The sequence below is a fragment of the Euprymna scolopes genome, chromosome 46, assembly GCF_053919585.1.
Source record: "Euprymna scolopes isolate OS-2025 chromosome 46, ASM5391958v1, whole genome shotgun sequence".
NCBI classification, from domain to species: domain Eukaryota; kingdom Metazoa; phylum Mollusca; class Cephalopoda; order Sepiida; family Sepiolidae; genus Euprymna; species Euprymna scolopes.
Genome location: NC_136527.1, coordinates 86,748,135 through 86,815,634, shown reverse-complemented (window position 1 = coordinate 86,815,634; position 67,500 = coordinate 86,748,135). Strand labels below are relative to the sequence as shown.

General features: G+C 34.6%; 1 long non-coding RNA gene across 1 annotated transcript; it reads left to right on the top strand.

The window, feature by feature from the left end:
* Nucleotides 1-31,337: 31,337 nt before the first annotated feature.
* Nucleotides 31,338-36,930, top strand: LOC145270976 (uncharacterized). Its single transcript, XR_013865641.1, has 2 exons — nt 31,338-33,822; nt 36,667-36,930. It is a non-coding gene; the product is annotated as an uncharacterized LOC145270976 (long non-coding RNA).
* Nucleotides 36,931-67,500: the final 30,570 nt, after the last annotated feature.

Sequence of the window (67,500 nt, the reverse complement as noted above, 5' to 3'; positions counted from 1 at the left end):
TTTTAATTGAAATATATATACATATATATATTCAAGGGAGACAATTTATATATAGATCACATAATTATTAGAAGGTATTTTAGTTATTGAAATATATATATATATAAAATATATATATATATATATATACAATATATATATATATTCAAGGGACACAATTAATACATAGATCACCTAATTCTTAGAAGTTTTTTTTATTGAAATATAAATATATATATATATATATATATTCAAGGGAGACAATTTGTATATATATAACATAATTATTAGAAGTTATTTTTTTAATTGAAATATATATATATATATATATATTCATTCAATTTTTATATGTATTTTATTTGATTACAGGATTAATAAACATAAAGATTAAACTAGTTATATAAGAGTGCTCAATGAGACATAGAGCAATAAAGACATTTTATTTAGGTTTGTACTAATAAATACCCTTTAAATAGTGTTCAAAACTAGACAGAGCTGATATTATAAAATGTTTATTTTATTACAGAAAAAATAAACATTAAGATTTAACTAGAGTTATATAAGAGTGCTCGATTAGACATAGAGCAATAAAGACATTTTATTTAGATTTGTACTTAATAAATCCACTTTAAAATAGTAATCAAAACTAGACAGAGCTGATATTATAAAACGTTTATTTTATTACAGGATAAGTAAACATTAAGATTTAACTAGAGTTATATAAGAGTGCTCAATTAGACATAGAGCAATGAAGACATTTTATTTAGATTTCTACTTTATAATTACACTTTAAATAGTGCTAAAAAAGGGAGACAATTTGTATAGAGATCACATAATTATTGGATGTAATTTTCTGTTGAAATACATATATATATATATATTCAAGGGAGACAATTGATATATAGATCACATAATTATTATAACTTATTTTTTTATTGAAATATATATATATATATATATATATATATATATATATATATATATTCAAGGGAGACAATTTATATATAGATCACATAATTATTAGAAGGAATTTTTTTAATAAATATATATATATATAAATATATTTATACATATATATATAATATATATATATTTTATATATATATATAATCTATATATATTTTATATATATATATAGTCTATATATATATGTTCAAGGGAGACAATTGTTATATAGATCACATAATTATTAGAAGTTATTGTTTTATTGAAATATATATATAACTAAATATATATATAAAATATATATTTATATATAGATATAATATATATATAATCAAGGGAGACAATTAATACATAGATCACCTAATTATTAGAAGTCTTTTGTATTGAAATAAATATATATATATATTCAAGGGGGTCGTTTGTATATATATCACATAATTATTAGAAGTTATTTTTTTAATTGAAATATATATACATATTCATTCAATATTTATATGTATTTTATTTTATTACAGGATAAATAAACATTAAGATTCAACTAGTTATATAAGTGTGCTCAATGAGACATAGAGCAATAAAGACATTTTATTTAGGTTTGTACTTAATAAATACCCTTTAAATAGTGCTAAAAACTAGAGAGAGCTGATATTATAAAACGTATATTTCATTCTAGGATAAATAATCATTAAGATATAGAGTCATATAAGAGTGCTCACTGAGACATAGAGCAATAAAGACATTTTATTTAGATTTGTACTTAATTAATACACTTTAAATAGTGTTCAAAACTAGACAGAGATGATATTATAAACCGTTTATGTTATTACAGGATAAGTAAACATTAAGATTTAACTAGAGTTATATAAGAGTGCTCAATTAGACATAGAGCAATAAAGACATTTTATTTAGATTTGTACTTAATAATTACACTTTAGTGCTAAAAAAAGGGAGACAATTTATAGATAGATCACATAATTATTAGAAGTTATTTTTTTTTACATAAATACATATATATATATATATATATATATTTTATATATATAATATATATATATGTTCAAGGGGAACAATTGTTATATAGATCAAATAATTATAAGTTTTTTTTTATTGAAATATATATATATGTATATATATATATATATATATATATATATATATAATTATATATATATATATAAATATATATTTATATATATAATATATATATTTATATATACAAGGGAGACAATTAATACATAGATAACCTAATTATTAGAATTTTTTTTTATTGAAATAAAAATATATATATATATATAATATATATATATATATATTCAAGGGAGACAATTTGTATATATATCACATAATTATTAGAAGTTTTTTTTAATTGAAATATATATATATGTAGTCATTCAATTTTTATATGTATTATATTTTATTTCAAGATAAATAAACATTAAGATTCAACTGGTTATATAAGAGTTCTCAATGAGACAGATAGCAATAAAGACATTTTATTTAGGTTTGTACTTAATAAATACCCTTTAAATAGTGCTAAAAACTAGACAGAGCTGATATTATAAAACATTTATTTTATCCCAGGATAAATAAACATTAAGATTTAACTAGAGTAATATAAGAGTGCTCAATTAGTCATAGAGAAATGAAGACATTTTATTTAGATTTCTACTTTATAATTGCACTTAAAGTAGTGCTAAAAAAGGGAGACAATTTGTATATACATCACATAATTATTAGAAGTAATTTTTTATCGAAATCTATATAAATATATATATATATATATATATATATATATATATTCAATGAGACAATTAGTATATAGATCACATAATTATTAGAACTTATTTTTTTATTGAAATATATATATATATATATATATATATATATATATATATATATATATATATATTTAAGGGAGACAATTGTTATATAGATAACTTAATTATAAAAGTTATTTTTTTTATTGAAATATATATATATATAAATATATATATATATATATATATAATATGTATATTTATATATTAAAGGGAGACAATTAATACATAGATAACATAATTATTAGAAGTTTGTTTTTAATGAAATAAATTTATATTATATATATATATATATATATATATATATATATATATATTCAAGGGAGACAATTTGTATATATATCACATAATGTATAGAAGTTATTTTTTTAATTGAAATATATATATACATATATATATATATATATATATATATATATATATTTATTCAATTTTTATATATAATTATTAGAAGTTATTTTTTTAATTGAAATATATATATATATTCAAGGGAGCCAATTTGTATATAGATCACATAATTATTAGAACTTACTTTTTTATTGAAATAAATACATAAATATATATATATATATATATATATATATATATTCAAAGGAGACAATTTATATATAGATCACATAATTATTAGAAGTTATTTTTTTTCTAAATGAATATATATATATATATATGTATATATATAAATATATATATATATATATAATATATGTATATTTTATATATATAATCTGTATATATATGTTCAAGGGAGACAATTGTTATATAGATCACATAATTATTAGAAGTTATTGTTTTATTGAAATATATATATATATAAATACATATATATATATATATAAAATATATATTTATATATATATATATATATATATATATATATAATATATATATATATATTCAAGGGAGACAAGTAATACATAGATTACCTAATTATTAAAAGTTTTTTTTATTGAAATAAATATATATATAATATATATATATATATATATATATCTATATATATATATATATATATATATATATTCAAGGGAGACAATTTGTATATATGTAACATAATTATTAGGAGTTATTTTTTTAATTGATATATATATATATATTTATATATATTCAATTTTTATATGTATGTTATTTTATTACAGGATAAATAAACATTAAGATTCAACTAGTCATATAAGAGTGCTCAATTAGACATAGAACAATAAAGACATTTTATTTAGATTTGAACTTAATTAATACACTTCAAATAGTGTTCAAAACTAGACAGAGCTGATATTATAAAACGTTTATTTTATTACAGGAAAACTAAACATTAAGATTTAACTAGAGTTATATAAGAGTGCTCAATTAGACATAGAGCAATAAAGATACTTTATTTAGATTTCTACTTATTAATTACACTTTAAATAGTGCTAAAAAAAATGGGAGACAATTTGTATATAGATCACATAATTGTTAGAAGTGATTTTTTTAATTGAAATATATATATATATATATATATATATATATATATATTCAAGGGAGACAATTTATATATAGATCACATAATTATTAGAAGTTATTTTTTTTAAGTAAATATATGTATATATATATATAAATATATATAATATATATATTATATATATATATAATCTATATATATATGTACAAGGGAGACAATTGTTTTATAGATCACATAATTATTAGAAGTGTTTTTTTATTGAAATATATATATATAAATATTTATATATATATATATTGACATTTTAGATTTATCATTGTGAATCATAACAGTTAGAATAAAATTATTAAAATTTATATTACATTATGTCATATTCATACAAGAATACCAAAAAAATTGTGGTTATCTAAATTGACGTTTACATTTTTTTTTAAGTTATTACCTTGCTCTACTGATGTATTGAGCACTCTACATATAAGTCCTATCATTTGAATTTCTGTGTATATATTTTAAATATTAACAGTTAGCTCTTAGTCTTATCATCAAATTGCCATACATATTTCCAAAAATTTAACAACTATCTCTACTAATTCATTAATCATTGTATATATTTATCTTTCTGTCTCTCATTATTTATCTATCTATCTATCTATAGAATTGAATATGTCTGTCTGTGTGTACATTTCTCTGTCAATTTTAGTCTACATATTCCAAATTTTGATACAAAGGGTACTGAGATTTTAGAAAATCTATGTGATTGGTATTTGAACAGAAATTTTGCAATTAAGGGGTCAAAGTTCAATGATTTGGCCTTTGAGAACCCTACTAATTTCCTCCGACAATTATGGGTCTAAACACTTGAAATTTTACATATAGTTTCCTTGGACATGGATCTAACTTAATATCTCCATTGGAGCCCAAAACAATAAATTGTAAAGGTTCATAATAGGGGTCAAATTTTTTAAAATTAACCGTTTTTCTGCTTTTTTTTTTGGTTGGGGAGGGGGGCAGCATACACCGCTAAACACCGGGGCTACGGCAGGAACTCATGCTAGTATAATATATATATATATATATATATATATATATTTTCATATATATATATATATTCATATATATATATATATATATATATATATATATATATATTAATATATATATATTCAAATATATATATATATATATTCATATATATATCAATTAAAACATAACTTCTATTTCCATTATTTTCATATATATATATATATATATGCATATTTATATCAATTAAAACATAACTCCTAATAATTATCTGATCTTTATACAAATTGTCTGCCTTGAATATATATATATATATATATATATATATATATTATATATATATATATATATATATATTTATGTGAATTAAAAAGAATAAGTTCTAATGATTATGTGATCTTTATACAAATTGTCTCCCTCGAATATATATATATATATATATATATATATATATATATATATATATATTCAAGGGAGACAATTTGAATATAGAAGACAGTTATTAGAAGTTATTTTTTTAATTGAAATAAATATATATATATATATATATATATATTTGAATTAAATAACTTCAAATAATTATGATCTATATAAAAATTGTCTCCCTTGAATATATATATTATATATATAAATATATATATATATACATATATTTCAATAAAAAAATAACTTCTAATAATTGTCGTCTATATACAAATTGTCTCCCTTGATTATATATATATATATATATATGTATATATATATACATACACATATTAAAGGGAGACAATTTGTATATAGATGACATTATTATTAGAAGTTATCTTTTTTATGCTTAATTGAATTTTAATGCTTAGTTTTTCCATCAATTGTTTTACTTGGGTAATTTTTTGTAATGTATATTTGAAAAAAATCTATGTGCTAGTTGAGATAAGAAATAAGGAAAATTCTTACCTGTTACTTCCCAGGTGTTATCTCCACTTTTTCTCTGTTCTGCTTCTTGCTGAAACTCATGGCAATTTCATGTTTGTTTGTGTTCTTTGTTACATATATATATTTTTTAATGTGAGGATTTTTTTTCTTTTAATAATTTAAAAACTTTTTTTTGATTTATATAATAAAGAGAGACAACATAACTAATGGATTTTTTTTAAATGATATATTCAACTTTCTGGTTATGATCAAATGTACTACTTTATTTTTTTTTTTTTTTTTTTGTAGTTGCATAAGTTAGCTGATGAGAAGAAATACAAGCAGAACTGCATTCATTTAAATAAAGCTAATAGTTTAGAATTTGATTTTACCCAGATGTGCATGTACACAAAGAAAGAAACACTTACTTGAGGACTTCTGTAACTACAGGAAACATGTGGCAGATAGGATAGGTGATGCTGCTGGATTCAGTTGTTTTTTCCAATCCACATAATTCTCACAATAGCTTATAGTAGAATTCCACCATGATCAAGGGGAGTACCTGAAATTACAGAAATATACACACAGAAGGAAAGAAAAAGAATACTTACTCTACTTCTATGACAATGATTGCTGCGAAGACTTCAAGATGCTAATGTAGGAAGAAACAGATAGACATACATCATACGCAGTTTAAGTGTACCCAGATGTGCTTGAACGCAAAGAAAGAAATACTTGATTCAAACTGCACAAGACATGTGGCAGACAGGAACGGTGATGCTGCTAGGTTTCATTGCTTGTTCCAATCTATAAAAAAGAGATGATGTTTATAGTGTTTATAATCTACTGCTGTGTGAAAGCTGGAACAATGGAAACAGTTAAATTAAATTATCAAATCACAAAGACTGAAATCGAAATAGAAAGAAGAAAGGGTGATACTATACTCATCTTCCTGTTGGTGCAGACCACTTGCTCGTGACTGTTCGTTCGCCATGAAACTGGAAAGTAAAATAAATAAAAAAAGAAAAAAAGAGAGGTTCCACCGGGGAAAGCTCGTGTCTGGGCAGCGAGGTGATGAACTCCCGAAAGGAGGGGCACTATATAAAAACAAGCTGTGCTGCGAACATCTCCTAAAAAGCGGTTTCTACTCAGAATAACAGGCGGAGCAGAAAACAGAGGTGTTCTCTCTACCCAACAGGATTCGTAAAGATACCACTAGTTTGTGTTCATAAGACGGCGATGATCGCTCACAAAACTGGCATTCCTACTATCATATCGGAGGACCGTCATATATAATTGCACTACCATTTCGTATTGGAGGACGGTCATATATAATTGCACTACCATACCGTTTCGGAGTTCGTAGACAGTAGGAATAATAAAAGCGGCCTTAAAGCGGCTTGTGAGCACACAATCTAGTCGAACTCTAGTCGTCCTTAGTTGAGTCGAGGCAAGCATGCATTACATAGTAACACGAGCACGTGTCGCCTGCTTAGAGGGTAGCCCCCTTCGGGAGATTCGAAAGCGCACCTCACAGCGGAAGAGCTTCGGAACCAATCGGACCGTACCCAGACTTGCAGCTATTTGTTAACTTGGAAGTGGAGTCAACACCCCGACACTGAGAAAAGAGCTTTCCAAAAGCTCAAAACCAGTTGCATGCAAAGTCGGGGAAACTGGGAGCAGGCTGGGGAGAACACGGGGCCTTGCAGGGAGGCCCATTTTTCTCTTTCGTTCGGTTTACATCTTTCGGGTATTGTTCTCCTTCCAGCCTGCCCCCATCACGCCTTTTTGCTCGCCACATGCAAGCGTATAAAAAGACGACCAGATGACGGACGCAACAAACTAATGCCGACATTTTCTGGATTTTTTTTTTTTTTTTTTTTTGCCAGAGCCCATTTAGCCGTGTAGCTGTTAAACTACAACGTTACACCCCCCTACCACGGTGAGGATAGGGTTGGACTTTAGGGGGGAAAATACACATCCAGTATTTTATCCAATAAAAGAACGGTTTATAAACTGCACAATTGTCACGGTAATTCTACAGTTTATGGACCGCCCTTAAATAATATTATATGTATGCTTTCATCTAACAAATTTAAAAAAAAGACGTTAATTTAGATTAAAATTTTAATATTTTTTTCCCAGAACAGCACGGTTTATAAACTGCACAATTGTCACGGTAATTCTATAGTTTATTGACCGCCCTTAAATAATATTATATGTATGCTTTCACCTAACAAATTTAAAAAAAAGACGTTAATTTAGATTTAAATTTAAAATATATTTTCCAGCAAAAGCACGGTTTATAAACTGCACAATTGTCACGGTAATTCTATAGTTTATTGACCACCCTTAAATAATATTATATGTATGCTTTCACCTAACAAATTAAAAAAAAAGACGTTAATTTAGATTTAAATTTAAAATATATTTTCCAGCAAAAGCACGGTTTATAAACTGCACAATTGTCACGGTAATTCTATAGTTTATCGACCGCCCTTAAATAATATTATATGTATGCTTTCACCTAACAAATTTAAAAAAAAAAAACGTTAATTTAGATTTAAATTTAAAATATATTTTCCAGCAAAAGCACGGTTTATAAACTGCACAATTGTCACGGTAATTCTATAGTTTATCGACCACCCTTAAATAATATTATACGTATGCTTTCACCTAACAAATTTAAAAAAAAGACGTTAATTTAGATTTAAATTTTAATATTTTTTTCCCAGAACAGTACGGTTTATAAACTGCACAATTGTCACGGTAATTCTATAGTTTATTGACCACCCTTAAATAATATTATACGTATGCTTTCACCTAACAAATTTAAAAAAAAGACGTTAATTTAGATTTAAATTTTAATATTTTTTTCCCAGAACAGCACGGTTTATAAACTGCACAATTGTCACGGTAATTCTATAGTTTATCGACCGCCCTTAAATAATATTATATGTATGCTTTCACCTAACAAATTAACAAAAACAGACGTTAATTTAGATTTAAATTTAAAATATATTTTCCAGCAAAAGCACGGTTTATAAACTGCACAATTGTCACGGTAATTCTATAGTTTATCGACCACCCTTAAATAATATTATATGTATGCTTTCACCTAACAAATTAAAAAAAAAGACGTTAATTTAGATTTAAACTTTAATATTTTTTTCCCAGAACAGCACGGTTTATAAACTGCACAATTGTCACGGTAATTCTATAGTTTATCGACCGCCCTTAAATAATATTATATGTATGCTTTCACCTAACAAATTAACAAAAACAGACGTTAATTTAGATTTAAATTTTAATATTTTTTCCCAGAACAGCAGAACAGCACGGTTTATAAACTGCACAATTGTCACGGTAATTCTATAGTTTATTGACCGCCCTTAAATAATATTATATGTATACTTTCACCTAACAAATTTTACAAAAAGACGTTAATTTAGATTTAAATTTTAATATTTTTTTCCAAGAACAGCACGGTTTATAAACTGCACAATTGTCACGGTAATTCTATAGTTTATTGACCTCCCTTAAATAATATTATATGTATACTTTCACCTAACAAATTAAAAAAACGGTAATATTTGTTGGCTGGCTTTCTAACAGTATAATAAAATATAAAAAGACGTTAAACGTTAAAATCGTGTAAACTACACAAGTGTCGAAATTTGAAAAGAAATTCGACGTGTTTATGAACTGTGCTCATACTAACAACGTTCATTTGAACACTTGTGCAGTTTACACAACTGAAATAAATGCGTCATCTACTTTGAAACGAAAGGACATACCTTTTTTTTTGACATCAGAGAAGTAGACAGAGGAGCGGCAGGGCGGCGGCTTAGCTGGGTCGACTGGCTGGTCATCTATTCTTCCGGAACTCATCTCGCTGCCAGGGTCCAAACTGAATTTACAGCCCGTTTTAGGCCTCTTTTTATATTTCACCATCGCCGTGAAAACCGTTAACTTTTTCCGGGAAAAATCGAACAGTTCGAGTCGATGATGCAACCTTTTTACCTTTTATGGAGTTTGTGTTACCTAGCTGCCTTTTCATTGGTTGATTTAAACTTGTTTAGTTGAAGAGTGAATGTGGCGTGATATGCGCGCACGCACGCACGCACACACAGAGTAATACTTTGTGTTTGTGTGTGTTGGTGCCTTTATGCGAGTGTGTGTGTGTGTGTGTGTGTGTGTGTATGTGTTTATGTGTTTATGTGAGTGTGTGTGCTGAGTTAAATTTGTATGTTTGTGTTAATGCAAGTGTGTGTGTATGTGGGTGTGTGCGTCGTTGGCGTTGAAGCATGTTGGAGGGGAGCGTAGACACATTCTCTGTCTCTTTCGGTCTCTCCCCCCTTTTCCCTCTCTCTCTGTCTATATATAAGGACACGGAGAAGCGCGCGTGCGCGAGAGCGAGCGAGCGAGAGAGAGAGAGAGATAGAGAGAGAGAGAGAGAGAGAGAGAGAAAGAGAGAGAGAGAGAAACCGAAACTTTGAAAAGTTATAAAAAAATTAAAAAATAATTATATATATATATATATATATATATATATATATAATTATTTTTTAATTCAATAAAATAAAAAACTTTTAAATTATAAATCACATTACTTAATATATATATATATATATATATATATAGATATAGATATAGATATATATATATATATATATCATTAGCAGAAATTTATTTTTTATTTTACAAGCTGCCCCAGCGTAGTATTATCTCCAATCTCTCCATGTTAAGAACGGCTTTCTTGGAAGTGTTTTTTTTTTCAGAAAGCCGTTTTTATCATGGAGAGATTGGAGATAATACTACGCTGGGGCAGCTTGTAAAATAAAAAATATCAAAGAAAACTTCTTCGATATTTTTGGGTAAAAATTTCAAGTTAAATTCAATTTTATCCTATCTTATTAAATTATTGGCTGAAAGTACAGAATAGTTAACATGCTGAAAGTACAGAATAGTTAACATGCCCCTCTCTACATTAAGAATGGCTTTCTTAACTTTTAAGGTAATGATTTCTTAAAAAATTACAATTTAATAACGAAAAAAAAAAATTTGTTTTTACGACCTACCCCAGCGTAGCATAAACACCCCAACCGAAAAGTCTTAGTAAAGAGAGAGGCAGGTAGGTATTTATTTTTTATTTATCTTATTTTTATTTATTTTTATTTAACATTTGATGTGTTTTTTTATTAAATTGTTAGGTTAAAGTACGGAATAGTTACAAAACGCCCTCCTCTCCCCATTTTAAGAACGACTTCCGGAATACCCCCTCCAATCTCTCCATGTTAAGAACGGCTTTCTTGGGAGTGTTTTTTTTTTTTTTTTTCAGAAAGCCGTTTTTATCATGGAGAGATTGGAGAAAATACTACGCTGGGGCAGCTTGTAAAATAAAAAATATCAAAGAAAACTTCTTCGATATTTGTTACCATGTTAAGAACGGCTTTCTTGGGAGTGTTTTTTTTTTTTTTTTTTTCAGAAAGCCGTTTTTATCATGGAGAGATTGGAGATAATACTACGCTGGGGCAGCTTGTAAAATAAAAAATATCAAAGAAAACTTCTTCGATATTTGTTAAATTCAATTTTATCCTATCTTTTGCTTATTAAATTATTGGCTGGAAGTACAGAATAGTTAACATGCCCCTCTCTACATTAAGAATGGCTTTCTTAACTTTTAAGGTAATGATTTCTTAAAAAATTACAATTTAATAACGAAAAAAAACGGTTATTTTTACGCCCTACCCCAGACCCCAACCCGAAAAGTCTTAGTAAAGAGAGAGGCAGGTAGAGGGGTGGGTGAAGGGCAGGAGAATTGGCACGTGTCAAACGAAGTTGAAATAAATCCATTTCGTTAACAAACTTTCAAATTCGATTGACACTTATGACACCCACCCCTGCCACCTCATGCCAGCTTTTAACGGAAAGTTGATTTGTGTTGGTGTTGGTGTGTTTGAGTATTTGTGTGTACGTGTGTGTTCGTGTATGTGTGTGTTTATGCGAGTGTGTGTGTGTGTTTATCCAAGTGCGTATGTATGTGTGTGTTTTCTGTATGTGTGTTTTTATGCGAGTGTGTTAGAGTGTGTGCTTCTGTCTCTGTTTATGCTCCTGCCCCTCTTTGATGTGGAAGCACATATTCTCTCTCTCTCTCTCTCTCTCTCTCTCTCTCTCTCTCTCTCTCTCTCCATATATATATATATATAAGTATATATATATACACATACTTAGTGACAGGGGCACGGAGAAGCTAAAGAGAGAGAGAGAGAGAGAGAGAGGGGGGGAGGTTTAGTCATCTTACATAAACCATTCTCGGCTGGATTTAAATTTACAAAATATACGCTGAAACGGAAAATTAAGTTCGTGTTTTTATATAGATTTGAAATTAAGTTCGTGTTTTTATATAGATTTGAAATTTAAGAAACAGTAATTTACTATTAATAAAAAATAATCCTAATAATTTTTTTTTCTATATTTATATTTCGATTGATTTATGAGTCGACACTCACGGGTTAAATCAAGTCTAGGATGCGAGTTAATGCGACGAATAAATCGACAGTTGATGTTGAATTTTATGAGAAAATCACGATCATGTCATAGTCAATTCGAAAGCGATTTTGAAGCCTTTAAACTGTCATTAATTTATTTCTGGCTTGATGGGCCATCTTTTTTACTTTACATTTCAAAATACACGCATTAATATCTCGAAAACGATTTGTCTGTCTGTCTGTGCTAATTTTCCTTGCGATATTCGTTTTCAGCATATCTGAACAAACTGCTCAACGATAAAAACCGACTTCTTCATTTGTGTTTGCTTCTCATTTTCGCTTTTTCTCTGATAAGTGTTTCGCTAATGTGAAAAAGAAAACATGTTCGAACGTTTGCTGACATTTATTGGATGTGTTCCTACCAGTATTTTGCTTAATTTTCGAGTTTGGAGCGATTATCGAGTCTCACAAGATGTCTGTAAAATGTCAGACACTTCTTTATTGTTCTAACTTAAAACCGTGCGCTACTTTTGTGTTGAATAAACGTTTTAAAATAAGTTAAAACAACAAAAATGTGATCTAGGTAGGTAGCAGAGTAACTTATCTTGCCTTTGGTAACATTCATTTTCTTATATATTTATTTATTCACTACTTTTTCGTTTTGTTCTCTTGAATGCGAAATATTCGCCATGAAATTTCCACGGGTCACGATTATTTCGTTTTATTAATCTTAAGTTTAATAGAATAAAAAGTTCAGACACAACTTTGTCGAGCGATTTATAATCGATTTCATTTAACTTCTGTTTGACCCCGGCACGTACGATCCTTTCTCTCCTTCCCCCACTCTCTCTCTCTCTTCTTTAGCTTGGTGACAAGCGATATGCTTATGTGTGCGTGCGTGCGTGCGTGCGTGTGTGTGTATGTGTGTACATGCGTGCGTATGTGTGTTGTCGTATTCACCAAAATTTAAAAAAATAAAAACTTTTTTCCCCGACCGGCCGGATTAGGGTTGTGAGGTGTGGTTAGAGTTCATGAAAATAAATGTTAGCAATAAAAGCTTTTTAAAACCAAGTTAGAAAAAAGAAAACAATTTACTTCCCCACGGAGCCCCCGATTCTTCTTCTTTTTTTAGGCGATGTAATAAACCATATTTTTGAGCAGGGTTGCCTCCTCTCTTTATTTTGGTTTGTATATTTTTCATGTTGCAAAAATGCTCCCGGGAGATCTTTTTAGGATTCTAAAGGTTTGCTTTTTTTTACACTTTTTATTATCTTCGAAAAATGTAAAAAAAATGTAAGCAGGCAGTTTACGATTTGAAATGCATCGTTAAAATGATATTTTTCGCTAGTTCTTGCAACTTTATATTTTTATTACGTCGTCTTCAAGTCCAATGTAAACAAGTTCTTGATAAGCCGCCCCTTATAAATAATCCAATTTACCAAATGTACACTTCTAACGATTACTATGATATTGTCCATTGACTACTGTATGTACACACTTTAACCCTTATCCTCGAGTGGCCTCTGGGGCTTGATAAGTAGTGATTCCTTTATAAAATAAAAAATATTTCAATACTTTGATGGTGAGTCTATAGTCAGTCTGTGCTGATTTTCCTTGCGATATTCGTTTTCAGCATACCTGAACAAACTGAACGGTTCGAGTTTTCCAGGTACGATTTTTCCAGAGACGAGTTTTCCCGGGACAAGTTTTCCGGGCACTGGTATAAGTGCTATGGGTTCATGAGAGCACATCCCATTAAAGTACTTGTAAACAGGGATGCAACACTGAGGCGATGGGACAGACGTTGGAGATTGACCTATAGCACGCACGGGGCCTATTAGATTAGATACTAGCAGTATCAGAATTTTTGTAGGAATTTTTGACACCCCTAACACGAAACTGCGAATACAATATAAAAATCTCGTAATTTCTCTGTTAAAAGTGGGTTATTTATTTTCTTTATGGATTATACTTCCAAAATAAACTATTACAGTTGTTTTAAAAGTAATAAAAATATTTTTATTTTTTTTTTAAAACAGTAATGAATTTTCCGAACTCAATATTTTTCAATTTTTAAACTCAATATTTTTAAATTTTTAAATTTTAAAAATCTATCAAAATTTTTCTATTGATTCTATTTTTACGATATTTTCAGGGTCAATGTGAAATTTTATGTTCTTTCCAATAAACCGAATATAATATTTTAGACAAACGTTTTTTTTAAATTCACGCCCCCCCATTTTCACGCCCCCCCATTTTCACGCCCCCCCCCATTTTGAAATGTCTATTAAAAAGTAAATAATTAATTTATGTTTAATAGGTTTATATATCACAAATTGAAGAGAAAAGGTCAATAAATAATATATTCAAATTTAAAACAAAAAAAAAAATCAGTTTTTTAGAAATTTACCTGTAAAGTCCGAAGTTTAAAACCTTATTTTATAAGAACACATTTTTTCTTTTTGTCTTTTTTTTTTTTTTTTAATGAAACCTTGGTCCTTGCTCCTTTAATTGAAAAAAAAATTAGGGCTTGAATTACATTTTTCGAGGAGTTATAAGCTTAGAAAGATAGGGGGTCGAATAATTTACGCCTCTCATTTTGAAATGTCTATTAAAAAGTAAATAATTAATTTATGTTTAATAGGTTTATATATCACAAATTGAAGAGAAAAGGTCAATAAATAATATATTCAAATTTAAAACAAAAAAAAAAATCAGTTTTTTAGAAATTTACCTGTAAAGTCCGAAGTTTAAAACCTTTTTAAAAAAAAAAAAACACATTGTTTTGTTTTGTTTTTTTTTTAAATAAAACCTTGGTCCTTACTCCTTTAATTGAAAAAAAAAATTAGGGCTTGAATTACATTTTTCGAGGAGTTATAAGCTTGGAAAGATGGGGTGGAATTATTCACTATTTTCACGAAATTTCTGACACTGCTAATTAGATACTCTTTTTTTTGTTGTTTTTGTGCTCAACGATAAAAACCGACTTCTTCATTTGTGTTTGCTTCTCATTTTCGCTTTTTCTCTGATAAGTGTTTCGCTAATGTGAAAAAGAAAACATGTTCGAACGTTTGCTGACATTTATTGGATGTGTTCCTACCAGTATTTTGCTTAATTTTCGAGTTTGGAGCGATTATCGAGTCTCACAAGATGTCTGTAAAATGTCAGACACTTCTTTATTGTTCTAACTTAAAACCGTGCGCTACTTTTGTTTGTGTTGAATAAACGTTTTAAAATAAGTTAAAACAACAAAAATGTGATCTAGGTAGGTAGCAGAGTAACTTATCTTGCCTTTGGTAACATTCATTTTCTTATATATTTATTTATTCACTACTTTTTCGTTTTGTTCTCTTGAATGCGAAATATTCGCCATGAAATTTCCACGGGCCACGATTATTTCGTTTTATTAATCTTAAGTTTCATAGAATAAAAAGTTCAGACACAACTTTGTCGAGCGATTTATAATCGATTTCATTTAACTTCTGTTTGACCCCGGCACGTACGATCCTTTCTCTCCTTCCCCCACTCTCTCTCTCTCTTCTTTAGCTTGGTGACAAGCGATATGCTTATGTGTGCGTGCGTGCGTGCGTGTGTGTGTATGTGTGTACATGCGTGCGTATGTGTGTTGTCGTATTCACCAAAATTTAAAAAAATAAAAACTTTTTTCCCCGACCGGCCGGATGAGGTTTTTGAGGTGTGGTTAGAGTTCATGAAAATAAATGTTAGCAATAAAAACTTTTTAAAACCAAGTTAGAAAAAAGAAAACAATTTACTTCCCCACGGAGCCCCCGATTCTTCTTCTTTTTTTAGGCGATGTAATAAACCATATTTTTGAGCAGGGTTGCCTCCTCTCTTTATTTTGGTTTGTATATTTTTCATGTTGCAAAAATGCTCCCGGGAGATCTTTTTAGGATTCTAAAGGTTTGCTTTTTTTACACTTTTTATTATCTTCGAAAAATGTAAAAAAAAATGTAAACAGGCAGTTTACGATTTGAAATGCATCGTTAAAATGATACTTTTCGCTAGTTCTTTCAACTTTATATTTTTATTTCATCGTCTTCAAGTCCAATGTAAACAAGTTCTTTATGAGCCGTTCCTCTTAAATAATCCAATTTACCAAATTTACACTTCTAACGATTACTATGATATTGTCCATTGACTACTGTATGTACACACTTTAACCCTTATCCTCGAGTGGCCTCTGGGGCTTGATAAGTAGTGATTCCTTTATAAAATAAAAAATATTTCAATACTTTGATGGTGAGTCTATAGTCAGTCTGTGCTGATTTTCCTTGCGATATTCGTTTTCAGCATACCTGAACAAACTGAGGGTTGGCCCCTTTCATATGCCGCCTGTTAAAACTGTTCACACATGGTCGCCAGTGATTTACATTTCAAAATACACGCATTGATAAAACAAGCTCCAAAACTAGTAGTCGGTCATTCTCTGCTAATTTTCCTTGCGATATTCGTTTTCAGCATACCTGAACAACTTGATGGTTGGCCCCTTTCATATGCCGCCTGGTCAAACATGTTCGCCAGTGATTTACATTTTAAAATACACGCATTACTATCTCGAAAACTATTGGTCTGTCTGTGCTAATTTTCCTTGCGATATTCGTTTTCAGCATACCTGAACAAACTGAGAGTTGGCCCCTTTCATATGCTGCCTGTTCAAACATGGTCGCCGTGATTTACATTTCAAAATACACGCATTAATAAAACTAGCTCCCAAACTATTTGTCTGTGCTAATTTTCCTTGCGATATTCGTTTTCAGCATACCTAAACAAACTGATGGTTGCCCCCGTTCATATGTCGCCTGTTCAAACATGGTCGCCAGTGATTTACATTTCAAAATACACGCATTAATAAAACTAGCTCCAAAACTATTTGTCTCTGCTAATTTTCCTTGCGATATTCGTTTTCAGCATACCTGAACAAACTGAGGGTTTGCCCCTTTCATATGCCGCCTGTTCAAACATGGTCGCCAGTGATTTACATTTCAAAATACACGCATTAGTATCTGGAAAACTATTTGTCTGTGCTAATTTTCCTTGCGATATTCGTTTTCAGCATACCCGAACGATTTTAAAATGGACAGTCTGAATGTCAACGAAGCACACACACACACACACACACACAAAAGACACACAAAAAGACACACACACACACGTAAACTCAGTGAAAGTGTCTACTGTCGATAAGCTAGTTGTAAATTAGATTACTGACTCTTATGAGTTTTAGTCTAACCACCCTTTACAACTGTGATACAGTAGAACAGTCCGTCTCTGGACAATTAGCAGTGTATCGCATAACTCAATGACAGTGTCGAATGTTGACTAGCTAGCTTTTCCTGATCTACATTAATGATCTTCCAAATCATATCCTTACATCATTTGTAGACATTTATGCTGACGACACTACCATTTATGGTACCACATCTAAGACAGTAAACGAGCAAGTTCTCTCCAATTCTCTCTCCTCTGATCTTGAGCACGTAGTACAATGGGGAAAGGAGTGGCTGGTTACTTTTAATGCATCTAAAACCAAGCTTCTCTCTTTACATCATCAACATTCTAATCCACATTTGTCATCAATTGAAATGAATGGCTCTCGTCTTCAGGAGGCCTTAAGTTTTGACAAGCTTCTGGGCTTGACCATTACTCCTGATCTTAAATGGAACACGTATATCAAATCTGTTGCCAAGGCCGCTGGAAAAATGGTGGGATCTTTCTATCGATCCAGTAGATATCTCACTGCTGATGCTATTCTCTATCTATATAAGAGCCAGGTACGTCCAAGGATGGAATACTGTTGCCACATCTGGGCAGGAGCTGCTAGAAAGAACTTGTCCTGCCTTGATAGAGTTCAAAATAGACTTCGTAGCCTCGTAGGAGATGTCCTTTTCTCCTCCTTGCAACCTCTATCTCACAGAAGAGACGTTGCGAGTTTGTCTCTGATGTATCGTTATTTTCATGGAAAGTGTTCAACTGAGCTTCAATCTATGGTCCCCCCTCGCCAAACTTTCACAAGAAACACTCGTCTAGCTGTAAACACTATCAATAATTTCCCCCACTCTTTATCTGTGCCTAAACCTAAACGTAGATTCCATGAACAAAGCTTCTTTCTTAGAACTGCACGCCTGTGGAATTGTCTTCCGTTTTCCTGCTTTCCGGCTGACTACAATATGGTTTTGTTCAAGTCTAAAGTAAATAAGTTCTTGATGAGCCGTTCCATATAAGTTATTAAATTTACCAAATTTTCATTACTAATGATTACTATATTGACCAACTTCTACTGTACACTCTTTAACCCTTATCCTTGAGTGGCCTCTGGGCCTTGATAATGTGGTGATGCCTTTGTAAAAAAAAAAAAAAAAAAAAAAAAAAAAAAAGTTGTTAGTTAGGTTACTGGCTCTGATGAGTTACACTCTAACCACCCTTAATAACTGTGATACAGCGGAAGAGTCCGTTTTTGGACAAGTGGCGGTGATCGCATAACTCATTGAAAGTGCCGAATGTCTATTAGCTAGTTGAAACTTAGATTACTGGCTTTGATGAGTTTAAGTCTAACCACACTTAATAACTTTGATACAGCGGAACAGTCCGTCTGTTTCGCATAACTCATTGACAGTGTGAGTGTCGATTAGCTAGTTGTAACTTCGTAGCCGAAAAGTCCCTTTAAGAAGAGACTTGAAGATAATAATTATTGTTGTTATTATTGTTATTTTTATCGTCCAGCCATGTACGTGCAGAAATCTATTTCCAACTCAACTGTTTTATAAAACTTACTTCTCCTTCAACGAGACAAGAACGCCGACACTCGACTTCGCACCGATACGCGAATGACGATTCATAGAAATTAAAGCTGTTGATTTTATTGAATGTTACAACTTTGCCCCCACTCCTACACACACAGACACAGCGACGAACGATCTTGGCGACGCTTTCGATTGTAAATATAAGAGCGTTGTCGGCGGCGACAACCGGAAATGGCAAACCCTGTGTCAGTCAGATTTGTTTATTTCACGCCAATTTGAACTGCGAAATAATTCGTTTTAACTAATGAGACCTGTGGAAATTCTAAGGTTAATCCTTCGGAGTTAAGACAGCAAAGCGTAAAAGTTGAAACAAAAAATACAAAACAAATATATAATATGTAAATGTTACCAAAGGCAAGATAAGTTACTCTTCTACCTACCTGAACAAGTGTTTTAAGTTCTGCTGCGATAGTCGTTTTCAGCATACCTGAGCCAAACTGAGGGTTGGCCCCTTTCATACGCCGCCTGTTCAAACTGTTCAAACATGGTCGCCAGTGATTTACATTTCAAAATACACGCATTAATAAAACTAGCTCCAAAACTAGTAGTCTGTCTGTCACTGCTATTTTTCCTTTCGATATTCGTTTTCAGCATACCTGATCAAATTGAGGGTTGGCCCTTTTCATATGCCGCCTGTTCAAACATGGTCGCCAGTGATTTACATTTCAAAATACACGCATTACTAGCTCCCAAACTATTTATCTCTGCTAATTTTCCTTGCGATATTCGTTTTCAGCATACCCGAACGATTTTAAAATGGACAGTCTGAATGTCAACGAAGCAGACACACACACAAAAGACACACAAAAAGACACACACACACACGTAAACTCAGTGAAAGTGTCTACTGTCGATAAGATAGTTGTTAATTAGATTACTGACTCTTATGAGTTTTAGTCTAACCACCCTTTACAACTGTGATACAGTAGAACAGTCCGTCTCTGGACAATTAGCAGTGTATCGCATAACTCAATGACAGTGTCGAATGTTGACTAGCTAGTTGTAAGTTAGGTTACTGGCTCTGATGAGTTACACTCTAACCACCCTTAATAACTGTGATACAGCGGAACAGTCCGTTTTTGGACAAGTGGCGGTGATCGCATAACTCATTGAAAGTGCCGAATGTCTATTACCTAGTTGAAACTTAGATTACTGGCTTTGATGAGTTTCAGTCTAACCACACTTAATAACTGTGATACAGCGGAACAGTCCGTCTGTTTCGCATAACTCATTGACAGTGTCGAGTGTCGATTAGCTAGTTGTAACTTCGTAGCCAGCCGAAAAGCCCCTTTAAGAAGAGACTTGAAGATAATAATTATTGCTTTTATTTGTAATGTTATTCTTATCGTCCAGCCATGCACGTGCAGAAATGCATTTCCAACGCAACTGTGTTAAAAAACTTACTTCCCCTTCAATGAGACAAGAACCCCGACACTCGACTTCGCACCGATACGCGAATGACGATACATAGAAATGAAAGCTGTTGATTTTATGTATTGAATTTTACGACTTTGCCGGCCCTCGTGACAAGATGTTCCGGCAGATACTGCAGGCTATGACGAGCTATGACTAGCAAAGACCAGATGTGGGGGAAACCCCACATGCCTGACCATTAACCAGCTCCCATTTCCCACCTCTCGGGAGCTGGTCCCCTTTTTCCCTTCCCCCTCTCTTCACTCCTCACATTAAAAATTGGCCTTGTGCCTAATTTGCTTGGTGGGGGAGCAAATAAATACCATCTGTTCCGGCAGATACTGCCAGCAAAGACCGTATGTGGGGCCGACCCCACATATAAGACCTTGGTCAATGTAGGGGTAACCCTTCATACCAATTGTCACCATCCTCGAAAACTATTTGTCTCAGCTAATTTTCCTTGCGATATTCGTTTTCAGCATACCTGAATGAGAGTTAGATTCTATAGACCAAGGCAAGTCAACGTGTATATAAAAAAATATTTTCGTTAACAGATACTACACATTGATCGTTTATTTTATTTAATTTGATGTATTTTATATTTATTTATTTTTTATTGATCTTATTTTCATTTAACATTTAATGTTTTGGTGTTGTATTACTGTACACATAGATTCGAAAAAGTTGTAATAAAAACAAATATATAACAAATAAATGTTATCAAAGGCAAGATAAGTTACTTTTCTACCCAACTGGATATATTTTTCGTGTTTTTATTCAATATAACATGTTTATTCAGCCGTAAGTTTGGGAAAAGGTGTTATAAATAAAAACCCAGATAAAATACTGTACAAACTCGATCAATATATGTTACCGTGACATAGGTGGACATATATTCGGCGGGTTTTTAGTAGTATTGTGTATAGTTTTTTATTTATAACACCTTTTCCCAAACTTACCGTGTTAAAGAGAGAATCAGACGCCATTTTGAATGTTCCAATACATCGGTAAACACTATGTTTTTCGAGCTGAATAAACATGTTACCTTGAATAAAAACACAAAAATTATATCCAGTTTGGTAGAAAAGTAACTTATCTTGCCTTTTGATAACATTTATTTGTTATATATTTGTTTTTTGACAACTTTTTCGAATCTATGTGTACAGTAATACAAACCCGATGTTTTTTTTTATTAAATAGTTAGGTGACTGTACGGAATAGTTACAAAACGCCTTCCTCTCCCCATTTTAAGAACGACTTTCGGAATTGGGGGGAGCCCAATCTCTCCATGGTAAGAACGGCTTTCCAGATTGTGAGGTGTTTTTTTTTCAGAAAGCCGTTCTTATCATGGAGAGATTGAAAGTGTTAATACAAGTTAAATTGAATTTTTATCAGATCTTCTGCTTATTAAATTATTGGACAGAATAGTTAACATGATCCTCTCTACATTAAGAATGGCTTTCTGAACTTTTAAGGTAACGATTTCTTAAAAAAAATACAATTTAATAACAAACAAAAAAAACAGTTATTTTTACGATCCGAAAGAGGGAGGCGGTGGGAGGGGGAGGAATTGGCGCGTTGAAATAAAATTCGTTAAATTTCAAATTCGCTTCATACCCCCACCCTTCGCCACGTCATGACAGAAACAAAACTTTGACGACATTTCATTTAATTTCCGTTTGACCCGGGCAAGAGTGCAAACACGTGCGGAGTGTGTGGGTGTGTGGGTGGAAGTTTTATTGTTTTATTACTTTCATAATTTCATTATTTTCCGTCTTTCTCTCCCCCCTCTCTCTCTTTCTGACTCTCTCTCTCTCTCTCTCTCCCCCTCTCTCTCTCTCTCTCTCTCTCTATCCCCCCCCTCTCTCTCTCTCTCTCTCTCTCTCTCTCTCGTGCTGCTCACATGAAATAAACGCGGGAAGAAATATCGTGAAATGGCAAATTCCGCCATTTCACGAAACGTCGTGGTTAGAGACACATGTATTTTTACTGGGAGTTTTCACTAGAAGAAAAGTAAGTAATTTTTGGTATAATTTGTGATTTTATTTCAGCATTTCTTTTATGTAAAATAATAATCTTGTTTTTTTTTTAATGTTTAAAGTGAATAATAAAAAAAAAATGATATTTTATTTAAGTTATTATAATTACCTCGTGTTATTAAACGAAAAAAAAAATGAACAGACACTACACATTTCGTTCTTTATATATAATTTTCAGTATAATTTATATCTATGTGTACAGTAATACAAACCCTATATTTGTTAATGAATATCACTTAAATAAACCACTCTACAGATGGATGTGATATTTGGAATATGCTGTAACATTGATAAAGACGAACTAAGGAACAGTTACGTCATAGACACAAAATATACGTATGATTATAATAGGAAAAAAACAAAAACCTGCAAAAGTATATGCAGTTATGCTACCGTGCCGAAATAAAAACGGTATTATTTAGAAATCTATTCTTTGTATTCTAACATTGTAATCAAGTTGTCGTGAAACTTGAATTTCAAATGAAAAAACGAAAAAAACAAAACAAAAAAGGAAATACAAAAACACGGTAACATAAATGCATAATTACTAATTATGTCTTTCTGGCTAAACGTAGTAACCGTTTCTTTTTTCTGTATTTGTATAAAAATTAGTACATGTTTTTTATTAGATATTGAAATCCATGTTATTAGGTTGAAATGGGCGCTTCTACACTATTGGGACGAGATTTCAGAATTGTAGGAATGCGAGTTAATGCGACAGTTGATGTTGAATTCGAAAGTGATTTTGGAGCCTTTAAACTGTCATTAATAATAATAAAACAGATACTACACTTTGAATTATTTGCTAATAATTAAAAAAAATATTTTCGTTAACAGATATGACACATTGATCGTTGTTTTTATTTGATTTGATGTTTTTTTATTTTTATTTATTTTTTTATTGATCTTATTTTTATTTAACATTTGATGGTTGTTATTAAATTGTTAGATGCTTGTACGGAATGGTTACAAAACGCCCTCCTCCTCTCTCCATTTTAAGAACGACTTTCGGAATGGCCGTATCCCAATCTCTCCATGTTAAGAACGGCTTTCTAACGCCGACACTTGACTTCGCACCGATACGCGAATGACGATTCATAGAAATTAAACCTGTTGATTTTATGTATTGAATTTTACACGACTTTCTCGGCCCTCGTGACAAGATCAAAGTGTAGTATCTGTTCTCTCAGTTACGAAACTGTCCGCCACCGGGCTTTCTGGATAGGTTAAGGTGTTTTCATACTAATCTTCGTTAGCAAGGACCGACTCCACATTTGTGGGAGCTTGGACCCGGAAACCGATCCCCTTTTTTGGGAGACTGGAATCTCGGGACCAACACCACTAGCTGGTAGTTGAGACCTGCTTTTGTTGTTTTTTTGCATGCGTTTTTTCTTCGTTCCGGTCTCTTCCCTCTAGAGACAGGGGATGGTCTAATTTCTCCACACTTAATTGCCTGAGCAGCACTGACCTGCCAGGCCCAAACTTTGTCTATCTTCGCTGCTCTCCCAGTGGATCGAGCAGACAGGGCTCTCTTTCTCGCTTCCGTTGGGGTAAGTTAGTGGGTAGTTGGGAGCTTGGACCCGGAAACCGATCCCCTTTTTTGGGAGACTGGAATCTCGGGACCAACACCACTAGCTGGTAATTGAGACCTGCTTTTGCTGGTTTTTTGCATGCGTTTTTTCTTCGTTCCGGTCTCTTCCCTCTAGAGACAGGGGATGGTCTAATTTCTCCACACTTAATTGCCTGAGCAGCACTGACCTGCCAGGCCCAAACTTTATCTATCTTCGCTGCTCTCCCAGTGGATCGAGCAGACAGGGCTCTCTTTCTCGCTTCCGTTGGGGTAAGTTAGTGGGTAGGGTGACGTGGGGTAGGGCGGGTGCTTCGTTTCTGCTCCCCTCTGTGGGCAGGGATTCCTATCCCCTCTCTCTCTTAATTGCGACGCGGCACTCTGGCCCGCTAGCACCCACTGCGTCTTTCTTCTCTGCTCTCCCCCCCTCGCGGGGGGATCTGAGCTGCTAACCCGACATCCCCGTGAGGGGAAGTCAAAAACTCTAATTTCTTCAAAGTCCGCTCCTCCCCCTCCATTCCCCTGGGTTTTCTTTTCCCCCACTACACTTTGGTCTGCGTCAGCGGCCAGTGCAACCGCCACGATGCCAGGCAGGAGGGGTACGTTACCCCAAATGCGCAAGATTTATTAATAAATAATAAACTAGACAAAATACTTTGAGAAATTCGCTCAATATATGTTAACGTGACATAACTTGACATATATTCGGTGGTTTTTTAATAGTATTTTGTCTAGTTTATTATTTATAACACCTTTTCCCGAACTTACCGTGTTAAAGAGACAGTCGGTCGCCATTTAGAATTTTCCAATACATCGGTAAACACTGTATGCTTTTCGAGCGCTGAATAAACATGTTAAACTGAATCAAAACACGAAAATTATATCCAGTTTGGTAGAAAAGTAATTTATCTTGCCTTTGATAACATTTATTTGTTATATATTTGTTTATTGACAGCTTTTTCGAATCTATGTGTACAGTAATACAAACCCTATAATTATTTCATGTCATTAAACGAAAAAAAAAAGAACAGATACTACACGTTTCCTTTTTTTACAGATATCATTGTCAAATAAAATGTATATTTATTTATAATTTGTTGTATTTTTAATCGTTTGCTGCAAACTTTAAATCGAGTATTAATCTTCTGTTTGAGAATATGTGTTAAATTATCGATGGTTTTATATTGTATTTTTTTATTTATTTATAATTTTATTTCAGCATTTATTTAATATAGAATAACCACGTCGCTTATTTAATCATAAATAAAAAAAATAAAAATAAAAAAATTATTCTATAAAAAGCATTTTCATTCCAAAATACTGAAATCGCCATTAAATAACCTGGAAAAGGGTTGATATGGCGTATAAGCAAAAGGCAGACTAAGAAATCAAGGGCAGATAATCGGAAATCTTGATTGTCTCCCTTGACGAACTTGTCTCCACGGAATTTCACGAGTGTTGTGGTCGGCGTTACGGAAATTACCGACCGTTTACTGATTTTATTTGTTTAGTTTTTTGGACCAGTTTTTTTTCACCTTTGTTTGGTTGAGAGATGTTTGAGTACTCGTGCAGTTTATTGACCACCGGTGTGAAATATTAACGTCGTATTTATGTGTGCTTTCCACCTAACAGTCGAATGACGTTAAAATTGATTTACACACTCACTTGTAAAGTCGCCAATAGTAAGATGTCCAAAAATTACGAAAAACGTTTACTCATTTTATTTGTTTAAATAATATTATATGTAGACTTTCACCTAACAAATTAAAAAATTAGAAGACGTTAATTTAGATTTAAATTAAAAATATTTGTCTGTCTGTCTGTCTATCTATCTAGCTGTACTGTATCTCTCCAACTACATCCTCTGTCTGTCTGTCTCTTTAACCTCGCATCGGCTCTCTGCTTGGTTCCTTATTTCAGCCCACCAAACTGGATATAATTTCCGTGTTTTTATTAAATTAAACATGTTTATTCAGCTCGAAAAAACAGTGTTTACCGATATATTGGAAAATTCAAAATGGCGCCCGACTCTCTCTTTAACACGGTAAGTTCGGAAAAAGATGTAATAAATAATAAACCAGACAAAATACTGTTAGAAATTCGCTCAATATATGTTAACGTGACATAACTTGACATATATTGGGTGGTTTTTTAATAGTATTTTGTCTAGTTTATTATTTATAACACCTTTTCCCGAACTTACCGTGTTAAAGAGACAGTCGGTCGCCATTTAGAATTTTCCAATACATCGGTAAACACTGTATGCTTTTCGAGCTGAATAAACATGTTAAATTGAATAAAAACACGAAAATTATATCCAGTTTGGTAGAAAAGTAATTTATCTTGCCTTTGATAACATTTATTTGTTATATATTTGTTTATTGACAACTTTTTCGAATCTATGTGTACAGTAATACAAACCCTATAATTATTTCATGTCATTAAACGAAAAAAAAAAAAAGAACAGATACTACACGTTTCCTTTTTTTACAGATATCATTGTCAAATAAAATGTATATTTATTTATAATTTGTTGTATTTTTAATAGTTTGCTGCAAACTTTAAATCGAGTATTAATCTTCTGTTTGAGAATATGTGTTAAATTATCGATGGTTTTATATTGTATTTTTTTATTTATTTATAATTTTATTTCAGCATTTATTTAATATAGAATAACCACGTCGCTTATTTAATCATAAATAAAAAAATAAAAAAAAATTATTCTATAAAAAGCATTTTCATTCCAAAATACTGAAATCGCCATTAAATAACCTGGAAAAGGGTTGATATGGCGTATAAGCAAAAGCCAGACTAAGAAATCAAGGGCAGATAATCGGAAATCTTGATTGTCTCCCTTGAAGAACTTGTCTCCACGGAATTTCACGAGTGTTGTGGTCGGCGTTACGGAAATTACCGACCGTTTACTCATTTTATTTGTTTAAATAATATTATATGTAGACTTTCACCTAACAAATTAAATAAGAAGACGTTAATTTAGATTTAAATTAAAAATATTTCTCTGTCTGTCTGTCTGTCTATCTATCTAGCTGTACTGTATCTCTCCAACTACATCCTCTGTCTGTCTGTCTCTTTAACCTCGCATCGGCTCTCTGCTTGGTTCCTTATTTCAGCCCACCAAATTAGTTCAGTTTTTTTATATTTTTTTTTATTCATAATTTGATTTCAGTATTTATTTAATATAGAATAACCGGGTGTGTATTAGTACTGGACACATAGATTCGAAACAGTTGTCAAAAAACAAATATATAACAAATAAATGTTATCAAAGGCAAGATAAATTACTTTTTTACCAAACTGTATATAATTTTCGTGTTTTTATTAAATTAAACATGTTTATTCAGCTCGAAAAAACAGTGTTTACCGATATATTGGAAAATTCAAAATGGCGACCGACTCTATCTTTAACACGGTAAGTTCGGAAAAAGATGTAATAAATAATAAACTAGACAAAATACTTTTAGAAATTCGCTCAATATATGTTACCGTGACATAACTTGACATATATTCGGTGGTTTTTTAATAGTATTTGGTCTAGTTTATTATTTATAACACCTTTTCCCGAACTTACCGTGTTAAAGAGAGAATCGGTCGCCATTTCGAATTGATATTTAAAAAAAAAAAAAAAAAAAAGAATCCTAGCTACTGAGTTGTAGTCGACAATCGTAACATATCCCAAAATTACGAAAATGCAATCATTAAAGAATTTCCTAATTTTTTGTTTATTACAACAACATTGCAAGAGTAAGATTAGTAAATGTGGATGTGTATTTTCCCCCCTAAAGTCCAACCCTATCCTCACCGTGGTAGGGGGGTGTAACGTTGTAGTTGAACAACAACTACACGGCTAAATGGGCTCTGGCAAAACAAAATCCAGGAAATGACGTCCGTCATCTGGTCGTCTTTTTATACGCTTGCATGTGGCGAGCAAAGAAGACGTGTTAAGGAAGGAGCAGGCTGAAAGGAGAACATTCCCCGAACAAAAAAAGAAAAATGGGCCTTACCCTATCCCTTTCCCTTATCCTAACCCTAACCCCTCCCGTTTGCTTCCAAGGCCCCATTTGAGCGTGTTCTCCTCCGCAGGCCTGCTTCTCCAAATTTCCCCGACTTTGCAGGTAACTGGTTTGGAGGCTTTCTAAAGCTCTTTTATCAGTGTCGGGGTGTTGAGTCCACACTTCCAGCTCAACAAATACCTGCAGTGCAAGGTGCGCTTCTCCGAATTTCCCCGAAGAGGGAGCGACACGTGCTCGTGTTTCTACTGTGTAATGCATGCGTGCCTCCACTTGACTACGGATGACTAGAGTAATACTAAAATAGTTTGTGTGTGCTCACAAGCTGCTTGAAGGGCGCTGGTAATATTATTCCTACTATCTATCAACTACGAGCTGGGGCGGTAATGCAATGATGGACCTCCGATTAATAATATCCGATACGATAGTAGGAATGGCAGTTTTGTGAGCTTTCATAGGCTCTTCCACATTCACGCACAATCTTGTGGTATCTCTCTAGGAATCCTGTTGGGTAGAGAGAACAAGAAGTCCCTTCCCTCGTTTTGGAAGGTTGTTCGCAGCAACGCTTGTTTTATATGGTGACCTCTTTAGGGAGTTCAACACCTTGTTGTACGGAACCCGATCAAAATCCAGTTAATGATGGCATGAGTTTGTTGCGTCCGTCATCTGGTCGTCTTTTTATACGCTTGCATGTGGCGAGCAGAAAAGACGTGCTCGAGCAGGCTGGAAGGAGAACACTCCCCCGAAAGAGAAAAATGGGCCTCCCTCTCTCCCGTGTGCTTCCATCAAGGCCCAAATTGTGTGTGTTCTCCTTCGCAGACCTGGTCCTCCAACTTTCCTCGACTTTGCAGGTAACTAATCTGGAGCTTTTCTAAAGCTCTTTTCTCAGTGTCGAGGTGTTGAGTCAACTCCCAGCTCAACAAATACCTGCAGCGCAAGGTGCGCTTTTCCGAATTCCCCCGAAGAGGGAGCGACACGTGCTCGTGTTTCTACTATGTAATTCACGCGTGCCTCCACTCGACTACGGACGACTAGAGTAATACTGCTATTAGTTTGCGTGTGCTCACAAGCTGCTTGAAGGGCGCTGGTAATATTATTCCTACTATCTATCAACTACGAGCTGGGGCGGTAATGCAATGATGGACCTCCGATTAATAATATCCGATACGATAGTAGGAATGGCAGTTTTGTGAGCTTTCATAGGCTCTTCCACATTCACGCACAATCTAGTGGTATCTCTCTAGGAATCCTGTTGGGTAGAGAGAACAAAAAGTCCCTTCCCTCGTTTTGGAAGGTTGTTCACAGCAACGCTTGTTTTATATGGTGACCTCTTTAGGTAGTTCAACACCTTGCTCTCCTTGACTCTTCTCATTGTCGAGGTTCTGAGTCCGGTTCCAGGTGTACAAATAGGTGCAAGTCTGGATAGGGAATCTCCCCAAGTGGGTGAGCCTACGCTCTTTCTTATCAGGCGACACGTGCTCGTGTTACTACATAATGCATGCATGGCTCCATTCGACCAGGAACGACTAGAGTAATACTACCATTAGTTTGTGTGTTCTCACAAGCTGCCTGAAGGGCGCTGGTAATATTATTCCTACTATCTATCAACTACGAGCTGGGGCGGTAATGCAATGATGGACCTCCGATTAATAATATCCGATACGATAGTAGGAATGGCAGTTTTGTGAGCTTTCATCACCTCCTCCTCATTCACGCACAATCTTGTGGTATCTCTCTAGGAATCGTGTTGAGTAGAGAGAACACTTCCGTTTTCTGCTCCGCCTTTTATTCCGAGTAGAAACCGCCTTTTTCAGAGGATGTTCGTAGCAATGCATGTTTTATGTAGCGCTCCACTTTGGGGAGATCATCACCTACCTGGCCAGACTGTCCTTTCCTGTACGGTACCTGGTAACTAGTGGATTCCACCCTTTCCCTCCTTTTTCAGTTTGATGGCGACCACGACCAGCCAGAGGTGAGTAAAGCATCAAGCGTTTCTTCTTTTCGGTTTCAGTTTTTGTAATTGACAAGTTTAATTTTCCTCTTTTGTATTACTGCAGCTTCTAGTTAGAATCAGCATAAGTCCTCAGTTAAGTATTTCTTTCGTTGTGTTGCTAGTGATTAAAACGAATGCCTTTCTGCTTATATTTCCTTTAACCAACTTTTGCAAGTCTAACCAAAAATATTCACCCATGCTTGATCATAACCAGAATTATTTTTCTGTTACAGGTATTTTATTTTATTACTACATAATGCATGCATGGCTCCATTCGACCAGGAACGACTAGAGTAATACTACCATTAGTTTGCGTGTGCTCACAAGCTGCTTGAAGGGCGCTGGTAATATTATTCCTACTATCTATCAACTACGAGCTGGGGCGGTAATGCAATGATGGACCTCCGATTAATAATATCCGATACGATAGTAGGAATGGCAGTTTTGTGAGTTTTCATAGGCTCTTCCACATTCACGCACAATCTTGTGGTATCTCTCTAGGAATCGTGTTGAGTAGAGAGAACACTTCCGTTTTCTGCTCCGCCTTTTATTCCGAGTAGAAACCGCCTTTTTCGGAGGATGTTCGTAGCAATGCATGTTTTATGTAGCGCTCCACTTTGGGGAGATCATCACCTACCTGGCCAGACTGTCCTTTCCTGTACGAAACCTGGTAACGAGTGGATTCCACCCTTTCCCTCCTTTTTCAGTTTGATGGCGACCACGACTAGCCAGAGGTGAGTAAAGCATCAAGCGTTTCTTCTTTTCGATTTCAGTTTTTGTAATTGACAAGTTTAATTTTCCTCTTTTCCATTACTGCAGCTTCTAGTTAGAATCGGCACAAGTCCTCAGGTAAGTATTTCTTTCGTTGTGTTGCTAGTGATTAAAACGAATTCCTTTCTGCTTATATTTCCTTTAACCAACTTTTGCAAGTCTAACCAAAAATAATCACCCATGCTTGATCATAGCCAGAATTATTTTTCTCTTACAGGTATTTTATTTTATTACTACATAATGCATGCATGGCTCCATTCGACCAGGAACGACTAGAGTAATACTACAATTAGTGTGCGTGTGCTCACAAGCTGCTTGAAGGGCGCTGGTAATATTATTCCTACTATCTATCAACTACGAGCTGGGGCGGTAATGCAATGATGGACCTCCGATTAATAATATCCGATACGATAGTAGGAATGGCAGTTTTGTGAGCTTTCATAGGCTCTTCCACATTCACGCACAATCTTGTGGTATCTCTCTAGGAATCCTGTTGGGTAGAGAGAACAAGAAGTCCCTTCCCTCGTTTTGGAAGGTTGTTCGCAGCAACGCTTGTTTTATATGGTGCCCTCTTTAGGGAGTTCAACACCTTGTTGTACGGAACCCGATCAAAATCCAGTTAATGACCGCATGAGTTTGTTGCGTCCGTCATCTGGTCGTCTTTTTATATGCTTGCATGTGGCAAGCAGAAAATACGTGCTCGAGCAGGCTGGAAGGAGAACACTCCCCCGAAAGAGAAAAATGGGCCTCCCTCTCTCCCGTGCTTCCATCAAGGCCCAAATTGTGTGTATTCTCCTTCGCAGGCCTGGTCCTCCAACTTTCCTCGACTTTGCAGGTAACTAATCTGGAGCTTTTCTAAAGCTCTTTTCTCAGTGTCGAGGTGTTGAGTCAACTCCCAGCTCAACAAATACCTGCAGCGCAAGGTGCGCTTTTCCGAATTCCCCCGAAGAGGGAGCGACACGTGCTCGTGTTTCTACTATGTAATGCACGCGTGCCTCCACTCGACTACGGACGACTAGAGTAATACTGCTATTAGTTTGCGTGTGCTCACAAGCTGCTTGAAGGGCGCTGGTAATATTATTCCTACTATCTATCAACTACGAGCTGGGGCGGTAATGCAATGATGGACCTCCGATTAATAATATCCGATACGATAGTAGGAATGGCAGTTTTGTGAGCTTTCATAGGCTCTTCCACATTCACGCACAATCTAGTGGTATCTCTCTAGGAATCCTGTTGGGTAGAGAGAACAAAAAGTCCCTTCCCTCGTTTTGGAAGGTTGTTCACAGCAACGCTTGTTTTATATGGTGACCTCTTTAGGTAGTTCAACACCTTGCTCTCCTTGACTCTTCTCATTGTCGAGGTTCTGAGTCCGGTTCCAGGTGTACAAATAGGTGCAAGTCTGGATAGGAAATCTCCCCAAGTGGGTGAGCCTACGCTCTTTCTTATCAGGCGACACGTGCTCGTGTTACTACATAATGCATGCATGGCTCCATTCGACCAGGAACGACTAGAGTAATACTACCATTAGTTTGTGTGTTCTCACAAGCTGCCTGAAGGGCGCTGGTAATATTATTCCTACTATCTATCAACTACGAGCTGGGGCGGTAATGCAATGATGGACCTCCGATTAATAATATCCGATACGATAGTAGGAATGGCAGTTTTGTGAGTTTTCATAGGCTCTTCCACATTCACGCACAATCTCGTGGTATCTCTCTAGGAATCGTGTTGAGTAGAGAGAACACTTCCGTTTTCTGCTCCGCCTTTTATTCCGAGTAGAAACCGCCTTTTTCGGAGGATGTTCGTAGCAATGCATGTTTTATGTAGCGCTCCACTTTGGGGAGATCATCACCTACCTGGCCAGACTGTCCTTTCCTGTACGGTACCTGGTAACGAGTGGATTCCACCCTTTCCCTCCTTTTTCAGTTTGATGGCGACCACGACTAGCCAGAGGTGAGTAAAGCATCAAGCGTTTCTTCTTTTCGATTTCAGTTTTTGTAATTGACAAGTTTAATTTTCCTCTTTTCCATTACTGCAGCTTCTAGTTAGAATCAGCACAATCCTCAGGTAAGTATTTCTTTCGTTGTGTTGCTAGTGATTAAAACGAATTCCTTTCTGCTTATATTTCCTTTAACCAACTTTAGCAAGTCTAACCGAAAATATTCACCCATGCATGATCATAACCAAAATTATTTTTCTGTTACAGGTATTTTATTTTAATAAAAATTAACAAAATAATTAACATACACTCAGTAAAATGCAATGTACTAAAGTAACATAAATAAAACAAAAACAAAATGTAAAAATAATAATGCAAAATACAAGTAGTTATTACAGGTTTCAACAGCAACAGCCATGACCCTGTCATCCCAATATTGGATGCAGTTCCAGAAACTCATAAAGTAAGTATTGATATCTTCTTCTAATTATATTTTTTTAAAAAAAGAAAATTTCACAAAAATTAAAATACTGTGATCTAAAGGAAAATATACTGAAAAAAAAAAAAAATGTAAAACTAATAATGTGAAATACAACTAGTTATTACAGGTTTCAGCAGTAGCCGTTACGCTCTCATCCCGATCTTGGATGCAGTTCCAGAAAGTCATAAAGTAAGTATTGTTATTTCCTAATTATAATTTCCAAAAAAATAATTTCATAAAAATAAAATGCTATGAAATAAAGGAAAATAAATAAAACAAACAAACCAAAAAAAGAAAAAAACAATTAAAAAAAAAAGAAAAAGTTATTCAAGTTTTCAGCACCAGCAGCAGCAACACCCATGACCCCTCTCATCCCCATCTTGGAAGCAGTTCCAGAAATTCCTAAAGTAAGTAATAATATATTTTTTTTTTTATAAGCAACTCCAACTTCCCATCGAATTCATAAAGGTTTCATTTATTGTATCAATGTGTCTTGGTGGTGCTGTAACAACTACCTTGATTTATTTCTAATTTTCTAGTGATTGTTGAGACTTCAGGACTCTAAACCACCTTTTCAGCACTTGTTTTGTACCAGCTGCTGAATTTGCTTTGTTTTAGATGGGTTTCAGTTAATTTCTTAATTTACTTGATTTCTTTTTTGTCTAATGACTTTTGATGATTCCAGCTTCTAATTGGCCCTTTCTTTTCTTGTTCTCCAGTACCGTTGAACATTACTCGCTTTTTTTCGCACCTGATAAATTTTGCTAATTAATTTTTTCTCTTTTTGTTCCAGACTTTATCCTGTCTATTAACTTTTATTCTCTTTCTAGTTCTCTTGCAGCGTTGAACATTACTTGTTTTTGACTTATTTTTACTAGTGAGTGTTGAGACTTGAAGATTCTAAAAGAGCATTTCTTTACAGCACCTGATAAATGGCATCCTATTTACTTGATTTCTTTTTTGTCTAATGACTTTTGATGATTCCAGCTTCTAATTGGCCCTTTCTGTTCTTGTTCTCCAGTACCGTTGAACATTACTCACTTTTTTCGCACCTGATAAATTTTGCTAATTAATTTTTTCTCTTTTTGTTCCAGACTTTATCCTGTCTATTAACTTTTATTCTCTTTCTAGTTCTCTTGCAGCGTTGAACATTACTTGTTTTTTTTACTTATGTTTAGCATACGCACAGATTTGGTAAAGTTAGCCGAAAACAATTATATATAACATTTCTTCAGTTTGAACTCATTTTTGCCGAGAGAGATAGGTTTCCTTGTTCATGTGGATTTGCCTAAAGTAAAGTATGTAAATGCATGAACAATATGCTTTGTAATTATATACAAATATTTACATTACTATTGTTTTTTTTTTTTATTACATTTTTACCTCAAACAAGGCACTTTGCCACTATCAGGGGGAAACATCTACTGGGGTACTGGGGTACTATGTAGGGATTTGGGCAGGGAGGTGTTGGTTCACGTTGCACTTGAACTTATGCATGTCAGTACAGTTGGGGAAGCAGTGACCTGGAATGGAATTCCAAATTCTAGCAGTTCTGGGGAAGAAACTACTGGAGTAGAAAGATCTTTTAAATGTAGGGATCTCTACAGTGTGGGGGGTGGGATTTTGCAGCTTGTCGGGTCTGTCGAGGGTGTTTACGTTGTGGGGGCACAAATGCTTGCAGTTCATCAGAGCATTCACCATTATAATAGTTGTAGAACAGGCAGAGGGATGCAACGTTTCGACGATGGGACAGAGGCTGAAGCTTAGATGCCAGTTTAGGGCCTATCAGATTTGCGACTCTCTTTTGAACCCTGTCAAGGAGCGAGAGACTAGTAGCCGATGCACCAGCCCAAATATGACAGCAATACTCCATACATGGGCGAATAGTGGCCTTGTTAGAGAGGTACAGGATACTTTGGGGTGTTAGAAGTTTTCTAGCACGGTAGAGAGAGCCCACCTTCCTCGCAGCGGCCCTGGCAATGCTCTCGATGTAATTGTTCCAGCTATAATTATCATTTTCATTATGGATCAGTAATATAATTTTACTACTGTTAATATATTCTAATAAATTATAATATATTAAATAACTATAAAAACTAAAACTAATAATTAAAAACAAAAAAATCATGATTAGATACTAAAACATAACTTATAAATTAGCGCTAAATTAAGTTATAACCGATCAAATAATAAACACTAAACCTCGACATAAATGTAAATATCAAAATGTTAAATTGTATAAATACTGAAAGATTAAACACTAATACTAAAATAATACTTTAAAACCAAAAATATACCAGAGAATAAGTGATAAGCTGTTCTAAAAATAAACTTATTACTAGTAAAAATATCTTGCTGATCCATATAAGAAAATGATAATAATAATGGCATATTAAAAATGAGCAATTATTAGAATAACGATTGCGCTCAAATTCGAGTTTGCCCTTTACACGCCTTTGCAGTAATATTTATGCCCCAAAATTGGAAAATGTGGCTGATTACTTGGACCTGAAAGTTCTAAACTAGCATAATTGTCTGGCATCTCAGTACTTTGTACAAAACTAGCATTTTATCCCTGGGAGTTTGGGGGTTTTGTGTTGAGCCAAACAACGAAAAACGCGTGGTAGCAGGGAGGAAGGCTAGAACCCGTTACGTGTTTGCGTGTATGACCACTGGCAGTGACGTAGGTTTAAATTAAAGCTAGAGAAAAGAAAGCACGGCATGACTTACAAATACATCGTGGATTAAAGCAACCCCCTAGCTATTTGTCGCGTGAAGTAATAATTACACTTATATATATTTTTTCCTTTATTTTTAACTTTGACACATTAACCATTATTGATTAAGGGTCATATGAATTTATTACGTTAGATCCATGGCCAAGGAAACTATATCTAACATTTCAGTGGTTTATACTATAAGTTGTACACTTTCACTTTTATAGATATATCCATTTCAAAATTACTCGGACTTGTAACGACATGATTCCATTTCCGTTGGATTAAAACTTGTCTCTTTTTTCTTTTTATTTAGCAACCAGCCGAAACTTCTCCCAGAAGAAGACCACTCCCATCCAAAATTTCTACAAGAACAGGATAGCCGCCGCCACTTCAGGGTCCTGGATATGACCTTAAACTGTATCCGATGGTAAAGCTCCATAAGCGGGCTTGGGGAGTGTGGAGCCACCCTTTAATTACCATTGCTCCCAGGTCCACTCTGACCCGGAGTGGTAGTACCTGTTAGGGTCCCCACTGTGGGTTACATATTTTTCTTCTAATAAACCTTTAAAAACTATAAGTCTATTTTCTGTGTTATCTATTTGTTATACATCATGTGCCCCGAATTAAATTGTGATATTCGTTTTCAGCATATTCAAAAAGATTTAAAAAATCGACATAGAATTACATATCAAATATAAAAAAAAAAGGCTAACCCTGACCCCCAACTCTAATCCATCCTAGAGACAATTTGATCAAAGAGGAGCAGCATGAATATCAGCAATAATGTATGCCAAAAAAAAAAAAAAAAAAATTACTTAATATTGGTTTGAACTATAAAGAACTCTGCACTTGTAGAGTTTTCGTAATTTTTGGATATATTACTATTTTCGACATGACAATTAACTACGTATGGAGGTTGGCTTTGTTTTAATATGCAGGGAGACGACGGTCTCATGACAGTCACCTCGGTCTTGTTCTAATTTGAGCCTGAACACTTGTTATGTTCCAAAGTAAATAAACGCTTTAAAATAAGTTAAAACAAAAAGAACTTCTCAGATATTAATCAAGGCAGATAAATCAAGTCAGAGTTTCCTTTAGGAAACCATATGAAAATATACTCACAAATATATGTATATATATATACATATATATGTGTGTGTGCTTTCTCAAGGGAGATAATAAAAATAAGAGTTATCTACCTTTAAAAAACATGAAAATGTACTAACAAATATATATATATATATATATAGTAATTTATGAAATATATATGGCGATTAAGCTACACTGAATATTCGGCGTTTCATCCACTATAGGATTCGTTAATTTATGAAATATATATGGCAATTAAGCTACACTGAATATTCGGCGTTTCATCCACTATAGGATTCGTCAGGCTAACGAATCCTATAGTGGATGAAACGCCGAATATTCAGTGTAGCTTAATCGCCATATATATTTCATAAATTACTAACGAGCTCTACCAACGTATTGAGCAGTTTTGAAGTAAATACTTAAAGTTTATGCATAAATCTATACTTTCGTATATTAATTTTATGTGAGTAAATGAAGTAGTTATATATATATATATATATATACACAACTTCTTAATTTACTCACCTAAAATTAATATACGAATATTCGTTTTCAGCATTCCTGACCAAATTGAGGGTTGACCCCTTTCATATGCCGCCTGTACAAACATGGTCACCAGTGATTTTCATTACAAAAGTACACGCATTAATAAAACTAGCTATTTGTCTCAGTTAATTTTCCTTGCGATGGGTTGAATAGAAACCGACGTGAAAACAACAAATATATTCTATTAAAAAATTTTTTCTTCAAAATCTTTGGATTCGGCATTAAATAACCCGAAAAGGGTTGATATGCCGTAAAATAAAAACAACCAACAACCAATCCTGCTACCTGTTTTCCAGACTGTACTGATTTTAAAAAAAAATTTTTTTTACAATTCCACCCCAAACAAGACACACTGCCACTTTGATGTAGGGGGCTACAATCAGGGACATAAGCTACAGGGGTACTATGTAGGGAGTTGGGCAGCAAGATGTTGGTTCACGTTACACTTGAACTTCTGCATGTCAGTACAGTTGGGAAAGCAGGAACTCAGAAGGGAATTCCAAAGTCCAGCCGTTCTGGGGAAGAAACTACTGGAGCATGTGGGAGTTGAAAACTCCCAGCCTAGCTCGATTGTCGCCCTTTAACTCAGAGCGACCTAGCTACGTCACTTCCTGTTCCCCATATTTCTTCCTCTTTCGCGCTGGACTTTCAAGATGTGACAAACACCGCTCTGGTGGAGCCATGGGCCACCACCACGTTCCTGACTAGCCAGTCAACCGCAAGTAACAAACTCTTATTCTAACAAACACTTATTCTAACAAACTCTTATTCTTTCTATCATTTCTTCATGTATATTTTTATGCAAATCAATTGCATTTCTTTCACTGATATATAACGGTATGTTTTCGTCTTCATTATGCAACCTTTTGTCTTTTCAATTCCTATGCTATTAAATACATCCACCATTACACACATGGGGACGGGGTCGTCTATCACACAGCAGACCATCCTGTACTCAACAAGTAGAACGCTCTCTATATGCCGAAGTTTAAATGTACCTATTTACTATGCCTCCCCACGGGACAGAGTTAGACACCAGGGTCGTTTTTTAACGTGGAGAAAAGGTACAAAAATAAAAATTGTCTCAGTCGTGAAGGATTTCTCCTCCACCGAAAGAGAACAAGAAATAGAAGTGCAGCATCTGAAGAACAGATACTACACTTTGATCTTGTCCCGAGGGCCAAGAAAATAAATGTAATCACACCCCTTCACTTTTGAGATCCCTAAATACCAGAAAGCTTTCTATCCTAATAGTTTTTTTTTTCCCCTCAAACCGATAGACTTTTGGAATTCTCTTCCTGCTACCTGTTTTCCAGACTGTACTGGTTTTTTTTTTTTTTTCTTTTTTTTATTACCATTCCACCCCAAACAAGGCACATTGCCACTTTGATGTAGGAGGCTACTATCAGGGACATAAGCTACAGGGGTACTATGTGGGGAATTGGGCAGCAAGATGTTGATTCACATTACACTTGAACTTCTGCATGTCAGTACAGTTGGGGAAGCAGGGACCGAGAAAGGAATTCCAAAGTCTTGCTGTCCTGGGGAAGAAACTACTGGAGTAGAAGGCCCTCTTACATCTAGGGATCTCTACTGTGAAGGGGTGGGATTTAGTTGCTTGTCGGGGTTATTTACGTTGAGGGGGCACAAGTGCTTGCAGTTCATCAGAGCATTCACCGTTAAAGTACTTGTAGAACAGGCAGAGGGATGCAACATTTCGTCGATGGGACAGAGGCTGAAGTTTAGATGATAGTTCAGGACCTATCAGGTTGGCGACTTTCTTTTGAACTTTGTCTAGGAGAGCGAGAGACTAGTAGCAGATGCACCAGCCCAAATATGACAACAATACTCCATACATGGGCGAATGGTGGCCTTATAGAGGTACAGGATACTTTCAGGCGTTAGTAGCTTTCTAGCATGATAGAGAGAACCTACCTTCTTCGCAGCGGTCCTGGTGATACTCTCGATGTAATTGTTCCAACTCATGTTTCCTGAGAGCGTTAGGCAGAGGAGTTTAAAGGATATACTTTCAGCTAAAGAGTCTTTGGCCATTGCTATTGGTGGTAGAGAAGGTTTCTTGTAATTATTGAAGGAAACGAGTTTAGTCTTGGCAGCATTGAATGTGACCATTCATTTTTGTCCCCATTCCACTACAGATCGAAGGTCATCCTCTAGTGTTTCTGCCATTTCTTTAAATATGTGTCCATTTGTTTTCCTGTCGTGTCTGTTATAGAGTGTGGTGTCGTAAGCATATATACCCCCATGGGTATATGTTTTGTTTTGATCAGCCATGTTTAATAAATAAGGCGTAGACAACTCAATTCGAACTGTTGAGATTAGAATCAGCCTTGTAATGGCTACAATTTCCTAGTAAAATCGTACAAAAATTGTTTTCTATATAAAAAAAAACAACTTGATCAATTTACGTGAAAAAATGTTTGTCAAGTGACAAATAGTTTTAGTTTCTTATTTAAAATTAAACCTAATTAAAAATAAAAAAAAATACAGAAAAATCTTTACAATGTACGTATCCATCACAGAATGTAGATGTCATATTCTAAAAATCATGTAAGTTGATCAAGTACTTTTATTTTCAACTAAGAAAATCAAATTTTATGATTAATTGAAAAAAAAAAAAAAAAAAAAAAAAAAAAAACAAGGACTCTAATTTTGGGTCCGGGGCAACACCGGAAAATATCGGCTTTCTTACTCTTCCCACACCTCTCATCATCTCTCACAGACTCCCTGCCTTCCTTGAATCTCTTATGTCACTCAAAAAGTGATGCTCTATTCATGCAAGATGATCCAAAAGCAGTCTGAAGCATTTCACACGTTTCTGTGGCATTTTTTTTTGTTTAATGCAGAATTTTTTTTTTTTTTATTACATTTTCACTCCAAACAAGGCACATTGCAACTTTGATATAGGGGGCTACTATCAGGGACCTAAGTTGCAGGGGTACTATGTGGGGAGTTGAGCAGCAAGATGTCTGTTCACATTACACTTGAACTTCTGCATGTCAGTACAGTTGGGGAAGCAGGAAACGGGAAGAGAATTCCAAAGTCCTGCAGTTCTGGGGAAGAAACTATTAGAGTAAAAGGCTTTCGTACATCTAGGGATCTCAACTGTGTAGGGGTGGGACTTTGCTGCATGTCAGATTTGTCAGGGGTATTTTCATCAAGGGAGTACAAGGGCTTGTAGTTCGTCAAAGCATCCACCATTCAAATATTTGAAAAACAAGCTGAAGGATGCAACGTTTCGTCTCTCAGGTAAAATATCTCTAACCATAGATATTGGTGGTTTGTAAGGTTTCATGTAATTATTAAAGGAAACGAGCTTTGTCTTGGCAGCGTTGAACATTACCATCCATTTTTGACCCCATTCCACTACAGACTGAAGGTCTTCCTCTAGAGTTTTGGTCATTACCATAGATATGTGCTCATTAGATTTCCCCATGTGCCTGCTATAGGGCGTGGTGTCGTCGGCAAATATACCCATCTCAGAGACAATTTTATCAGGTAAGTCATTTATGAATATCAGAAATAAAGGTCCAAGACTTGATACCTGTGACACACACACCTGCATTTATATAAAATTTTTTGGACATACGCCCATCGAGGACAACCTGGATTCTTCTCTCATTTAAGAAGAGTCTAATTATGCTAAGCATTCGTTTAGTAATACCATAGGATTTTATTTTCATGAGAAGACCATCATGCCATACCCTGTCAAAAGCCTTAGATATATCAAGGGCTACTGCCCTCCCCTCCCCTGCTTTATCCAGTGCTTGGTATAAATGTGCAAAGATTACAGTTAAAATATCTGCAATAGAACAGGCTTGTCTAAATCCACATTGGTGGTCTGACAGAAGTTTATCAGCTGTAAGGTGGTGGACTAGAGCTTGATTAATTAAAAATGCAAATATTTTGGCGAAAAGAGGGAGGAGGTTAATTGGGCGATAATTTAATGGGTCAGTTCTTTCGCCAGAGTTTTTGTAAACTGGTACCACAGAAGCAGTTTTCCAGCAGCCAGGAAAGCAAGATTCGTTAAAGAGTTTAAAGAGAACAGGAACGACCTCAGTGGAGCATTTTTTTTTTTAATAGCATGATGCTGGGATGAGGTCAGGTTCACATGCTTTTGAGGGGTCTAGGTTTTTGGCTAAAGATGCATAAAAGAACGGCCCATAAAAAATCCAATCATTTGAGGCCCCTAGGGCTGCTCTGCGACTTTTCATTTCAGGGGAGATAAAGTTTGAAAATATGGAGACAGACATACAGCCGTTTGTATATAAGACTTTTTTTTTTTAATTTTTGACAACTTTCTCATACCTCTATGGATTATAATGGGGAAAAAATGGATGGTCACGTTCAATGCCGCCAAGACTAAACTAGTTTCATTCAATAATTACAAGAAACCTTCTCTACCACCTATAGCAATGGCCAACGACTCTTTATCTGAGAGTATGTCTTTCAAGCTCCTTGGCCTAACATTCACAGGAAACATGAGTTGGAACAATTACATCGAGGGCATTTCCAGGGCCGCTGCAAGGAAGGTGGGCTCTCTCTACCGTGCTAGAAAACTACTAACACCCAAAAGTATCCTGTACCTCTATAAGGCAACCATTCGCCCATGTATGTTTGGGCTGGTGCATTGGCTACTAGTCTCTCGCTCCTTGGCAAGGTTCAAAAGAGAGTCGCAAATCTGATAGGCCCTGAACTGGCATCTAAGCTTCAGCCTCTGTCCCATTGACGAAACGTTGCATTCCTCTGCCTGTTCTACAAGTATTTTAATGGTGAATGTTCTGACGAACTGCAAGCACTTGTGCCCCCACGACGTGAACACCCTCGACAGACCCGAAAGGCTGCAAAATCCCACTCCCTAGATGTAAAAGATCTTTCTACTCCAGTAGTTTCTTCCCCAGAACCGCTAGACTTTGGAATTCCATTCCAGGTCACTGCTTCCCCAACTGTACTGACATGCAGAAGTTCAAGTGCAACGTGAACCAACATCTTGCTGCTCAAATCCCTACATAGTACCCCAGTAGTTGTTGCCCCTGTTAGTAGCCCCCTACACCAAAGTGGCAATGTGCCTTGTATGGGGGTGAAAATGTAATTAAAAAAAAAAAAAAAAAAAAAAAAATATGGAGACAGACATATAACCGTTTGCATATAAGATTTTTTTAAAAAATTTTTGACAACTTTCTCGTGCCTCTATGGATTATAAAACAAATCCGTAAAAATTTACCCATGGTTTTTCAAAAAGTCGATTGGAAATTAAAAAGAAACCTGTTTCAGTCTAACTAATTTACGTGACTAAAATAGGATTTAAGCAATGATACCTTTATGAATTTTTTTTAGTCATAAAATAACAAATTGTTTTAGTTATAAACTTATTATGAAACCATACAATTGGGTCAGTCATCTCATAAGATGTATAGCAATAACATAGTGAATTTTCAAACATCTATGATGTTAAAATGCTTTTGACTCCTAATGGGGTATGCCACTAATGATTTCGACAATCGTTTTTATAACCACAAGTTATAAAAACCAACCGATCAGAAACTTCCAAAGTTACCATAAAAATTGTTGAATTTTGGATTCAATCAGTTCGCTGTCGTCTGTCACAAACCTGCATTTGATTCTTCGCCGCCATCTTTGTTACTGCGAATTGCTTAACACTCAAGATCGGAACTGCACTGATTCTTCACCGCCATCTTTGTTACTAGGAATTGCTAAAGATTCTTCGCTGCCATCTTTGTTCAACATAATGTCGCAAGACTTAACATATGACAATTTTGTACAAAAAGTCTGGAAACTTATTGAAGGTACACCTCATACGTTAATCTTGCATAAAAATCTGACATTGTACTTTTTAAAAAGAAAAATATTAAAATTGAAATGATAACAAGATGATATATTTCTTTCTAATCAGACGATACTTAGTGTTTTTTGTTTTTTTTTTACTTACTCTCACCCCTAACATGGCATATCGCTACTCGGACATAAAGGGATATTATTTGTTGCTTGTTATTGGGTAACTGCATTCACGTTCGTTGTTGATTTCTGATTGCGAATGAATGCTCCGATACGTCCGGTTCACAAAATGCACTCGTACCAAAACAAGAAATTTAGAAAACTCAGAAAAAAAAAACTTAATATCAACAGATACATGAAAAAAAAAAATCATGAAAACAAATTAAAAAAATGTTTTTAAATCCTGAAAAATATATACTGAAAAAAAAAAAATTAAATAAATAAATTTTAAATAATGAAAAAAAATAATGAAAAAATATGGAAAAAACTTTTTAAAAATGAAAAAAAAAAATAATGAAAAATAAAAAATAATGTAAAACAATACTGAAAAATAATGAAAAACAATGGAAAATGATGAAAAAATATAGAAAAGTACATACTGTAAAAAATAATGAAAAAAAAATAAAAAATATAGAAAACTACATACTGTAAAAAATAATATAAAAAAATATAGAAAACTACATACTGTAAAAAATAATATAAAAAAATAATGAAAACTACATACTGTAAAAAATAATATAAAAAAATAATGAAAAATACATACTGTAAAAAAATAATATAAAAAAATTAAAAAATAATATAAAAAGAATAAAAAAAATAATATAAAAAAATAATGAAAAAATAAAAAATGCATACTGTAAAAAAATAATATAAATAATGAAAAATACATATTGTAAAAAATTTAAAAAAACAATGAAAAATGTATACTGTAAAATAATATAAAAAAATAATGAAAAATACATACTGTAAAAAATAAATAAAACAATGAAAAAATAAAGAAAAATGTATACTGTAAAATAATAATATAAAAAATAATTAAAAATGTATACTGTGAAAAAATAATATTAAAAAATAATGAAAAATATATAACGGAAAAAATCACGAAAAACTAAAAAAAAAACAAAAAACATGAAAAAACATAATAAAAAAATATAAAAAAAATCATTAGGAAAAGAGAAAATAAGTAAAACAATTCCAAGAAAACGAAGAAAATCAAATTCAATCATCAAATAACATTTTAACATTTTTATTCATAACAAGATAACGACATTACATAAAAATGTCATATTTCAAATTGATTTCAACAACATCCAAAAGTTCAGCTGGCCTTTCGATAATGTTAATTAACATTTCGATAATGTTAAGTATTGTTTCAATACTGTGGAGTACCATTTTGATAACGTTAATTATCATTTTGTTAATGTTAATTATCATTTTGATAATATTAATTATCGTTTCACTATCCGACATGAGTGTCATTTATTTTACACAACTAAAAGTTAAAAATGTTTGATTGTTAATCGAATCATTTATTTCATAACAAAATTGTTAAGAATAAAATAGCGTTCCTGGTGCATAAAAAAAAAACTGTTCCTTAACGAGTCCTTCATAATCAGTATTATTTAAATTAAAAAAAACACCATTTTAATGGTAAAATGTTTCATCTGCCATTTTGGTTATAGTCAGCTAACATACTTCCTAACTTACTGCGTGACTGCTACCGGAAGAGGTGACAAGAAAAATCATTTCCTCCAATTCTTTTTCTCTCACACTCTTGTGCATGTATTCTTTTTTTTTTTAGTAGGTTTTTCCAATCTTTTTTTTTTATATTTGTAACTAGCGCCCGGCTTTGCCTGGTATAAAATACGCTTAAATATGCTATTTTAATTTGTCTAGATTTTGTATATATTAGCAGGGGTACCCGGCGTTGTCTGGGTGTGTGGAGGCATAGTAAGGACACCCTGGTGGTAGGGGGGGGGGACAAGACAACAATAGTTTGGGTGGAGAAATGTGGAAATGTGTTATAAAAAAAAAAAAAATGTGGTAGTTGGCAGGAAGGCAGACTCGAACACGTAATGCGAAGGAGAAAAAAAAAAAAAAACTAACGTTTTAGCCGATGCCTCCACTGAAATTCACGGAATATCAGCGAAAAAAAAAAGACCCCTCCTTGTAGAAAAGTGGCCAGTTTAAGGTAAAGGAATTAAGGTTTTGGCCAATTTTTCGATATTTGTCATCCGAAGGATCACACTTTTTAAAAAAAATATTTTTTTATTACATTTTCACCCCAAACAAGACACATTGCCACTTTGGTGTAGGGGGCTACTATCAGGGGCAGCAACTACTGGGGTACTATGTTGGGATTTGGCCAGCAAGATGTCGGTTCACGTTACACTTGAACTTCTGCATGTCAGTACAGTTGGGGAAGCAGGGACCTGGAATGGAATTCCAGAGTCAAGCGGTTCTGGGGAAGAAACTACTTGAGTAGAAAGATCTTTTACATCTAGGGATCTCTACTGTCGGGTTTGTCAAGGGTGTCTACGTCGTGGGGGGCACAAGTGTCTGCAGTTCGCCAGAGCATTCACCATTAAAATACTTGTAGAACAGGCAGAGGGATGCAACATTTCGTTGATGGGACAGAGGCTGAAGCTTAGATACCAATCTCGTAAAGATCCATCGCGTATATCGAAAGTTTTTGCAAAACATACACACACATTTTGCCCTTTATATATAGATAATAATTATTAAAGTTTCTTTTTTTTTTTAAATAATCATTTAAAAGTTTTTCAGTGTAATTTTAACCAACAATTATTGAAAATAGTTTTTTTTTGAAGAATTTTTAAAAACACCTTTTAAAATTTAATATATATATATATATATATATGCTAGCGGTAGGTCGGCACGAACGTGAAAATATAATGTGAATTGTCCAGCACGCTCAGTTCATTTTATTTATATAGATATATATATATATATATATATATATATATATATATATATATATATATATATATTCTTTTAACTATTTTGGGGGTATTATGTATTGGATACGTTTTTTTTTATGATGTTTGAAAAATTGTAATTTTGATATCAATAATTTTATTTTTATGCTTTCATACACATATATTTATAAAAAACTAATTTTTAAATTTCAAAAAATAACTTATTTTTATAATTTCATAAATATATTGTTTTATAAATTTTTTAATAAAATAAAAGCTTTTATTAATTATTAATAATAATACCTGCATTTTGGGGATTATCCGTGATTTTTGTCCATTTTTGGCTAATGTTTGGGTAAATTTGACCCATTTTGGACCCTTAAGATACCTTGAAAAGCCCTATATAGGTGGGATAGCCAGTGAGAATGTTAGATTTAATGATATAGAGCCATTAATGGTCAAAAATTGCACCCTGTGTGGCTTGGGAGGTGCATTTTGGAAAATCCGTGATTTCCGACCATTTTTGGCTAATTTTGGGGTAATTTTGACCCATTTTGGACTCTGAGATATCCTAAAAAACCCTCTACTTGTGGGATAGCCAATGGGAATGTTACATTTAATGATACAAATGCATTTATAGTCAAAAAATGCATCCTGTGGCTTTCAATAAATGATTAAGTGTACATATATATGTGTGTGTGTGCTTTCTCAAGGGAGATAATAAAAATAAGAGTTATCTACCTTTAAAAACCATATGAAAATGTACTAACAAATAAATATATATATATATAGAGAGAGATTAATTTATGAAATATATATGGCGATTAAGCTACACTGAATATTCGGCGTTTCATCCACTATAGGATTCGTCAGGCTAACGAATCCTATAGTGGATGAAACGCCGAATATTCAGTGTAGCTAAATCGCCATATATATTTCATAAATTACTAACGAGCTCTACCAACGTATTGAGCAGTTTTGAAGTAAATACTTAAAGTTTACGCATAAATCTATACATTCGTATATTAATTTTATGTGAGTAAATGAAGTAGTTATATATATATACATATATATATATATATATATATACAACTTCTTAATTTACTCACCTAAAATTAATATACGAATATTCGTTTTCAGCATTCCTGACCAAATTGAGGGTTGGCCCCTTTCATATTCCGGCTGTACAAACATGGTCACCAGTGATTTACATGTCAAAATACACACATTAATAAAACTAGATCCAAAACTATTTGTCTCTGCTAATTTTCCTTGCGATATTCGTTTTCAGCATACCTGAACAAACTGAGGGTTGGCCCCTTTCATATGCCGCCTGTACAAACATGGTCACCAGTGATTTACATTTCAAAATACACACATTAATATTTTCAATTTAAAAGGCTTGGCTGGCTTCAGAAGGAGTGATACGACTTTGCACCCGTCTCTCACTGCCACGCCCTCTTCCCCCGACCTTAGTCCGCTGGCTGGACTACTACTACTACGTCCAAACAAGAGGGGATGTAGGTATAGATAGGTGACAATCTTATAGACCAAAGCATCTCAGAGTGAATTCAATTGAAAAATTTCTAAGTCCAAACAAGAGGGGATGTAGGTATAGATAGGTGACAATCTTATAGACCAAGGCATCTCAGAGTGTATTCAATTGAAAAATTTCTAAGTCAAACAAGAGGGGATGTAGGTATAGATAGGTGACAATCTTATAGACCAAGGCATCTCAGAGTGTATTCAAGTGAAAAATTTCCAAGTCCAAACAAGAGGGGATGTAGGCATTGATAGATGGCAATCTTATAGACCAAGGCATCTCAGCGTGTATTCACGTGAAAAATTTCTAAGTCAAAACAAGAGGGGATGTAGGTATAGATAGGTGACAATCTTATAGACCAAGGCATCTCAGCGTGTATTCAATTGAAAAATTTCTAAGTCCAAACAAGAGGGGATGTAGGTATAGATAGGTGAAAATCTTATAGACCAAGGCATCTCAGCGTGTATTCAATTGAAAAATTTCTAAGTCCAAACAAGAGGGGATGTAGGTATAGATAGGTGACAATCTTATAGACCAAGGCATCTCAGCGTGTATTCAATTGAAAAATTTCTAAGTCCAAACAAGAGGGGGATGTAGGTATAGATAGGTGACAATCTTATAGACCAAGGCATCTCAGCGTGTATTCAATTGTAAAATTTCTAAGTCCAAACAAGAGGGGATGTAGGTATAGATAGGTGACAATCTTATAGACCAAGGCATCTCAGCGTGTATTCAATTGAAAAATTTCTAAGTCCAAACAAGAGGGGATGTAGGTATAGATAGGTGACAATCTTATAGACCAAGGCATCTCAGAGTGTATTCAATTGAAAAATTTCTAAGTCCAAACAAGAGGGGATGTAGGTATAGATAGGTGACAATCTTATAGACCAAGGCATCTCAGCGTGTATTCAATTGAAAAATTTCTAAGTCCAAACAAGAGGGGATGTAGGTATAGATAGGTGACAATCTTATAGACCAAGGCATCTCAGAGTGTATTCAATTGAAAAATTTCTAAGTCCAAACAAGAGGGGATGTAGGTATAGATAGGTGACAATCTTATAGACCAAAGCATCTCAGAGTGAATTCAATTGAAAAATTTCTAAGTCCAAACAAGAGGGGATGTAGGTATAGATAGGTGACAATCTTATAGACCAAGGCATCTCAGAGTGTATTCAATTGAAAAATTTCTAAGTCAAACAAGAGGGGATGTAGGTATAGATAGGTGACAATCTTATAGACCAAGGCATCTCAGAGTGTATTCAATTGAAAAATTTCTAAGTCCAAACAAGAGGGGATGTAGGCATTGATAGATGGCAATCTTATAGACCAAGGCATCTCAGCGTGTATTCAAGTGAAAAATTTCTAAGTCCAAACAAGAGGGGATGTAGGTATAGATAGGTGACAATCTTATAGACCAAGGCATCTCAGCGTGTATTCACGTGAAAAATTTCTAAGTCCAAACAAGAGGGGATGTAGGTATAGATAGGTGACAATCTTATAGACCAAAGCATCTCAGAGTGAATTCAATTAAAAAATTTCTAAGTCCAAACAAGAGGGGATGTAGGTATAGATAGGTGAAAATCTTATAGACCAAGGCATCTCAGCGTGTATTCAATTGAAAAATTTCTAAGTCCAAACAAGAGGGGATGTAGGTATAGATAGGTGACAATCTTATAGACCAAAGCATCTCAGCGTATATTCAATTGAAAAATTTCTAAGTCCAAACAAGAGGGGATGTAGGTATAGATAGGTGACAATCTTATAGACCAAGGCATCTCAGCGTATATTCAATTGAAAAATTTCTAAGTCCAAACAAGAGGGGATGTAGGTATAGATAGGTGACAATCTTATAGACCAAGGCATCTCAGAGTGTATTCAAGTGAAAAATTTCTAAGTCCAAACAAGAGGGGATGTAGGCATTGATAGATGGCAATCTTATAGACCAAGGCATCTCAGCGTGTATTCAATTGAAAAATTTCTAAGTCCAAACAAGAGGGGATGTAGGTATAGATAGGTGACAATCTTATAGACCAAAGCATCTCAGCGTATATTCAATTGAAAAATTTCTAAGTCCAAACAAGAGGGGATGTAGGTATAGATAGGTGACAATTAAGGCATCTCAGCGTGTATTCAATTGAAAAATTTCTAAGTCCAAACAAGAGGGGATGTAGGTATAGATAGGTGACAATCTTATAGACCAAGGCATCTCAGCGTATATTCAATTGAAAAATTTCTAAGTCCAAACAAGAGGGGATGTAGGTATAGATAGGTGACAATCTTATAGACCAAGGCATCTCAGCGTGTATTCACGTGAAAAATTTCTAAGTCCAAACAAGAGGGGGATGTAGGTATAGATAGGTGACAATCTTATAGACCAAGGCATCTCAGCGTGTATTCAATTGAAAAATTTCTAAGTCCAAACAAGAGGGGATGTAGGTATAGATAGGTGACAATCTTATAGACCAAGGCATCTCAGAGTGTATTCAAGTGAAAAATTTCTAAGTCCAAACAAGAGGGGATGTAGGTATAGATAGGTGACAATCTTATAGACCAAGGCATCTCAGCGTGTATTCAATTGAAAAATTTCTAAGTCCAAACAAGAGGGGATGTAGGTATAGATAGGTGACAATCTTATAGACCAAGGCATCTCAGAGTGTATTCAATTGAAAAATTTCTAAGTCCAAACAAGAGGGGATGTAGGTATAGATAGGTGACAATCTTATAGACCAAAGCATCTCAGAGTGAATTCAATTGAAAAATTTCTAAGTCCAAACAAGAGGGGATGTAGGTATAGATAGGTGACAATCTTATAGACCAAGGCATCTCAGAGTGTATTCAATTGAAAAATTTCTAAGTCAAACAAGAGGGGATGTAGGTATAGATAGGTGACAATCTTATAGACCAAGGCATCTCAGAGTGTATTCAATTGAAAAATTTCTAAGTCCAAACAAGAGGGGATGTAGGCATTGATAGATGGCAATCTTATAGACCAAGGCATCTCAGCGTGTATTCAAGTGAAAAATTTCTAAGTCCAAACAAGAGGGGATGTAGGTATAGATAGGTGACAATCTTATAGACCAAGGCATCTCAGCGTGTATTCACGTGAAAAATTTCTAAGTCCAAACAAGAGGGGATGTAGGTATAGATAGGTGACAATCTTATAGACCAAAGCATCTCAGAGTGAATTCAATTAAAAAATTTCTAAGTCCAAACAAGAGGGGATGTAGGTATAGATAGGTGAAAATCTTATAGACCAAGGCATCTCAGCGTGTATTCAATTGAAAAATTTCTAAGTCCAAACAAGAGGGGATGTAGGTATAGATAGGTGACAATCTTATAGACCAAAGCATCTCAGCGTATATTCAATTGAAAAATTTCTAAGTCCAAACAAGAGGGGATGTAGGTATAGATAGGTGACAATCTTATAGACCAAGGCATCTCAGCGTATATTCAATTGAAAAATTTCTAAGTCCAAACAAGAGGGGATGTAGGTATAGATAGGTGACAATCTTATAGACCAAGGCATCTCAGAGTGTATTCAAGTGAAAAATTTCTAAGTCCAAACAAGAGGGGATGTAGGCATTGATAGATGGCAATCTTATAGACCAAGGCATCTCAGCGTGTATTCAATTGAAAAATTTCTAAGTCCAAACAAGAGGGGATGTAGGTATAGATAGGTGACAATCTTATAGACCAAAGCATCTCAGCGTATATTCAATTGAAAAATTTCTAAGTCCAAACAAGAGGGGATGTAGGTATAGATAGGTGACAATTAAGGCATCTCAGCGTGTATTCAATTGAAAAATTTCTAAGTCCAAACAAGAGGGGATGTAGGTATAGATAGGTGACAATCTTATAGACCAAGGCATCTCAGCGTATATTCAATTGAAAAATTTCTAAGTCCAAACAAGAGGGGATGTAGGTATAGATAGGTGACAATCTTATAGACCAAGGCATCTCAGCGTGTATTCACGTGAAAAATTTCTAAGTCCAAACAAGAGGGGGATGTAGGTATAGATAGGTGACAATCTTATAGACCAAGGCATCTCAGCGTGTATTCAATTGAAAAATTTCTAAGTCCAAACAAGAGGGGATGTAGGTATAGATAGGTGACAATCTTATAGACCAAGGCATCTCAGAGTGTATTCAAGTGAAAAATTTCTAAGTCCAAACAAGAGGGGATGTAGGTATAGATAGGTGACAATCTTATAGACCAAGGCATCTCAGCGTGTATTCAATTGAAAAATTTCTAAGTCCAAACAAGAGGGGATGTAGGTATAGATAGGTGACAATCTTACAGACCAAAGCATCTCAGAGTGTATTCAATTGAAAAATTTCTAAGTCCAAACAAGAGGGGATGTAGGTATAGATAGGTGACAATCTTATAGACCAAGGCATCTCAGCGTGTATTCAATTGAAAAATTTCTAAGTCCAAACAAGAGGGGATGTAGGTATAGATAGGTGACAATCTTACAGACCAAAGCATCTCAGAGTGTATTCAATTGAAAAATTTCTAAGTCCAAACAAGAGGGGATGTAGGTATAGATAGGTGACAATCTTATAGACCAAGGCATCTCAGAGTGTATTCAATTGAAAAATTTCTAAGTCCAAACAAGAGGGGATGTAGGTATAGATAGGTGACAATCTTATAGACCAAAGCATCTCAGAGTGTATTCAATTGAAAAAATTCTAAGTCCAAACAAGAGGGGATGTAGGTATAGATAGGTGACAATCTTATAGACCAAAGTATCCCAGAGTGTATTCAATTGAAAAATTTCTAAGTCCAAACAAGAGGGGATGTAGGTATAGATAGGTGACAATCTTATAGACCAAGGCATCTCAGCGTGTATTCACGTGAAAAATTTCTAAGTCCAAACAAGAGGGGGATGTAGGTATAGATAGGTGACAATCTTATAGACCAAGGCATCTCAGCGTGTATTCAATTGAAAAATTTCTAAGTCCAAACAAGAGGGGATGTAGGTATAGATAGGTGACAATCTTATAGACCAAGGCATCTCAGCGTGTATTCAATTGAAAAATTTCTAAGTCCAAACAAGAGGGGATGTAGGTATAGATAGGTGACAATCTTATAGACCAAGGCATCTCAGCGTGTATTCAATTGAAAAATTTCTAAGTTCAAACAAGAGGGGATGTAGGTATAGATAGGTGACAATCTTATAGACCAAAGCATCTCAGAGTGTATTCAATTGAAAAAATTCTAAGTCCAAACAAGAGGGGATGTAGGTATAGATAGGTGACAATCTTATAGACCAAAGTATCCCAGAGTGTATTCAATTGAAAAAATTCTAAGTCCAAACAAGAGGGGATGTAGGTATAGATAGGTGACAATCTTATAGACCAAGGCATCTCAGCGTGTATTCAATTGAAAAATTTCTAAGTCCAAACAAGAGGGGATGTAGGTAGAGATAGGTGACAATCTTATAGACCAAAGCATCTCAGAGTGTATTCAATTGAAAAATTTCTAAGTCCAAACAAGAGGGGATGTAGATATAGATAGGTGACAATCTTATAGACCAAAGCATCTCAGAGTGTATTCAATTGAAAAAATTCTAAGTCCAAACAAGAGGGGATGTAGGTATAGATAGGTGACAATCTTATAGACCAAAGTATCCCAGAGTGTATTCAATTGAAAAAATTCTAAGTCCAAACAAGAGGGGATGTAGGTATAGATAGGTGACAATCTTATAGACCAAGGCATCTCAGCGTGTATTCACGTGAAAAATTTCTAAGTCCAAACAAGAGGGGGATGTAGGTATAGATAGGTGACAATCTTATAGACCAAGGCATCTCAGCGTGTATTCAATTGAAAAATTTCTAAGTCCAAACAAGAGGGGATGTAGGTATAGATAGGTGACAATCTTATAGACCAAGGCATCTCAGAGTGTATTCAAGTGAAAAATTTCTAAGTCCAAACAAGAGGGGATGTAGGTATAGATAGGTGACAATCTTATAGACCAAGGCATCTCAGCGTGTATTCAATTGAAAAATTTCTAAGTCCAAACAAGAGGGGATGTAGGTATAGATAGGTGACAATCTTACAGACCAAAGCATCTCAGAGTGTATTCAATTGAAAAATTTCTAAGTCCAAACAAGAGGGGATGTAGGTATAGATAGGTGACAATCTTATAGACCAAGGCATCTCAGCGTGTATTCAATTGAAAAATTTCTAAGTCCAAACAAGAGGGGATGTAGGTATAGATAGGTGACAATCTTACAGACCAAAGCATCTCAGAGTGTATTCAATTGAAAAATTTCTAAGTCCAAACAAGAGGGGATGTAGGTATAGATAGGTGACAATCTTATAGACCAAGGCATCTCAGAGTGTATTCAATTGAAAAATTTCTAAGTCCAAACAAGAGGGGATGTAGGTATAGATAGGTGACAATCTTATAGACCAAAGCATCTCAGAGTGTATTCAATTGAAAAAATTCTAAGTCCAAACAAGAGGGGATGTAGGTATAGATAGGTGACAATCTTATAGACCAAAGTATCCCAGAGTGTATTCAATTGAAAAATTTCTAAGTCCAAACAAGAGGGGATGTAGGTATAGATAGGTGACAATCTTATAGACCAAGGCATCTCAGCGTGTATTCACGTGAAAAATTTCTAAGTCCAAACAAGAGGGGGATGTAGGTATAGATAGGTGACAATCTTATAGACCAAGGCATCTCAGCGTGTATTCAATTGAAAAATTTCTAAGTCCAAACAAGAGGGGATGTAGGTATAGATAGGTGACAATCTTATAGACCAAGGCATCTCAGCGTGTATTCAATTGAAAAATTTCTAAGTCCAAACAAGAGGGGATGTAGGTATAGATAGGTGACAATCTTATAGACCAAGGCATCTCAGCGTGTATTCAATTGAAAAATTTCTAAGTCCAAACAAGAGGGGATGTAGGTATAGATAGGTGACAATCTTATAGACCAAAGCATCTCAGAGTGTATTCAATTGAAAAAATTCTAAGTCCAAACAAGAGGGGATGTAGGTATAGATAGGTGACAATCTTATAGACCAAAGTATCCCAGAGTGTATTCAATTGAAAAAATTCTAAGTCCAAACAAGAGGGGATGTAGGTATAGATAGGTGACAATCTTATAGACCAAGGCATCTCAGCGTGTATTCAATTGAAAAATTTCTAAGTCCAAACAAGAGGGGATGTAGGTAGAGATAGGTGACAATCTTATAGACCAAAGCATCTCAGAGTGTATTCAATTGAAAAATTTCTAAGTCCAAACAAGAGGGGATGTAGATATAGATAGGTGACAATCTTATAGACCAAAGCATCTCAGAGTGTATTCAATTGAAAAAATTCTAAGTCCAAACAAGAGGGGATGTAGGTATAGATAGGTGACAATCTTATAGACCAAAGTATCCCAGAGTGTATTCAATTGAAAAAATTCTAAGTCCAAACAAGAGGGGATGTAGGTATAGATAGGTGACAATCTTATAGACCAAGGCATCTCAGCGTGTATTCAATTGAACAATTTCTAAGTCCAAACAAGAGGGGATGTAGGTATAGATAGGTGACAATCTTATAGACCAAAGCATCTCAGAGTGTATTCAATTGAAAAATTTCTAACTCCAAACAAGAGGGGATGTAGGTATAGATAGGTGACAATCTTATAGACCAAGGCATCTCAGCGTGTATTCAATTGAAAAATTTCTAAGTCCAAACAAGAGGGGATGTAGGTATAGATAGGTGACAATCTTATAGACCAAAGCATCTCAGAGTGTATTCAATTGAAAAATTTCTAACTCCAAACAAGAGGGGATGTAGGTATAGATAGGTGACAATCTTATAGACCAAAGCATCTCAGAGTGTATTCAATTGAAAAATTTCTAAGTCCAAACAAGAGGGGATGTAGGCATTGATAGATGGCAATCTTATAGACCAAGGCATCTCAGCGTGTATTCAAGTGAAAAATTTCTAAGTCCAAACAAGAGGGGATGTAGGCATTGATAGATGGCAATCTTATAGACCAAGGCATCTCAGCGTGTATTCAATTGAAAAATTTCTAAGTCCAAACAAGAGGGGATGTAGGTATAGATAGGTGACAATCTTATAGACCAAGGCATCTCAGCGTGTATTCACGTGAAAAATTTCTAAGTCCAAACAAGAGGGGATGTAGGTATAGATAGGTGACAATCTTATAGACCAAAGCATCTCAGAGTGAATTCAATTGAAAAATTTCTAAGTCCAAACAAGAGGGGATGTAGGTATAGATAGGTGAAAATCTTATAGACCAAGGCATCTCAGCGTGTATTCAATTGAAAAATTTCTAAGTCCAAACAAGAGGGGATGTAGGTATAGATAGGTGACAATCTTATAGACCAAGGCATCTCAGCGTATATTCAATTGAAAAATTTCTAAGTCCAAACAAGAGGGGATGTAGGTATAGATAGGTGACAATCTTATAGACCAAGGCATCTCAGAGTGTATTCAAGTGAAAAATTTCTAAGTCCAAACAAGAGGGGATGTAGGTATAGATAGGTGACAATCTTATAGACCAAGGCATCTCAGCGTGTATTCACGTGAAAAATTTCTAAGTCCAAACAAGAGGGGGATGTAGGTATAGATAGGTGACAATCTTATAGACCAAGGCATCTCAGCGTGTATTCAATTGAAAAATTTCTAAGTCCAAACAAGAGGGGATGTAGGTATAGATAGGTGACAATCTTATAGACCAAGGCATCTCAGCGTGTATTCAATTGAAAAATTTCTAAGTCCAAACAAGAGGGGATGTAGGTATAGATAGGTGACAATCTTATAGACCAAAGCATCTCAGAGTGTATTCAATTGAAAAATTTCTAACTCCAAACAAGAGGGGATGTAGGTATAGATAGGTGACAATCTTATAGACCAAAGCATCTCAGAGTGTATTCAATTGAAAAATTTCTAACTCCAAACAAGAGGGGATGTAGGTATAGATAGGTGACAATCTTATAGACCAAGGAATCTCAGCGTGTATTCATTTGAAAAATTTCTAAGTCCAAACAAGAGGGGATGTAGGTATAGATAGGTGACAATCTTATAGACTAAGGCATCTCAGCGTGTATTCAAGTGAAAAATTTCTAAGTCCAAACAAGAGGGGATGTAGGTATAGATAGGTGACAATCTTATAGACCAAGGCATCTCAGAGTGTATTCAATTGAAAAATTTCTAACTCCAAACAAGAGGGGATGTAGGTATAGATAGGTGACAATCTTATAGACCAAGGAATCTCAGCGTGTATTCAATTGAAAAATTTCTAAGTCCAAACAAGAGGGGATGTAGGTATAGATAGGTGACAATCTTATAGACTAAGGCATCTCAGCGTGTATTCAATTGAAAAATTTCTAAGTCCAAACAAGAGGGGATGTAGGTATAGATAGGTGACAATCTTATAGACCAAGGCATCTCAGCGTGTATTCAATTGAAAAATTTCTAAGTCCAAACAAGAGGGGATGTAGGTATAGATAGGTGACAATCTTATAGACCAAAGCATCTCAGAGTGTATTCAATTGAAAAATTTCTAAGTCCAAACAAGAGGGGATGTAGATATAGATAGGTGACAATCTTATAGACCAAAGCATCTCAGAGTGTATTCAATTGAAAAAATTCTAAGTCCAAACAAGAGGGGATGTAGGTATAGATAGGTGACAATCTTATAGACCAAGGCATCTCAGCGTGTAATCAATTGAAAAATTTCTAAGTCCAAACAAGAGGGGATGTAGGTATAGATAGGTGACAATCTTATAGACCAAAGCATCTCAGAGTGTATTCAATTGAAAAATTTCTAAGTCCAAACAAGAGGGGATGTAGGCATTGATAGATGGCAATCTTATAGACCAAGGCATCTCAGAGTGTATTCAATTGAAAAATTTCTAAGTCTAAACAAGAGGGGATGTAGGTATAGATAGGTGACAATCTTATAGACCAAGGCATCTCAGAGTGTATTCAAGTGAAAAATTTCTAAGTCCAAACAAGAGGGGATGTAGGTATAGATAGGTGACAATCTTATAGACCAAGGCATCTCAGCGTGTATTCACGTGAAAAATTTCTAAGTCCAAACAAGAGGGGGATGTAGGTATAGATAGGTGACAATCTTATAGACCAAGGCATCTCAGCGTGTATTCAATTGAAAAATTTCTAAGTCCAAACAAGAGGGGATGTAGGTATAGATAGGTGACAATCTTATAGACCAAGGCATCTCAGCGTGTATTCAATTGAAAAATTTCTAAGTCCAAACAAGAGGGGATGTAGGTATAGATAGGTGACAATCTTATAGACCAAAGCATCTCAGAGTGTATTCAATTGAAAAATTTCTAACTCCAAACAAGAGGGGATGTAGGTATAGATAGGTGACAATCTTATAGACCAAAGCATCTCAGAGTGAATTCAATTGAAAAATTTCTAACTCCAAACAAGAGGGGGTGTAGGTATAGATAGGTGACAATCTTATAGACCAAGGCATCTCAGAGTGTATTCAAGTGAAAAATTTCTAAGTCCAAACAAGAGGGGATGTAGGTATAGATAGGTGACAATCTTATAGACCAAGGCATCTCAGCGTGTATTCAATTGAAAAATTTCTAAGTCCAAACAAGAGGGGATGTAGGTATAGATAGGTGACAATCTTATAGACCAAAGCATCTCAGAGTGTATTCAATTGAAAAATTTCTAACTCCAAACAAGAGGGGATGTAGGTATAGATAGGTGACAATCTTATAGACCAAAGCATCTCAGAGTGTATTCAATTGAAAAATTTCTAAGTCAAACAAGAGGGGATGTAGGTATAGATAGGTGACAATCTTATAGACCAAGGCATCTCAGAGTGTATTCAATTGAAAAATTTCTAAGTCCAAACAAGAGGGGATGTAGGTATTGATAGATGGCAATCTTATAGACCAAGGCATCTCAGCGTGTATTCAAGTGAAAAATTTCTAAGTCCAAACAAGAGGGGATGTAGGCATTGATAGATGGCAATCTTATAGACCAAGGCATCTCAGCGTGTATTCAATTGAAAAATTTCTAAGTCCAAACAAGAGGGGATGTAGGTATAGATAGGTGACAATCTTATAGACCAAAGCATCTCAGCGTGTATTCAATTGAAAAATTTCTAAGTCCAAACAAGAGGGGATGTAGGTATAGATAGGTGACAATCTTATAGACCAAGGCATCTCAGCGTGTATTCAAGTGAAAAATTTCTAAGTCCAAACAAGAGGGGATGTAGGTATAGATAGGTGACAATCTTATAGACCAAAGCATCTCAGAGTGTATTCAATTGAAAAATTTCTAAGTCCAAACAAGAGGGGATGTAGGCATTGATAGATGGCAATCTTATAGACCAAGGCATCTCAGCGTGTATTCAATTGAAAAATTTCTAAGTCCAAACAAGAGGGGATGTAGGTATAGATAGGTGACAATCTTATAGACCAAGGCATCTCAGCGTGTATTCAATTGAAAAATTTCTAAGTCCAAACAAGAGGGGATGTAGGCATTGATAGATGGCAATCTTATAGACCAAGGCATCTCAGCGTGTATTCAATTGAAAAATTTCTAAGTCCAAACAAGAGGGGATGTAGGTATAGATAGGTGACAATCTTATAGACCAAAGCATCTCAGAGTGTATTCAATTGAAAAAATTCTAAGTCCAAACAAGAGGGGATGTAGGTATAGATAGGTGACAATCTTATAGACTAAGGCATCTCAGCGTGTATTCAATTGAAAAATTTCTAACTCCAAACAAGAGGGGATGTAGGTATAGATAGGTGACAATCTTATAGACTAAGGCATCTCAGCGTGTATTCAAGTGAAAAATTTCTAAGTCCAAACAAGAGGGGATGTAGGTATAGATAGGTGACAATCTTATAGACCAAGGCATCTCAGAGTGTATTCAATTGAAAAATTTCTAACTCCAAACAAGAGGGGATGTAGGTATAGATAGGTGACAATCTTATAGACTAAGGCATCTCAGCGTGTATTCAATTGAAAAATTTCTAACTCCAAACAAGAGGGGATGTAGGTATAGATAGGTGACAATCTTATAGACCAAGGCATCTCAGCGTGTATTCAATTGAAAAATTTCTAAGTCCAAACAAGAGGGGATGTAGGTATAGATAGGTGACAATCTTATAGACCAAAGCATCTCAGAGTGTATTCAATTGAAAAATTTCTAACTCCAAACAAGAGGGGATGTAGGTATAGATAGGTGACAATCTTATAGACCAAAGCATCTCAGAGTGTATTCAATTGAAAAATTTCTAACTCCAAACAAGAGGGGATGTAGGTATAGATAGGTGACAATCTTATAGACCAAGGAATCTCAGCGTGTATTCATTTGAAAAATTTCTAAGTCCAAACAAGAGGGGATGTAGGTATAGATAGGTGACAATCTTATAGACTAAGGCATCTCAGCGTGTATTCAAGTGAAAAATTTCTAAGTCCAAACAAGAGGGGATGTAGGTATAGATAGGTGACAATCTTATAGACCAAGGCATCTCAGAGTGTATTCAATTGAAAAATTTCTAACTCCAAACAAGAGGGGATGTAGGTATAGATAGGTGACAATCTTATAGACCAAGGAATCTCAGCGTGTATTCAATTGAAAAATTTCTAAGTCCAAACAAGAGGGGATGTAGGTATAGATAGGTGACAATCTTATAGACTAAGGCATCTCAGCGTGTATTCAATTGAAAAATTTCTAAGTCCAAACAAGAGGGGATGTAGGTATAGATAGGTGACAATCTTATAGACCAAGGCATCTCAGAGTGTATTCAAGTGAAAAATTTCTAAGTCCAAACAAGAGGGGATGTAGGTATAGATAGGTGACAATCTTATAGACCAAAGCATCTCAGAGTGTATTCAATTGAAAAAATTCTAAGTCCAAACAAGAGGGGATGTAGGTATAGATAGGTGACAATCTTATAGACCAAAGTATCCCAGAGTGTATTCAATTGAAAAAATTCTAAGTCCAAACAAGAGGGGATGTAGGTATAGATAGGTGACAATCTTATAGACCAAAGCATCTCAGAGTGTATTCAATTGAAAAATTTCTAAGTCCAAACAAGAGGGGATGTAGATATAGATAGGTGACAATCTTATAGACCAAAGCATCTCAGAGTGTATTCAATTGAAAAAATTCTAAGTCCAAACAAGAGGGGATGTAGGTATAGATAGGTGACAATCTTATAGACCAAAGTATCCCAGAGTGTATTCAATTGAAAAAATTCTAAGTCCAAACAAGAGGGGATGTAGGTATAGATAGGTGACAATCTTATAGACCAAGGCATCTCAGCGTGTATTCAATTGAAAAATTTCTAAGTCCAAACAAGAGGGGATGTAGGTATAGATAGGTGACAATCTTATAGACCAAAGCATCTCAGAGTGTATTCAATTGAAAAATTTCTAAGTCCAAACAAGAGGGGATGTAGATATAGATAGGTGACAATCTTATAGACCAAAGCATCTCAGCGTGTATTCAATTGAAAAAATTCTAAGTCCAAACAAGAGGGGATGTAGGTATAGATAGGTGACAATCTTATAGACCAAGGCATCTCAGCGTGTAATCAATTGAAAAATTTCTAAGTCCAAACAAGAGGGGATGTAGGTATAGATAGGTGACAATCTTATAGACCAAAGCATCTCAGAGTGTATTCAATTGAAAAATTTCTAAGTCCAAACAAGAGGGGATGTAGGCATTGATAGATGGCAATCTTATAGACCAAGGCATCTCAGAGTGTATTCAATTGAAAAATTTCTAAGTCTAAACAAGAGGGGATGTAGGTATAGATAGGTGACAATCTTATAGACCAAGGCATCTCAGAGTGTATTCAAGTGAAAAATTTCTAAGTCCAAACAAGAGGGGATGTAGGTATAGATAGGTGACAATCTTATAGACCAAGGCATCTCAGCGTGTATTCACGTGAAAAATTTCTAAGTCCAAACAAGAGGGGGATGTAGGTATAGATAGGTGACAATCTTATAGACCAAGGCATCTCAGCGTGTATTCAATTGAAAAATTTCTAAGTCCAAACAAGAGGGGATGTAGGTATAGATAGGTGACAATCTTATAGACCAAGGCATCTCAGCGTGTATTCAATTGAAAAATTTCTAAGTCCAAACAAGAGGGGATGTAGGTATAGATAGGTGACAATCTTATAGACCAAAGCATCTCAGAGTGTATTCAATTGAAAAATTTCTAACTCCAAACAAGAGGGGATGTAGGTATAGATAGGTGACAATCTTATAGACCAAAGCATCTCAGAGTGAATTCAATTGAAAAATTTCTAACTCCAAACAAGAGGGGGTGTAGGTATAGATAGGTGACAATCTTATAGACCAAGGCATCTCAGAGTGTATTCAAGTGAAAAATTTCTAAGTCCAAACAAGAGGGGATGTAGGTATAGATAGGTGACAATCTTATAGACCAAGGCATCTCAGCGTGTATTCAATTGAAAAATTTCTAAGTCCAAACAAGAGGGGATGTAGGTATAGATAGGTGACAATCTTATAGACCAAAGCATCTCAGAGTGTATTCAATTGAAAAATTTCTAACTCCAAACAAGAGGGGATGTAGGTATAGATAGGTGACAATCTTATAGACCAAAGCATCTCAGAGTGTATTCAATTGAAAAATTTCTAAGTCAAACAAGAGGGGATGTAGGTATAGATAGGTGACAATCTTATAGACCAAGGCATCTCAGAGTGTATTCAATTGAAAAATTTCTAAGTCCAAACAAGAGGGGATGTAGGTATTGATAGATGGCAATCTTATAGACCAAGGCATCTCAGCGTGTATTCAATTGAAAAATTTCTAAGTCCAAACAAGAGGGGATGTAGGTATAGATAGGTGACAATCTTGTAGACCAAGGCATCTCAGCGTGTATTCAATTGAAAAATTTCAAAGTCCAAACAAGAGGGGATGTAGGTATAGATAGGTGACAATCTTATAGACCAAGGCATCTCAGCGTGTATTCAATTGAAAAATTTCTAAATCCAAACAAGAGGGGATGTAGGTATAGATAGGTGACAATCTTATAGACCAAGGCATCTCAGAGTGTATTCAAGTGAAAAATTTCTAAGTCCAAACAAGAGGGGATGTAGGTATAGATAGGTGACAATCTTATAGACCAAGGCATCTCAGCGTGTATTCAATTGAAAAATTTCTAAGTCCAAACAAGAGGGGATGTAGGTATAGATAGGTGACAATCTTACAGACCAAAGCATCTCAGAGTGTATTCAATTGAACAATTTCTAAGTCCAAACAAGAGGGGATGTAGGTATAGATAGGTGACAATCTTATAGACCAAAGCATCTCAGAGTGTATTCAATTGAAAAAATTCTAAGTCCAAACAAGAGGGGATGTAGGTATAGATAGGTGACAATCTTATAGACCAAAGTATCCCAGAGTGTATTCAATTGAAAAAATTCTAAGTCCAAACAATAGGGGATGTAGGTATAGATAGGTGACAATCTTATAGACCAAGGCATCTCAGCGTGTATTCAATTGAAAAATTTCTAAGTCCAAACAAGAGGGGATGTAGGCATTGATAGATGGCAATCTTATAGACCAAGGCATCTCAGCGTGTATTCAATTGAAAAATTTCTAAGTCCAAACAAGAGGGGATGTAGGTATAGATAGGTGACAATCTTATAGACCAAAGCATCTCAGAGTGTATTCAATTGAAAAAATTCTAAGTCCAAACAAGAGGGGATGTAGGTATAGATAGGTGACAATCTTATAGACCAAAGCATCTCAGAGTGTATTCAATTGAAAAATTTCTAAGTCCAAACAAGAGGGGATGTAGGCATTGATAGATGGCAATCTTATAGACCAAGGCATCTCAGCGTGTATTCAATTGAAAAATTTCTAAGTCCAAACAAGAGGGGATGTAGGTATAGATAGGTGACAATCTTATAGACCAAAGCATCTCAGAGTGTATTCAATTGAAAAAATTCTAAGTCCAAACAAGAGGGGATGTAGGTATAGATAGGTGACAATCTTATAGACCAAAGCATCTCAGAGTGTATTCAATTGAAAAATTCTAAGTCCAAACAAGAGGGGATGTAGGTATAGATAGGTGACAATCTTATAGACCAAAGCATCTCAGAGTGTATTCAATTGAAAAAATTCTAAGTCCAAACAAGAGGGGATGTAGGTATAGATAGGTGACAATCTTATAGACCAAAGCATCTCAGAGTGTATTCAATTGAAAAAATTCTAAGTCCAAACAAGAGGGGATGTAGGTATAGATAGGTGACAATCTTATAGACCAAGGCATCTCAGAGTGTATTCAATTGAAAAATTTCTAAGTCCAAACAAGAGGGGATGTAGGTATAGATAGGTGACAATCTTATAGACCAAGGCATCTCAGAGTGTATTCAAGTGAAAAATTTCTAAGTCCAAACAAGAGGGGATGTAGGTATAGATAGGTGACAATCTTATAGACCAAGGCATCTCAGCGTGTATTCACGTGAAAAATTTCTAAGTCCAAACAAGAGGGGGATGTAGGTATAGATAGGTGACAATCTTATAGACCAAGGCATCTCAGCGTGTATTCAATTGAACAATTTCTAAGTCCAAACAAGAGGGGATGTAGGTATAGATAGGTGACAATCTTATAGACCAAAGCATCTCAGAGTGTATTCAATTGAAAAATTTCTAACTCCAAACAAGAGGGGATGTAGGTATAGATAGGTGACAATCTTATAGACCAAGGCATCTCAGCGTGTATTCAATTGAAAAATTTCTAAGTCCAAACAAGAGGGGATGTAGGTATAGATAGGTGACAATCTTATAGACCAAAGCATCTCAGAGTGTATTCAATTGAAAAATTTCTAACTCCAAACAAGAGGGGATGTAGGTATAGATAGGTGACAATCTTATAGACCAAAGCATCTCAGAGTGTATTCAATTGAAAAATTTCTAAGTCCAAACAAGAGGGGATGTAGGCATTGATAGATGGCAATCTTATAGACCAAGGCATCTCAGCGTGTATTCAAGTGAAAAATTTCTAAGTCCAAACAAGAGGGGATGTAGGCATTGATAGATGGCAATCTTATAGACCAAGGCATCTCAGCGTGTATTCAATTGAAAAATTTCTAAGTCCAAACAAGAGGGGATGTAGGTATAGATAGGTGACAATCTTATAGACCAAGGCATCTCAGCGTGTATTCACGTGAAAAATTTCTAAGTCCAAACAAGAGGGGATGTAGGTATAGATAGGTGACAATCTTATAGACCAAAGCATCTCAGAGTGAATTCAATTGAAAAATTTCTAAGTCCAAACAAGAGGGGATGTAGGTATAGATAGGTGAAAATCTTATAGACCAAGGCATCTCAGCGTGTATTCAATTGAAAAATTTCTAAGTCCAAACAAGAGGGGATGTAGGTATAGATAGGTGACAATCTTATAGACCAAGGCATCTCAGCGTATATTCAATTGAAAAATTTCTAAGTCCAAACAAGAGGGGATGTAGGTATAGATAGGTGACAATCTTATAGACCAAGGCATCTCAGAGTGTATTCAAGTGAAAAATTTCTAAGTCCAAACAAGAGGGGATGTAGGTATAGATAGGTGACAATCTTATAGACCAAGGCATCTCAGCGTGTATTCACGTGAAAAATTTCTAAGTCCAAACAAGAGGGGGATGTAGGTATAGATAGGTGACAATCTTATAGACCAAGGCATCTCAGCGTGTATTCAATTGAAAAATTTCTAAGTCCAAACAAGAGGGGATGTAGGTATAGATAGGTGACAATCTTATAGACCAAAGCATCTGAGAGTGTATTCAATTGAAAAATTTCTAACTCCAAACAAGAGGGGATGTAGGTATAGATAGGTGACAATCTTATAGACCAAAGCATCTCAGCGTATATTCAATTGAAAAATTTCTAAGTCAAACAAGAGGGGATGTAGGTATAGATAGGTGACAATCTTATAGACCAAGGCATCTCAGAGTGTATTCAATTGAAAAATTTCTAAGTCCAAACAAGAGGGGATGTAGGCATTGATAGATGGCAATCTTATAGACCAAGGCATCTCAGCGTGTATTCAAGTGAAAAATTTCTAAGTCCAAACAAGAGGGGATGTAGGCATTGATAGATGGCAATCTTATAGACCAAGGCATCTCAGCGTGTATTCAATTGAAAAATTTCTAAGTCCAAACAAGAGGGGATGTAGGTATAGATAGGTGACAATCTTATAGACCAAAGCATCTCAGCGTATATTCAATTGAAAAATTTCTAAGTCCAAACAAGAGGGGATGTAGGTATAGATAGGTGACAATCAAGGCATCTCAGCGTGTATTCAATTGAAAAATTTCTAAGTCCAAACAAGAGGGGATGTAGGTATAGATAGGTGACAATCTTATAGACCAAGGCATCTCAGCGTATATTCAATTGAAAAATTTCTAAGTCCAAACAAGAGGGGATGTAGGTATAGATAGGTGACAATCTTATAGACCAAGGCATCTCAGAGTGTATTCAAGTGAAAAATTTCTAAGTCCAAACAAGAGGGGATGTAGGTATAGATAGGTGACAATCTTATAGACCAAGGCATCTCAGCGTGTATTCACGTGAAAAATTTCTAAGTCCAAACAAGAGGGGGATGTAGGTATAGATAGGTGACAATCTTATAGACCAAGGCATCTCAGCGTGTATTCAATTGAAAAATTTCTAAGTCCAAACAAGAGGGGATGTAGGTATAGATAGGTGACAATCTTATAGACCAAGGCATCTCAGAGTGTATTCAAGTGAAAAATTTCTAAGTCCAAACAAGAGGGGATGTAGGTATAGATAGGTGACAATCTTATAGACCAAGGCATCTCAGCGTGTATTCAATTGAAAAATTTCTAAGTCCAAACAAGAGGGGATGTAGGTATAGATAGGTGACAATCTTACAGACCAAAGCATCTCAGAGTGTATTCAATTGAAAAATTTCTAAGTCCAAACAAGAGGGGATGTAGGTATAGATAGGTGACAATCTTATAGACCAAGGCATCTCAGCGTGTATTCAATTGAAAAATTTCTAAGTCCAAACAAGAGGGGATGTAGGTATAGATAGGTGACAATCTTGTAGACCAAGGCATCTCAGCGTGTATTCAATTGAAAAATTTCAAAGTCCAAACAAGAGGGGATGTAGGTATAGATAGGTGACAATCTTATAGACCAAGGCATCTCAGCGTGTATTCAATTGAAAAATTTCTAAGTCC